Source organism: Elgaria multicarinata, chromosome 18 (genome assembly GCF_023053635.1).
Source record: "Elgaria multicarinata webbii isolate HBS135686 ecotype San Diego chromosome 18, rElgMul1.1.pri, whole genome shotgun sequence".
Lineage (NCBI taxonomy): Eukaryota > Metazoa > Chordata > Lepidosauria > Squamata > Anguidae > Elgaria > Elgaria multicarinata.
The window spans coordinates 2215440-2286677 of NC_086188.1; the positions used below are offsets into that span (position 1 = coordinate 2215440).

At 48.3% G+C, this 71238-nt stretch overlaps 2 protein-coding genes across 2 annotated transcripts; one reads left to right on the forward strand and one right to left on the reverse strand.

The window, feature by feature from the left end:
• Nucleotides 1-3620: 3620 nt before the first annotated feature.
• WSCD2 (WSC domain containing 2) lies at nucleotides 3621-32150 on the forward strand. The gene is made up of 8 exons (XM_063143808.1): nucleotides 3621-4084; nucleotides 12953-13067; nucleotides 15746-15930; nucleotides 21021-21142; nucleotides 22596-22770; nucleotides 23631-23795; nucleotides 28429-28629; nucleotides 31785-32150. Exons 1-8 carry the CDS (start codon nucleotides 3703-3705, stop codon nucleotides 32135-32137), a joined length of 1698 nt encoding a protein of 565 aa, XP_062999878.1. The 5' UTR covers nucleotides 3621-3702; the 3' UTR covers nucleotides 32138-32150.
• Nucleotides 32151-61678: 29528 nt separating this feature from the next.
• CMKLR1 (chemerin chemokine-like receptor 1) lies at nucleotides 61679-63381 on the reverse strand. The gene has a single exon (XM_063143790.1). It carries the CDS (start codon nucleotides 63376-63378, stop codon nucleotides 62290-62292), a length of 1089 nt encoding a protein of 362 aa, XP_062999860.1. The 5' UTR covers nucleotides 63379-63381; the 3' UTR covers nucleotides 61679-62289.
• Between the last annotated feature and the right edge of the window lie 7857 nt (nucleotides 63382-71238).

Here is a 71238-nt window from a genome sequence, read left to right on the forward strand (position 1 = left end):
CAATAGTGAGAACAACCCTATAAGGTAGGCCAGTCTCATGTTTCCGATATTGTAGATGGGGAGGCGGAATCGAATCAAGATACAAACCACGCCCCACCTGGATTTGCAGCTCAACGTCTTGGGTGCTAGGCAATGCCAGCTTTCGTAAAGATGGCCCTCTGAGCATAAGCAGAGGGCTGATCGCCACTGATTTTCTCAGTATTTTAACACCTAATTTAACTTGAATTTAAACTTTGCTCTTTTAATTCCCGTATTTTAATCTATATCAATTTCCGCTGTGTGGTTTTTTATCCTGGTTGTGCTTTTTATATTGTATTTTGTATTTGTGTTTTTAGACTGCTGGTTGTTTTGTTGTGCTTTTCATGGTTTTGATTTTTGTGAACCGCCCAGAGAGCTTCGGCTATTGGGCGGTATAAAAATGTAATCAATCAATCAATCAATCAATGATTAGCTGTAACTGATCACAACAGATCAGGGTGGGTAGCGGGAAAGTCGTGAACCTCCAAGCAAGCCTGACCTTCTGCAAACTTTTCGATTTAGAAGTCAAGCAATGGCAAGAAAGTGTTCTGTAGTACAGCCTAGTGGTTAGAGAAGGAGATTTTTGGGTTCCCCCATCTCCTGCTACTCATGCACCAGGCATTGCTTTCCTCCTCAGCTCTGCCTTCCCTGACTGCTTGTTTTCTGCTGGTGTTAAAACCACAGGTGCACTGTTGGAGCGGGGAGCGGAGAGACCCCGCAACCCATATATTACAGACCAGTACAACATAGCTCACACAATCCCCAAGCACCTTGTTACAATAAAAAAATAAGAAGAAACTTGAAAGCAACTTTCTAGTCCTCAATACCCCTTGATATGTTTGCCACCTTTAACACATCCCCAGCTAGTGATATGAAAAGATGTTCATTCAACAGGTAAAGCTGTGTCCAGCGGAGAGCTGCATACAAAGGGGGTGGGGGAGAGGCAGATCTGTGGGCTTTCTGCCCGCCGTGCAGTTTGGGGACGGGGAGGGAATGCCCTTAAAACTCCTTTGATGTAAAGGATGAAAAAGAGCCACAAAATCCCTCCATTCTTCCAAGTTTTCTATGCTTTCTTCGCAAAGGTAAACTCCTCTAGTGTCTGGGAGGTGTTGATTTCTCTTTTCTCGATGCTGTGCGGAATAGAAAACCGTCTTGGCCTTTCAATTCAGGCCCAGGCCAATTTTCAATGTATGTGTTTGAGAATGACTTTGCTTCATAAAAGGGGTTGGGGGGGGAAATGCAAAGAGGCACAATGATACCAGCCAACGTCCTCGCGGTATTTGTGGTCTTGTAGCCCTTTCGCCTCCCTGCCCTGTCTTCGTATGCGTTTGAGAGGTGAAATGACTCACAGTTGGTAAAACAGCTTTCGGAGGTGTTAAAAGTATAGCCTCTTTTTTCTTTTTTCTTAAAAGCAGGAATTATGCAAATCCTGAAGATGTGCATTTTACCACTTGCTCAACATCTGGGGCTCATGCATAAAAAGTGGGTCAACTTTGCTTCCTTCCAATGCAGCAAATGTCAAAGAAATGGGTTGGGGTGCGCTGATCCCAAATGCAAGTGGTTTTATTGACCCACAAATTCATTTTGTTCTGGAGCAAAAGAGCTGTAAACCAGAGCTAAAATGAGTTTCAGAAAACAAATCCCCCTTCGAAGGCGTGATGGAAATTGTAGGGCAAAACATCTGGTTTAAAACAAGATTTCTCCAGCCCAATTTTAACATTTTATCAACTTCAGAGTCAGACTAGAGAGTCTCTGAACATGCACAGATGGCCTTTGTTTCATCCCCAAATAACCAAAAGCCTGCTCCTACATTTCGGGTGCAAAGCTCTCAGGTGTCTTCTTAGCACTGGCTTGAACTCCAAAGCCGGGTTGTTTCAGGAACAAATATTCATTATCTTTTCATGAAGGCCATGCTCAGCCACCATTGCTAACTTGCGGCTTTCTAGAGGCAATAGAGATACTCAGAGGGAGAGGGGCACACACAGGTGAGATGACAGCTGTGTGTGAGGGCCCCTTCAGGCGCTGTCACCACACAAAAGGACTGGGTGGCAGGCCTGGCATTGTGCAACGGCAGAGCTGCGCGGCTGCGAACTCCCACTTATAACAGAGAGAACAGAAGGTCAACTTGGTGTGAGGCCATCTCTCTCGCACGCGGGCACGCTTTCTCTCCCTGAGTGGTACATCTAAAGCTGTTGGCACTATTGGGCCTCCTCTGGTTTTGTCTGCAGCTTTGGCGCGCCCAGAATAGCTCACGTGGAAAGGCGATGAGGAAGCAGCAACTGCACCGGAGAGATAAGACGAGGGAAACAACTCCTGCTTGCCAAGGTGGCCGGCTGGGCCTTGGGTTTGCTTTCTGCTCTTGCCTTGCCGATCCAGACCAGGATGCAGCCAAAGGTGCAGGATGAGACGGGATCGTCCCCAGGCCCCAGACAGCTGAACATTTCCCCGTGGGCTGTGTCTGCTCATCCCATGAGGACTCCCGTCTGCCTCGGATGGTCAAATGTCCTACTTTATAGAAGACAGTTCTCCCGTTTTGGACATCTGACAGAGGATGTCAGATGTCCAAAAATGGGAAGTGTCCCCCAGTTTGAAGATCCAAGGCCCGTAGAGAGTCAAAGAACCAACCACAACCATAAGGGAGAAGAGTAGCCGGGCCCTCAAAGCTGCCCACCCACAGTTAGCATCCAAGCAGCAGCCTGTGAACACAGGTCACCTACGTCTTCTCCACTGTGATGAGGAGTCTTGTGTTCCTATTTATTGAATAGTTATTCCCTCCCAGATTGGTTTTTCACTGGGCGAGGAGGGGGGGATTTGCACTAATGATCAATGTGAATGTCAGCGTGACTGCCCTAAGAGGAGAAGAAAACCCAGGAAGGGAGTTTGAGGCGAGAGAAGAGTTACCTTAGTTACCCCAGGGCCTCCAGAGAAGAAGAACGTTGAAGTTCACACATATTGGTTTGTAACCAGTCGATTCTTAGGTTGTGGGTCTCAAGTATAATCTCTGCATCTTAATGCTTTCTTTCCCTTTGATTTCTAGGCAGAGTTTTCTTGTTCTGCTGCTGCTGCAATGAATGGAGGTTTGTTGAACAAAGTTCATAGTCATCACTTTACACCTGGGGAGTCCCTGGATCCGTCTCCATTCTTTCGCTGAAAAAGGCAATCCTGCCCCTGCCATTCAGGAGATGCATCGGAAGCGAACAACCCCGTCAGACTAAAAGCCGTCCAGGGAAGCCGCATGAACCGATCAGCTTTCAAACGGCTCTTGAAGTACGTCGCTCCCCTGAACATGATCCCTTCGTCGACGGAGTCCTTTGGCCACCTTCTAGGGGAACATTAACCGGAGACAAAGAAAATGGCTCCAAAGTAGAATGATGTTTTGAGAAAGTGCCACCTTTTCTCAGAGCGAGTCTGATATCTGAAATCAGATAGCTGAGTCTTGGCCTGGGGGACCATCTATAGAATGGTGAGGTATTTGTGTGTGTGTGTGTGCAAGTCAAAGACAGAATGCCAAGTGGAATATCTGATCTCTTGAAACGCTACATTGGAGCCATTGACAGTTGAACTGGGTGTGCCTTCTGTTTCGTCTTGGCTAGTAACCCTTATTTCTTTCACCAGCTTGGAAATTCATTTGCTGCTTCTTGTTTTGCGGATTTGTGCCCGGTCAAGGAATGGAATGAGATTGGCATGGCCAAGCTCTTGCTAAAGTTCCAAAGGTATTTTCGGCGGAAACCCATCCGGTTCTTCACGTTGATCGCCCTCTACCTGACCGCCGGAAGCTTAGTGTTCCTCCACGCTGGCTTCTCCGGAGAGACGAGAGTCTCAGGGAATGTACCCAACATCAACAATGGTGCTGGTGTTGGGACCGAATCCCAGTATTTGGGAACGCTACAACTTGGCAGGGAATTTAAAGAAGTGCCAGAATCTTTGACAACAGCCCGGAGGTATGGGACCTGGTTTAAGAACCCTTCCAAGGACACACCCGGGAGGAGCAAAGTAGGAGATTATGGTGGCGCATGGAGTAGAGCTCTCAAGGGGAGGAACATCCGAGAGAAGGAGGAAGACAAAGGTAACATTTCTTTTGATGTATAAGGGAGGCAAATAGAGTGTTGTGATTCAGAATGCAATGGGAATGTTATCCATGGAATCCTAAACTCCAAAAGGCGTACATATTGTGTTCGTATTAGGGCTGCACTAAAGATTATCCAATTTTGACTTGTGTTTTTTTTAAAAAAAGTAACGATCAAGTCAGGCATTTAGTATCAGCGCTTGTTTTCATTCTTTTTTGCCCATTCAGCTTTTGCTTTGTCACCATCATTCATGGGCTCTTGGCAAGTGCCCTGGCCCTTGTCTACCTACCTTGGACACCGTTCTTGCTTGGAACATCTTGCCATGTTGCATGGCAGGGGATCCAGAGAGGCGGCATGCATTGGGGAGGTAACTCAATATTCCAATTTTCCACTAATGGTGTGCATCTAAATGAGCTCAGTTGAGGTATGATGCAACACCAGAAGCCCAGCCATAATACACTCCCCTTCATTTTGCTTGGCTGGTGGCATCTTTTGACTGGTGACTTATGGGGCTGTCTGCGGAGTGCTTAGCATCTCTGAAGGCCTCATTTACTCTACCTGACAAGACACTTATTTCTGCAGAGGAGAAGATCTGTGCTTCGGTGCTGTTTCATTTATTACCAGGTGGAAGGGGCCCAGTGGGTCCTTGAATATCCTGACACCATCATCCACACCACCCTCATTCGTACATGGTAGCAAATCACAACACGCTTTCCCAAATTCAGAAAAATTGCCAGATTTTGGTTTTTTTTAATTTGTTTTTGGAACACGTACAAAGTTTAGATGAGAGTCAGAAAAGGGGGAAGAGTCCGACGACTTGAAAACAGGTTGTGCTTTAGGCAGCTCGTATGGCACGATCAATGGGAATAAGATATTTTCTGGGCCTCTGATATGCTATCACAACTTAAATCTGGAATATAGGAAGTTAGACCACCGTTCCATCTGACTCAGAGTTGTCTACACCAGAGGTCTTGAACCTCTTTCAGATCATAGCCAAATTCAAAGCTCTTGGGGGTGGGGATGCATTCCAGTGGTGGGGGGAGTCAAAGGCAAAAGGTATTCTCCCTCCCTTCTCACATTAGAATCATAAAATAGCAGAGTTGGAAGGGGCCTTTAAGGCCATCGAGTCCAACCCCCTGCTCAATGCAGGAATCCACCTATAGAATCATAGAATATCCAAAGTTGCTAGGCACACCAGATGGGTAGCATGTTCCCATGCTGCCTCCCAAACAGCATCACAATTCCCTTCCCGGTGAGGTTGTCGTGCTCTGAGAACAGAGGGAAACTCATTTCGGGGAAGCACATTCGGCCATGCTCGTTAGTTTAATTTGAATTGACATCCGGAGAATTTCTACCAGATGGCAAGTGGGAATCAACTGTCAGAGACTGTACAGGCGGCCCTTGCGTTGCCAGCCATATGCAAGGTGTCCGCCGCAATTAACCTCTGAGAGGAGGGCTCCTCGTTCCTAATGACGCTGACGACGAGTGGCCCGGGGATATCAGAGCACCATTGGATGCAAGCGGGCGGCGTCTGTCGCTGACACGCCGGCTTTCCTCCGTCGACTCTTGCCAAAGGTGGCAAACAGCGGCACATCCGTTCCTGCTCCGTGCATTTGATCTCCGGTCCATTTACAGGAGAGCTGGGTCGGAAAGCGGCCTGGGTCGTGTCCTTCCGCAAGGAGGGAATGCCAAAACTACGTCTCTGGGGAAGCGCAAGATAATGTGGCCACGGGCCCAGGGGAGACGAGTGATTTGCCCTTTTAAATGGTGCAATGATGGCAGAGTTTTTTCTGAGCCCTCTCATCCACATAGCAAGATGTTTTAGACTGAGTGTTGAGTAAGGCAGGTAGCTCTGATTTCAGTGGGGTGTTAAATCCGCCCTGGGTTTCAGTCAGAGCCAGTCAGGAGCTGTCCAAGGTGTGGAAGCCTTAAAGTATTAAGGCCTTAAAGTATTTTGGACTGGCTTGGTCTCGAATGGGCAATTAAGGGCTCAATCCTATGCCTGTTTAGACAGAAAAAAGCCCTACTGCTGACTGGAGAATTCTGGGAGTTGTAGGACTTCTTTCTGTCTGAACATGCATAGGGTTGCATCCTCAGACCCATTTGCTTTATCAAAGATCTGCTCCAGGTGGAGATAGGACCTGAGAGAACTGGTTTCTTGACTTGGAGATCAAGTGCTGGGAAAAGAATCTCCTGGAGAATATTGACGGTCTTATGTGGTTTAGAGTCACGTTACGTCCCTCTCTTTGCTGCTCTCATGCAAACTCAGGTCTCTCCCACAAAGTCCAACGTGCTCACTCCTACAATGTCCTTTATCAGCGCCTCCTAATGAATTGGGTATTATGCTCTGTCCTGCGGCTCTTTGGTGGGTGAAGGGGTGTGGGTGTGAAAGACAGAGATAGACAGACAGACAAGACGGATCAACCGAGCTGCCTGCATTTTGAGGCTCTCTTTGGGGGCCGCAGCCGCAGAGACGGTCATGATGGCTGCCTGCACTTCAAAATGTCCCACTGCGCCACTGCAGCTAAAGCCAGATTTTGCGCATCCTTCAGTTTTCATTCGATTGCAGAGGAAGGCTGAGGCGTTAGATCAAAGCCTTCCCAGGTTAGGTGGGCTTTAAGGAGGGATTTGAAGGCAAGAGGCAAACCTGGCGACTCCGAGACTTGGGGCCGCCTTCCTTTACAAATCGCGGCGGACGGAGGTTTCTTTTCCGTTTGTGTGTATTGCAAAGGCAGAGGAACACCCGGTGGGTTTTCTGTGCCGACGGTGGCTGGCGCCGTAAATCAAAGGAACTTCAGTATGCAGGAGAGCGCGCTCAGCCTTCGCACCTCGCCTCTGGCGAAACTGGGCTGTCACTGTGATGGATGGTTCCCTGGACAGGGAGTGGAGCTTTTCAGGGAGGGAGACAGAGCGAGAGTAAGAGAAGGAAAAAGAGAGAGAGAGAGATGGATGTGTGTGTGTGGGGGGGTGAATTTGGGGCTTGCTGCTCTGCAAAGACCATTGTGCTTGTAACACTTGCAGTGGCAGCAGCATCGATGTGACTTTTTTTTTTTACATGCAGAGGAGATGGCTTGGGGGGGGTGAAGAGAAGGGGGCAAAAGAAATCCCTATGGGGAATGGCACACCCAGTCGTAAGGGGACAGTGAGACTGCCCAGATGGGGAAGGAATACTCTCGCACACAGCCCTGGATCATTGCTGATTTCTGTGGGGTTATTTATTTATTTGGGTATGCTCTTCACAGGATGGAGGCAGCAAGAGCCTGAATTCCACTGGAGTCGTTGCTGACCTCTGCGAGGGAGACAGGGGGCAAGGGCACCCGTCCCCAAATCTGACATCTTTAGCCTTCGGTTGGTCTTCTATACATTTAAAGCAGTCCTAAATAGAGGAAGAGCAGGATGGATGGATGGATGGATGGATGGAGAAGAGGGTGTTTCATTTAACTCCCTCTCTCATCCAGCATTCCCAAACAGGGCCAGAGAACGGGCACCTCCAGACAGGTGCTTTGGAATGGCCTCCCCGTAGCCGGCTCCCCACCTTCTGTCTGTCACCGGGACAATGCGGTTAAACGTAGGCAACCGTTGGATTCCACTGGCAAATCCATCTTGGGCTTCCAGGCAAGTCTATCTTGTCACGCAGCGAGAGATTTGGCTGCGTCGCAAACCTCCAGCAGCCATTGGCCGAGCTTCTCTGATGTCACACACAGGGGAGGCAGGCAGAAAGGTTTCTCTGGCTGCCATTGGCTGAGATTGCTGTGAGGCGGGGTGGTGGTGGTGGTGTTGAAGCAAAGAAGAGAGGAAAACTGTGTGAGGCCTCTAATTACTCATGGCCAGTAGCAGGGGCCGGGCAAAACGTCCCTGCTGAAGCCCCTCTTAAAAACAATAAGTTACGGGTGCTTGCCTATGCGTGTTTTTGCAGGGCTAGCTGTAGGACTTCCTTCTGTCTAAACATGCCTAGGGTTGTGCCTTCAGTTAGTTTTCACCTTTTTTGGGGGTGGGGGCACTCCATAGAATCATAAAATAGCAGAGTTGGAAGGGGCCTACAAGGCCATCTAGTCCAACCCCCTGCTCAATGCAGGAATCCACCCTAAAGCATCCCTGACAGATGCTTGTCCAGCTGCCTCTTGAAGGCCTCTAGTGTGGGAGAGCCCACCACCTCCCTAGGGAACTGATTCCCTTGTCATACTGCTCTAACAGTCAGGAAGTTTTTCCTGATGTCCAGCTGGAATCTGGCTTCCTGTAACTTGAGCCCGTTATTCCACGTCCTGCACTCTGGGATGTTCGAGAAGAGATCCTGGCTGAGTCCTGGTTGGACTCGATGGCCTTGTAGGGCCCTTCCAACTCTACTATTCTATGATTCTATGGAGTGCCCCCACCCCCAAAAAGGTGAAAACTAACTGAAGGCAGTGCTGAACAGCTTTTGTCTGCCATCTTGGTTTCCCCCACAAGCCCCTGGAAGTTGAGTCGTTCCAGGGCATTGTGGGAAGGGAAAAACAGCTGCTGTCACAAAACCTGGGAGGCCTCCCTGGAGACTGTCATGTCGTGTGTGTGTGCATCAGTGGCCACCTTCTGACGCCCCCCCCCAGGTAATGATTTAGAAGAACTCAATTTTGGGGGCATTATAAAGTGGTTCAAAAGGTAGGGGGGTATGACGCCAGCCCTGTGCAGTTGGACCGGGACGTATTAAAGCATGCAAACGATTTTCATTTGCTGATTGTGCCTCAATCTCAGCCACCTTTTCTTTGCAGCGTTTTGCAGCCCTGTGCTGCCCAAATGCTCAGCTGCAATGCTTGGCTCCTTGCCCCATCCCAAGGCTGCTTATCCAGTGTGTGAGTCTCACCAGAACACACACACACACACACTCACACTGCAAAGCAGCAACAACCCAAAGTTGTGTTAATTTGGCAAGATGCATCCTCAAAGTGGAAGAGGGAAGTGTGCATACAGCGCAGAAATCTGCAGCAAGGAAGGCGGCCAAGGTGGCCTCTTTTGCGGAGGACTGCCCTTGCTTTTGAAGGCAGCCTCTATTTGACGGTCAGTCCAGTTCAAGAATCATCCGGAGGAAGAGGACCTTGAAACTGCCCACCCACCACACCTGGACACGTCACCTGGTCACAGTCTCCCCCCTGCTACGAGAGATGGAGCCTATCTCAATTTAAATTATAATAATTCATTCCAAATTTGCATTCATACACATAGATTTGCACGTGGGAATTCATGCAAACCGGCATGAATTCTTTTGGGGGGCGATTCACAAGAGCGCCCCCTAATAGAAAGGGGATAAGGACATGAAAAGCTCAGCTGATTTGGGGTTCAGAACCAGGGACTGAGCCCAGTCTGTCGAGGAGAGGTCAGGGGAGAAACCTGGCATGGAACCTCCCGGAATCTGCTCCACTCAGTGGGTGATATTTCTGCAGCTACCTGCCTTGGGCAATTTCTGTCCTAATCAGAAAAGCTGCAGGTCTCTTGTCAGACCATATTAATAGGCATAGCCTTAATAGATTCCTGAGCAGCTCCCCACCCGGCACTCAATGTCCTCCGCCCCAATCCCCCACCGCGCACTCTTAATAGGCGTAAGAAATGGCAGCAGCTACAGTTCACTGAACAAACCGTCTGCACGGCTCAAGTTGCTTTCCCACAGGCTCCCATGGTGACCTTTATTGAGTTTGGGGAGGGGGGGAGCTGGAGACAGCAAGGCGTTTGCTGGTGAGCTGCAATGTCAAGGGTCAAAGGGAGGCCTGGACGGGCCCCTGACGAGGGCCCACAGCACCAGAAGGGCCCCATGGACCAGACCTGCTGCTCCTCTTTCCTACTACAGCCTGCTTGTTCACCTGCCTCTTTGGCCCAGACAATGGTGGTCGTTGTGAGAAGAAGGAGCAGGAGGTGGTACGGCCTACTCACTCCCTGGCTCATAGAATAGAATCATAGAGCAGTAGAGTTGGAAAGGGCCTGAAAGGCCATCGGCGCTCTGCCTGTCAAGCACGCAAGTGGGAGGAAAGGGGAGGAAGTGGAGGAGAACCAAGAGCAGCTGATGATGATGCCGATGAGAAGGTGGACTCCACGGAGGGTGCCTTGCCTTTGGGCCTTCAGAAACCCAGAGCCCAAAATGGCTGTGTTGGTTTCATAGACAGTCCTCCCGGAGGGCAGAGGTACACGCTACTTTGCATGCTTTTGTCCAACAGCCAAGATGAGGCTGGTCCAAGCAGTGGAACTCAGCTCCCTCAGGGAGACTCTTTAGGAGACCTGCTGCTAAGATCATCTTCTTGGCTCGCCGCTCTGACCATGTTACTCCACTTCTGAAATCTCTTCACTGGCTTCCGATTCACCTCAGAATCCAATAAAAACTTCTCCTGTTGACCTACAAAGCTTTTCACAGTCTAGCTCCTTCCTCTCTTTCCTCTCTCATCTCACCCTATTGCCCCGCTCGTGCTCTTCGCTCCTCTGATGCCATGTTTCTCACCTGCCCAAGGGTCTCTACTTCTCTTGCTCGGCTTTGTCCATTTTCTTCCGCTGCCCCTTATGCCTGGAACGCTCTTCCAGAACATTTGAGAACTACAAGTTCAATCGCAGTTTTTAAAGCTCAGCTAAAAACAATTCTTTTTTTCTAAAGCTTTTAGAACTTGATTTTGATCTGACTTTTATACTGTTAGTTTTACTTTCCCCTGTGCCTGCTTGGTGCATTCTCTTCCCCTCCTTATTGTTTTATTATGATTTTATTAGAATGTAAGCCTATGCGGCAGGGTTTTGCTGTTTTACTGTTTTACTCTGTACAGCACCATGTACACTGATGGTGCTATATAAATAAATAAATAAATAATAACCTGTAAACCCATCAAGTTCCACCCTGGCTCCAGTCTCTGACCTGCCATTTCCCCTTAAGCTGCACCCCCAGACTGGATAGATCCTGCACTGCCTCGCCCACTACATCAGCCAGCCATATTTGCTGACCGTTTTGCTCCATTCCTGAGGCTGAGCCTCAATCGCTCTCGAACCGCCAACCTCTTTCAAAGCAACATCGTTTCGCTCAGCAACTACCCTCTGGGCGCATCCCTGGGAGTGGGTGGGTGGATCAGGCGAGGGGTTTGCAGTAAAAAAAAATCACTAGGGTGAGAGAGAGAAGGGGGATGTAGCTGATGAAGTTCCTCTCCATCATCCCTGGTCGTCCTTAGACTGGCCCTGATGCCACACAGGAGAAGACCGCTCAAATTTCTGCACATTTCTGAACCAGCCCTGCTGTAGGCTATGGGGGAAATTTGAGCAACTGTGGAAATGTGCACAAATTTGGGGTTTTTTGAGCAACCTTTCTGTTCAATCGCTGTTAGTTTTAAGCAGTTTTCCCGTCTGCGCAAAACTAGCAGCGATGGCGAACATAAATCCGGTGCAAGACAAGCGGCGAAATGATGTCTGGAGAACTTGGGCGGGCCCGAGCATGGCTTGTTCACCCAACCCTACTCGGAAGTCATGTTTTAAAAAGCGCAAAGACCACGGCGCGATTACAGACGTGTCGGGAATCCAAAAGCATTGCATTCCACATCCCCCGTGCCAAAGGAGGAGAAGGCACCGTATTTTGGCAGATGTCTGCTGGCGGGCAAGTTGTACATAACAATGGAGAATTTATTTCCCGAAGGTCTTACAAGGATTCCTTTTTCTTTCTTTTTTTTGGGGAAAGAAGTGCAGAAATGCCTGAGCTCTCCCCGGGCGCTGGGATGGTTGTGCTAAAGACCATGTTGTTCCCTGTAATCCATTTAGAGCAGCCTTCTCCGTGACTTCTCTGGGTAGCAAACGAGACAGCTCCTGCCGGAGAGACGATGTTGTGTCGGGAGTCAGGAGCCTGCAACCCCACCCCCCACCCCCACCCCCACCGGAGACCCACGGCACTTTGCAGCAAGGCCAGGCCGGCACGAGACAGTTGGCTTCCGCAAGGGGCTCATGGCCGCTTGGATTATACACAGCTTCATAGCCGCCCTGAAGGGCGTGGCCAGGGTGACACGGTACTTAGAAGCAGGGGTCCCCGGACTTTTTGAGTCGGCGGAAGCATTTGGAAATATGAGAGGGTGTTGTGGGCACTTTCACAAAATGGCTGCCATGGAAGGGGGCTGGGCCATTCATAAAACGGCTGCCATGCTTTTAGGAGGCTTTTATGATGGTTTTAACAGTGTGTGCTATTTTTTATTCAGTATTTTCTGTATTTTATGATTGCTGTTGTTCCCTGCCTTGATCCAATCAGAGAGGCGGGTAATAAATACATAAATAAATAATAAAAGAGAAGTCACTTGCCCAAGACGTGACGGCGGTGGAAGCCTGAGATCCAAAACAAAACACTGGTGCTGGAGGCAGGTCCTTTGTTCTGCAACAAGACAGTCATGCTATTTTTAATATATAGGATATTAAATAAAAACCAGAAGGATCATAGAACAGTAGAGTTGGAAGGGGCCTATGAGGCCATGGAGTCCAACCCCCTGCTCAATAGAGATGGGATTGTGGGTGCATTGATGCCCATGGGTGCCATGTTAGAGATCCAGTGGATCCAGTAACATCCAGGATCAAATTCCTACTCTGCCATGAACCTCGTAGTCATTTGCTCAGCTTTTTCTGCCTCCCGGGGTTGTTGCGAGAATAAGATGGGTCTGTGGGGGGGGGGGGTGAGAGAACTATACTATCTGATCTGATTTCATTTTGGGGAGGGGGGAATAAAAGTGTAATATGGAAATCGTTGCTTTGATTATTTCCCGTGCAGTCCCTGCGCACGGCCCTGACGTCTGCGGGGTGGCCACGCCTGTCTCTACATGAGCCATTTGATGTCTTTCTTTCTTTCTTTCTTTCTTTCTCTTTGTAAGGATGGATTTTCATGCTTTCCCCCTTTTCCCCAGCAAAATACATTGGCTGTTACGTAGACAACACGCACCGGAGAGCTCTCCGCGGAGTGTCCTTCTTTGACTACAAAAAAATGACATTGTTCCGTTGCCAGGACAACTGTGCCGAACGGTAGGGTGCCATAACGAACACGGGGACTTCATTAATTCCGAGGCATCAAGTGTATTTCTCTCCTGTCAGCTCGGGCGGGTTGACTCTCTCCCCATGGTTGTTTTTCTTCCTCCCTCGCACCCTTCGAGCCCAACAGTTTTGAAAGATCCAATTTTTCTCACTTCGGGAACGCCGAGGCTTCATTTGCAATGGAAATGACCTTCTGAACGAGGCTAGAACCGAGGAGCCAGAGTTATATATTGCAGCGCTCGTGGTCTGGCAAGAGAAATTGGCTCCCGCCATCGGGGAGGGGGAACGGGGTTGCTTGGCCCTTTCACGCCAGCCGGCAGGAGCAGGAGAGAATTTGGCCCGCTGCAGAAAGATGGTTACATAGACAAGGCCCTCGGTCCAGAGACCCTGAGGCCTTATTTTACAGACAGAAATTGTGATGGATTGATTGGCAATGATATTGACTGGCTGAGAGTAGGAGGAGAACTGTAAGAGCCCCTCTGGGCATACAACACACACACACAGAGAGAGAGAGAGAGAGAGAGAGAGAGAGAGAGAGAGAGAGAGAGACTCCTTCCAGCCAGCACATGACCTTTCAGTGTGCTAAACAAGGCCTGGAGTCAGGGCTGGTCTGGAACAAGAGTTATTCAGCATCTGGTAGCAAATTCTTCAGGACCTGGGAGAGCTCCCAAGGAAGGCAGACGTTGATCCGTCAACACCCACAGATCAACCGAGCCCTTAGATAAGGAGACGAGACCAGCATTTTGAGCAGAGTTATTTAGAGCAAAATACAAAGGCAGCCATAAGTAAAATGCCAAAACCCAGCTAGCATAACATCTTTATTAGGCTGGCTAAAAGATCACAAAATATGTGCACGTTTTCGTGATCTCCAGATCTCTTCATCTGGCAAAACGTTACAAAAAGCGATGGGAGAGACAGAGACTGACTTGAGGTTGCAGTCAGTTTGCAGGCATTCAAATTGGCCTCTGACAGGAGATGGGATGGTTGCAGGTTTCGGTGCATAAGACCCCTAGGAAGATGAAAGCCTTGGATGGCCCTGCCTTCTTGAGCAATCTTTCGGAGGAGAGGGGATGCCGTCGGGTGTCCAGTGGGTGAATTCAGAGGCTTCATTCAAACCGCTTGGACTAAGATGAGATTGAAATCCCCCCCCAACTCCATTTCACTGCCCCATTTTTAGGTGGCAAAATGGGGGAGGGGATTTTGAGGTTATTCTAGGATAGGGACAAAGCTGGGGTGGGTGGGTTTGAAACTCACCAGCAGTAGATCACTCTTCCTGGAGACCACCAACAGCTGGCCAATTTTTTTTTTTTTACCCAGAATTCCCCATCAGGAGAATGCCCCATCATTAAATGTCCTATAGGGGTTCTGGAGATGTTGTTGTTGATGATGATGATGATGATGACGATGATGATGAAAGTCAAAGCCTACAATGACAACAACACAAAATTCTGGGGGGAAAGGACGTGGTGAGACCCATCTCTGAGAAACTCTTGCTGAATTTCTCTTCCCTCTGGAGAAATCCAGTTAAATGGTTCCTTCCCCCCTGCCTCCCACACCCATTCCTTTACACACACACACACACACACACACACACACACACACACACACGGTAGAGATTTCAAGGGGCCATTTTCACCCCACTCCTGCTCTGGTTTTCTCAACTAGGTGACCCCGCCGCCCATGTTTTTGCCACCTGTTGGAGCTCTCTGACTCTTTGACGTATGGCTTCACCCCAAAGACACACATCACACTTGCCTGCCTGCCCCCATCTGCCGCATGCACAACCTGCCTTGTCTTTAAGTAATGGGTCCGTCCCTCGCTCCATGATCTATAAGATGAGCAGAGATCTTTTCTCCTGAGGAGTAATGCTTCCCCCTGTCCGCGCCGTGTAAATCATTTCCTAAGAGGTGTCATCAGTAAACACACTCCGGCCTGCTTCTCCCTCAGAGGACATAACACGAGGAAGAATTTCAGGCGGTGCTCCTGTAGGAACAATTGCTCGAGACAGCTAACTATGACTAATAATAATCATAGAATAGTATAGTTGGATGGGGCCTCTGAGGCCATCGAGTCCAACCCCCTGCTCAATGCAGGAATCCACCCTAAAGCATCCCTGACAGATGGTTGTCCAGCTGCCTCTTGAATGCCTCCAGTGTGGGAGAGCCCACCACCTCCCTAGGTAGCTGGTTCCATTGTTGTACTGCTCTAACAGCCAGGAGGTTTTTCCTGATGTCCAGCCAGAATCTGGCTTCCTTTAACTTGAGCCCGTTATTTCGTGTCCTGCACTCTGGGAGGATTGAGAAGAGATCCTGGCCCTCCTCTGTGTGACAACCTTTCAAGTATTTGAAGAGTGCTATCCTGTCTCCCCTCAGCCTTCTCTTCTCCAGGCTAAGCATGTTTAAATGTTTCTTGTAGGGGGAAAATACACCAAACTCCCTGCAGATAGAAAGTGAGCGTGTAAAGAACAGGGGTTTTAGACTGTTCTGTGCTGAAAGCATTTAAACACGCGCTCCCCTGCCACCTGTATTCTGAAGGGGTACAGTCCAACGAAGTTTGCACGAGTCCTAATATATCATTCAGCATGTATTCAACTTCAGAGAAGTCAGGTCCAGAAATGGAATCTGGGACATGCAAACCCGTCCAATGAATTGTGCTCTCTGTCTCACCAGGGGTTACCTCTACGCGGGGCTGGAGTTTGGGGCGGAATGCTACTGCGGGCACAAAATCCAGGCCGCCAACGTCAGCGACGCCGAGTGCAACATGGAGTGTAAGGGAGAAAGGAGCAACATTTGCGGCGGCGTGAACCGGCTCTCCATCTACCGCCTGGAGCTGGCCCAAGAGTCTGCGCGGAGGTGTAAGTAGTACTACTCACCCAGGTGGGATCAAGTACTGGGGTGATCCATAGAAACAGATCAGAAGGGAGCGAGTGGAGGCGGCGGTGAGAACGCCGGAGCCACAGCCCTTGGGAGGAGTTTGCGATTTCCCCAAGGACTGACGCCTTGCCCTAATTCCAGGGGTGTCCCAGCTCTTTCACTCCGAGGGCCAAACTGCATTTTTGAGAAGGTCTCAGGGCCCACAGTCTAGTGGTGGGCGGGGCCAAAAAGGGGGCAGGGCTAAAAATGCCAGCACGTTGTAGCTCAAAGCTCTTACTACTCGGGATTAATCCTTAGGAGAGGAATTTCAAGCTTTTAGAACGAGGGCAGGGAAGATGCAAATACTGGGAAGCCAGGAAAGGATCTTGTGGGGAAAGGGGAAGAGCCTTCTGGGGAATCCCGTCAGGCCAAATGGGGAACCCAAGTGGCCTGGGTTTGGCCCCCAGGCCTGCGGTTCAAAACCCCCGCCCACCCAAGTCAGACTAAAGGGCTCTCTGGCTTAGCAATGGGTTCTCCAGCTGCCCCTGGGAAGCCGGTCACAGCAGTGAAATTATTCCCCTCTTGTTTCTCCCCAGCATCTGGTACTCAGACACAGGCCTACTGCTCCTAGACATGGAAGTTCCATCCTTACCGTCCACAGTAGCCATGGCTTGATCGGAACTCCACAAATTGGTCTGATCCTTCTTTAAAGCCGGAATAAAAATAGCCAAAGACAAGGGTGGAACCAAGTAATCTTCTACAATAATGTTATTAGTAAAAGTTTTATTAAAGTGCCAGGTGCCTCAACGGAGGTCTCTTGGAGGTCATGAGCAGAGCCCGGGGTTCACGAGCGGTTTGACCACAGCATTCAGTGCCTCTGGTCATGGAGGTTCTGCTTGGGCTCAGGCTTCCTCAACCTGGGGCGCTCCAGATGTGTTGGACTGCATCTCCCAGAATGCCCCAGCCTGCAGTCCAACACATCTGGAGCGCCCCAGGTTGAGGAAGGCTGTGCTTGGCCATCATGGCTTGAGATGTCAGACAGACCACAATGGAATCAAATGATTCCACGGCAGACCGGGTTTTCCCATGTCACGTGGGTTTTGTGGATTTGCAGACTGACTTTTTTACTCTCTGGAATTTTACACAAATTTAGTATTAGAAAAATATGTAAAAACAACCAAACCAAAAAAACAACCGAACCCTACTGGCAGAAAATGACCATTTCCTCTACAGGTTAAAAGATGAAAATGCATATTTGGGGGAAAGATTTGCACGTTTTTGGAAGTGCGAATTTGCACAAAAGTGAATTTGTGCAAATGCGAATTTTCACAAATTCAGGAAATTGGGAAAAAAAATCTTTCTGTCCATGAGCGGAGGATGGAACAAAAGACACTTGATAATCTATGAAATGCAGACAGAATGAATTTTGCAAAGTCTGTATGCCCCTAATCATGGAGACCTTCAAAGACCAGTTCCCCACGAGTTTGCTTCATTCATGTTCAATGCCATATGAATCAGTGGCCATCCTCACACCTTAAAGCAGTTATGTCCTGCTTTAATAACACAGGGTTATTAAAATCTATATTTAACACAGAAGGAGATAGTTGTGGTGCTAAAATAAATACACCGCCTACTGACTGCCCTCAAAAACCCTGCCCAAATGGAAAGGCTTTTTCACATCTCACTTTAAATATGCTCAAGCTAAGGTTTTGGCAAACCTCCATGGGCAAGCAGCTCCGTCAAGGAGGGAACAGTGCCAAGAATGCCACTCTGGGTGTTGTTGAAGCTCAAAACAGGAGTGGTGGTGGAAGATTTTGCTAAGAAACCGGTTTGGGTCAGTGATGGGACCAGAACGTGCGTGGGTCCCTTGGAAAATCAGAAAGAGATCAAATGGAAGAGAGGTAGAACATCTTTACATTTAAAAGAAAAAAGATGGAATGTATTTCTGGGTGAACACATCAAGAAAAAGCAGGATTCTGACGCCTACGTGTGTTTACTTTATATAATTTTGCATAACTTATTCTGATTTTGTCATCCATGGGTGGGTGGGTGGCAGGCCTACAGGCACCACCCCCATCCTCACTGGAAGTGCTGTACAACCTCTCCTTCACTACTAGCAAAAACCAAGATTTGTCGATGCATTTTCATAAGGACTAGAAACACGTGTGTGCTGCCCTAAACGCAAAGCGGAGGTTCTTAGGATAATACAATACAATACAATTTCATGCTTGCGAGATAAAGGCCATGAAAATATGGATTGTACACAGCCCAGTATATCGGGGTCTGCACCGACTTGAATTTAGGGATGCTTTGAGTGACCAGGGGCCAGGAAAAGTGATATGAAAGGGGGGGTGTGGGGTGACACCCCATTGAGTACTCTGTATTGGAAGATGAAGTGTAATGTAGCCTGTGGATATGGGGGGGGGGGAGAGGAATTGTGTGCGTAAAAGGAAGAAAAAGGTGCCGGAACGCCGTTAATGAGTTCGAAATGGCTTTTTGATCTGTTCTTGACTCTCTCAGGCTTTGCTATACCTTGCTGCTCATTCTGTATTCATTGCATTCCTCTCTGCCTTCAGTAGTTAAGAGGCTGGGCCAGTGTGGCTCATTAGCAGGTACTTAAATGTCAAAGGCGGAGAGAAGGATCCAGCCAGGCAGGTGAACAGAACACTTATGTGGAGGGCGGGACACCTAGGCGGACCATCCCGCACAGAAGCCAGCAGAGAGGTCGAATCACAAGCCTGCAAGGTGGATCACAAATGGATCATAACAAGCTGGGGAGCAGGACAGTTCAAAGCGACTGAAAAATCATAATCGAAAATGTCATAATCTAGATTTTTGTGTGGATTAAAGAATATATGTCTCAGATTGATGTGGAAACAGAATGAAAGAGACTTCTGGGCAAACTCAAGCAAAAATGACAAAAATTGGGAATTGATGGCTCACCTCTAGCCAATCAGGGATCACCCGATCATGCGATCCCTGATTGGCTAGGATTGTGACGGCAGACACGATCTTATGCACATTGACCTGGAAGTAGAATTCACTTCAGAGTGAACAAGCGCAAGGCCACGCTGTAATTGAAGGAAAAGTAGTTGCACAAATGATATAATAATAATAATAATAATAATAATAATAATAATAATAATAATATATTTATTTGTTACCCGCCTCTCCCTCTGGATTGAGGCGGGGTACAACACAAATGCAGACACCATAAAATACATATAACTAATTAAAATATTTAAAACTAATACATTATTAAAAGTCTCCCTTCTCTTAGACCTTTTTTTTAAAAAAAACAGAAACAACCCAAAACATCACTTCTAACTTTAAAAAATCGAAACAGGAATTCATTGCGTGCAACTTTAACCTACAGTCATGATCACAAAGTTGGTGGCCATCGGACATTCCTTTTAGCTTTTGATTTGTGCACAGTTCCAGCGAACTGTAAACTTGGGTACCGATTTAATCCTTGGAGAGGGAGAGAGAAAGGAAACGCACTGAGAGGGAGATCAATACAATGGAATTGCAGTTTGGCACAAGAGTGGTGAAACAGTAGCAACAGCAGCGTGTTTAAAAAAATTGTTCCAGACGCAAGTGACAGATACAATTTTTCAAATGGCAGCAATAAGAGTTCCCGTGCCTTCACGGATTATATGTAAGAGTTCCCACGACTTCATGAATGATAGTGATGGGATACATTAAAGAAACCAGAGACCCAAAATATGGAACGGAGTTGATTTTCAGTGTATTAATAACAGTAAGAATGTTATTATGACCCCAAAAATAGAAATCAAACCTTTCTCTCTTAATCCATCAATCGATCAATAAATCCTGGCTGTTATTTTTGTTTATTAATTTTTTTTAAAAAAAAAAACCTCCCCAAAATGAACTGTGTGTTAAGTACAGGGAGGGTGGGTTGGATTGGACGGTACCTCATCCTGAGACAGATCCATGTAGTTCAGTAATGCCTACACTGACTGGCAGCAGTGGATCCCCAGCGTTTCAAGCAGAATTTTTATCTTGCCCTACCTGGAGAGGCCAGGGATTGAACCTGCGACCTTCTGCATGCAGATGTAGGTACCCTGTTACACTTCCCCATATAACCAGCTGCAGCTAGCTCAGTATGTGTCCTAACCCCAAATGGAAGCTTCTTTCCTTAAATATGCTTCAGTATATTTAAAGTGCTGTGCCAAGGATTATGGGAAGGGGGGATGGCTTTAGTGGGCAGAGCCCTCCATTTCCCAGGGTGGAGTTAAGGTCTGGGGGTGGAGCCCAGGGCAGAAAGCATCTTAGTGGTATGCGTTTGCGATCTGCTTGTGGTCAAGGAGTCCGGCATGGAGACATCAGGGGTATTTAGAGGCCAGGATGACTGGCCCATGTACCTTGAAGGTCAGTGGCCCAGCTGGGGGACCCCCAACTTTTTTTTGAGAATTTAAGGGTTAATGACCCAAGAGGGGTTGTGGTCATCTCTTTATGGCCGGGGTTGGGGGGGGGCTGCAACTAGAAGGGGGAAACTGCAGAGGAGAGAATCGTTGTGTGGCCTTGGGTGGGTGGGTGTTGCTAAGGAAACACTCCTCTGCAGCTCTTGGGCAAACTGGGCTGGGTGGTTCTTTGGGTCCTGTCCGAAAGGTTAAAAGGTTGTCCCACAGAGGAGGGCCAGGATCTCTTCTCGATCCTCCCAGAATGCAGGACACGGAATAACGGGCTGAAGTTACAGGAAGTCAGATTCCAGCTGGACATCAGGAAAAACTTCCTGACTGTTAGAGCAGTACGACAATGGAAGCAGTGACCTAGGGAGGTTGTGGGCTCTCCCACGCTAGAGGCCTTCAAGAGGCAGCTGGACAACCCTCTGTCAGGGATGCTTTAGGGTGGATTCCTGCATTGAGCAGGAGGTTGGACTCGATGGCCTTGTAGGCCCCTTCCAACTCTACTATTCTATGAGAGCTCCATCTCAGGGAACCTCATTCCAAGTCTCTTTGGGAAATGCGCAGCCTCGCTTCCCCCCTCACACTGCTCCCCATCGCCTGACTGTGACGTCCCGAGCCCCCTCACCCTTAACCGTCTCCCCTTCCTCTCCTCTCCCCCTTAGATGGCAGCGCCATTTTCCGTGGATGCTTCCGACGGCCGGAGAACATCTCCTTGGCTTTGCCGGCCAGCGGAGTCATGACAAACATGTCTGTGGACCGATGCGTCGACTTCTGCATGGGGAAAGTAGGTCTGCCCTGCCTGCAACGTCCACGCACGGGGTACTAACACTCCACCGTGCTCCGGAGCGGCCTTCCCCCAACCTTGGTCCCCCCAGAGGGCTTCCGAAGCTGTGCCCAGTTTAGAGATTTCCGCCGCTGAGAAATCCAAATCTTTTAGGGCTTGCTGGATTTCTGCAGCTCCCTCGGCTTTCATTTGCCAGCTGAACTGTGGGTTTTCCTGGGATTTTTGAAAAAAAAAAAGTTATTTGCCTCAATGGACATTCATACAAATATTGGCTTCCATTGGAGCAAATTTTGGCTGCAATTGGCACAAATTTGTACACATGTCTATTTCAGGGTGGGGGAGAAAGAAAAAAGAGACGGAAAATCCGCCAGCTGGCCCGACTCGTTGGACCAGTTGCCGGAAGTCGGAACGGAGTCCGGGGGTCCGAGCCGACGAAAGTTCATCACGTTCCATCTCCCAACCAGCTTCCTCCAACGTCTTTTCTGCCTCCAAGGGGAAAGAAAGAGGGACCCCATAGCAGGGTGTTGTTGTGGGTGCTGAACGTGGGAGCTGCTGGCCGACCAGCTTCAAAGGGTCCTCCGCTTGGATTCCTCTGGATCGAGAACAGCCGGCTTCCTGTTTTTGGAGAAGGGGCAGTGAACGCATGGAACGTGTGGTGCCAGAGGGTGTACCTTGAAAAGGGGGAACTAGCACACAAAGAAAACACGCTCGTGTGAATTAACGGGCAATGCATCCCCCAAAGGTTCTCCATAGGGAAAATGTTTGCCCTGCACCCTAAAAGAAACCCTTTTATTTTATTTTATTTACAGTATTTATATTCCGCCCCCCATTCAAAATTTCGGAGCAGGAGACAAGATAAAATAAAAAAACAGAATAAAAACACATTCAAATAGATCTTTTGCCCAATTGGAGATGTGTGTGCAGCTTAGCTTGGCTGTTCAGTGGCAAAGCTGTTCAGCAGCACTCTTTACATGCTCCATGGTGCTCTGCCTTGGCTATTGCTTTACATCAAGTCTGCCAGCTCCTCTCCCAGCCCATGGCTCTCCTAGCACCCCCCATGCTCAATGCTATGTAAATTTTGCATATTCCAAAGCGGATCCCTTGCAGGTCAGAGGTCTACGGCCTGCTGTGGCCTGGCTACCATGTCCGTGGGCCGTCCTGATCATCAGAATTACATTATTCAATCATCCCATTTATTTGTTCTCCAGCCCTTCTTCAAAGGCGCTCAAGGCAGCCAGCATGGAGCGTATCCCGCTTTGTGCTCACAACAACCCTGTGAGGTAGATCAGAGTGAGAGATGGAAAGTGGCTGACTGCCCCCCAGTGAACTCCATCACTGAGTGGAGACTCGAACCCAGCTCTCCACAACCTGGCCCAATCCCTCCCCCCCCCACTTGACTGCACTAGTTCTTGAAGCCAGGGAGTGAGGACCTTCCCTCTGTTCCTCCCTGCAGGAATACCCCCTCGCGGCGCTAGCAGGAACCTCCTGCCACTGTGGCTTTCCCACCACGCTCTTCACCTTGCACGAGCGGGAAGACGAGCAGCTCTGTGCCCAGAAATGCAGCGGGGAAGAGTTCGAAAGCTGCGGCACCGCCCAGTATTTCATCGTGTACCAGACCCAAGTGCAAGGTAGGTGGGGGCCGGCCAGCTCGCGCCATAACCGAACACGGCAGAACCGTAAAACCACGCCCTGCCCAAATGGCTTCCGATCTAGAAATGCCCACCTAACATTTTAATGAAATTTAAAAGGTTAAACTTTAAATTGAAAAAAAAGGGGGGGGGTAAGGAAAGGGCAAGAGTAGAACCCAGTTTTCAAGGAGAAATACCAAAAGCTTTAGAAAAAAGAAAAGTTTTCAATTGAGCTTTAAAAACCGAGATTGAAGGAGCAGTCTGCAGACAGAAGGACTTCCAGATCCCAGCAGCTCTTCCCAGGAGTAGGAAAGCTTTCTTTCTTTCTTTCTTTCTTTCTTTCTTTCTTTCTTTCTTTCTTTCTTTCTTTCTTTCTTTCTTTCTTTCTTTGATATATTCACTCAGGGCAACTTACAATAAAAACGCACATCAACATCCAAAATACTAAATGATACAAACGCAGCAGAATGAAACCGTCAATAAAACGGGGATGAGAACTTGTGCCCCCCCGATCTTGTCGGACAACAACTCCCATACGCCCCAGCCTGCGTGGCCAATGGCCATTTGGAGGTCACCAGGTTGGGGGAGGCTGAGATCGATAAGGAAATACGGGAGACACCCTGGGCCTGTTCAGACAACACGCTAAGCCACGGTTAGGCCATTAACCCCCTTTCAGCAAATGGTTAGTGAGTGTGATTAAACCGTGGTTATGTAGCCACCAGGGTTGGAAAGGGTTCACACGACACACTGAGCCATCATGTTTAGCTCAAAACCTAGCTTAGCATGAGTCAATGAGACGTCAGGGCCCCTGGATTCTGAGCTCCTGGCTAACCCGTGACGATGTCTTCATCTGTCCGCAGACAACCGGTGTATGGACAGGAGGTTTTTAACGGCTCGGGCCAAACAGTTTGTGGCTCTTGCGAGCTTTCCCGGGGCGGGGAACACTTGGGCTCGGCACCTCATTGAGCTCGCCACCGGCTTCTACACCGGCAGCTACTACTTCGATGGCTCTCTGTACAACAAAGGTAAGGCCGGCGTTTTCCCAAGGGGCGGAGATGGGTTTTTAAATTTTATTTTCAGGGGTCTGAGACCGCTTGCCCTCTGTGAATAGGAATCCAGGCTGTGTGGGGCCATAGTAACACAGGGGGAAAAGGATGTTTCACAATCCTAACGGTTTCATCAGCTTCAATGTAACTCTTAATTCAGATTATGTCAAGGGCAGGGGAGGCTGGTGGGTCTGAGATCAGTGGGGCGGTGAATCCGTTTTCATGCAGCGTTTAAAGAAAAACAATTGTAAACTGATGCAGAAATGGGAATGGCTGAATGTAGGGCAGGTGAGAAGCCTGACTGATTTGTCTATCTTTACTCCACCTGTGCGGCAAAATCTAAGATGGGCTCCAGTGAGCTCCAATCCTCGTGTTGCATAAATTATGCCTAATCCGAGTGTATCCAAGTCCAATATCGAAACACTCACGAAAGATCACAGGGAAGGCATTGGGCTCTAAACGTTTATTCTCGAGAATAGGTGATGACCTGGCGCTCATGCAGCAAAGGCAGGGTCACACGGCGCTGAGGCAGGACAACAGCCTATATACTTCCATGCAGTGGTCAGAAGGGGAATTGCAGCTGAAGTTGCCATGTCCTTTGCTTCTGTAGCCCCTCCCTTACTGATGATGCGGCTAGGGGGCAGTCCTAAGGACTTGGCTGGGTTTGACTGGTCAGTTTCATTTGAAACTGACCTATGGTGTTGTCCGGGCAGTTAATCAGTGGAGTGTATTCGGCAGGATTAACTCAATCAATATCGTCTGGCAAGAAAGGAGCTTGGAAGTTGCTGACGTGCCACTTGCATGGGGGTAAATGGAGTTTGTACTGAGGGACATCCGGCTACTCCTCCTCGGCTTAGGCGCCCATTCACCTTTTCCAGGTGTCCTCAGGTGGGCTCCTGGTGGGATGTCCTAGAGGGGGTGCAGGTGTGTGTGCTTGCATGTACATGTGTGCGGACATGTGTCCCACAGAGGAGGGCCAGGATCTCTTCTCGATCCTCCCAGAGTTCAGGACACGGAATCATGGGCTCAAGTTAAAGGAAGCCAGATTCCGGCTGGACATCAGGACAAACTTCCTGACTGTTAGAGCAGTACGACAATGGAACCAGTTCCCTAGGGAGGTTGTGGGCTCTTCCACACTGGAGGCCTTCAAGAGGCAGCTGGACAACCCTCTGTCAGGGATGCTTTAGGGTGGATTCCTGCATTGAGCAGGGGGTTGGACTCGATGGCCTTGTAGTCCCCTTCCAACTCTGCTATTCTATGATTCTATGATTCTATGTGTGTTCGAATGCATGTCAAGATGTGTGCCTGCATATCAGGAGAAATGGACATTCTAGTTTTTACATCACTCATTGTAAGACTAAAGGCGGGTACGCATGGTTTCGTCAAGGCCCCAGAGTTCCGGCCTCAGCCTTTGTCTCATCTTCACCTCGGCTGTCCTTCCTCTCTCCCTCTGTCTCATGTGGGAGCCATCTTGAAAGCCAGACGGCTTCAGACCCCTTTCTGAAAATTGCAACCAGTTGCCTGGAGACCAAACCTGAGGCTCCCTTGGAAATTCTGCATAGTTAGAGTTTTAAAACATCCGTGGGGGACCAAGACAGAGCCGTTAACAAGAGGCGTCCTCCTTGGAGAGAACCGGGAGAATCCTCACCCCCAGCTCTGCATACTCAAGAAAGCCCCGTTACATCAATCTGTCTCCGATAATCTCCCAGGGAGACAAGAAATGTGCTGAGACTTAACTTAATGATACAGCCAGAGAAGGCTGCGCACTGCTGTCCACGACTATAAAGCATGTCCTCTGTTAACAGCCGGCGCGTGAGAGCAGAGAGCAAAATTGACGGCCTTAAGCTGAGGTCCATGCATTGAGAAGTAAAAATAACCCTGGATCCCGGGGAGAGGGGCCAGAGGCTTTGGGGACGGGGGAGCGAGGCGACCAATTGAACCTCCTACCCCCTGCCAGGAGAGAAGCTCAAAGCGGCGGACCTGTTTCTGGCGTTGCAGGGAGGGAGGGGAAAAGAACATGGTCAAATTTCCTAATCTCCATTTGTTGCATTTCTAGTGCACAGAGAAATGTAGAAACCCAGTTCTGAGCTCTCCCGTCTCTTGTAGTGCAGCTCTGCTCACTTTCTGAGCTGCTCATTTTACCTGTCCCTCTCTGCGGAGGGTCTCAGAGGACGTTTTGCTTTCCAAGCCCTTTCACGTGGAGCCGTGCGCTCTCCGTCTGGGCGGTGTTGCAGCCTCGATAAGTTTACGTTAGGCAGATATGAGGGTTTCATTTGCCAAGCAATCGAGCCTAGGGATGTTGCAGAAATATGCCAAGGGACAAAATGTGTTTGGGTATTTAGGAATCCGACCTGCACATTCCGCAGCAGACCAGCTTTCCCACTGCCTGGCAGATTCCGCCAATTTGCGGACTGTTTTTCTGACCGTTGGGGATTTTGCGCAAATCTTGTCATAGAAAAATACCATATCTATCTATCTATCTGGCCCAAAATGTGCACTTCCTTCATGGGCTAAAGCATGACAATGCCCATTTGGGGGAATTTGCACATTTTGGAGGAAATTGCGTATTTCCCCATGTGGGGGAACAGCGGAGTACGACGCTGGGCCCCGCTGCGTGCAAAGCTGCAGCCCGTCTCCAGCGAGCTGAGAAAGACGGCAACAGAGGAACAGCGTCTGGTTTTGAAACGGCAGGAGAGCAGGGGGCACATTTCTGCTCTGGGCTCCTCCGCTCCTTTCTCGCTCTGGAAGGCGGCGTGATGCCCAGGTCCGCCAGGCGGGCGCCCTCTTCAGCGCCTGCTCCCCAAAACGATACATCTCAGCCTCCCTTAAGCCACCGCGGTGTCAGGTGTGTTTTTACGCCCCCACCTCCGGCTCCCGTCCTTTAATGAACAAACAGCTTGGAACCCCCAGCTGAGCGAAACCAATTTCCAGAGAGAGGCGAAGGGGCGCGCCATTAACGGGCAGGGCGGTTCAGGCCTCGGGCTGGCTTGCTCCCGCAAAGCGCTTCTTGCGAGCGCCGTCCCTCACTTTTCGGCGTTCTCACGGGGACGTCTCCCCCCTCGGCTGCCAGCGCGGCCTCGCCTCTGAATTATTCGGCTCGGCGAAATGTCACAGCCGGGAAAGGCTCTATTGAAACAGATGCTCCCGACCCTCATTACATTCAGACCGTGGAGGCCGTTAGCGGGGCGCAGGTGGGAGGGAGCGGGCGGGCGCCGGGGTTTTTAAGGCACTGCAAAGGTCCCAAGGAGGCCTCGGGGAAATCAGCTGGCGCAGAAGGAACGATGCAGAGAGCCAGAGAATAGATGGGATTTCCAAACATTCAGGGGACAAAGGGTTATGTTTGGAGCAGAGGAAGTCAATTGGGAGGGGGGGAGATACAGCGCCATCCAGTATCCTGGGTGCTTTAGAGCACTCTGCCCCAACCGGCTGTGTTCCAGATGTGTTCGACTGAAGAGAGACTGAAAGAACTGGGCATGTTTAGCCTGGAGAAGAGAAGATGGAGGGGAGACATGAGAGCACTCTTCAAATACTTGAAAGGTTGTCACACAGAGGAGGGCCAGGATCTCTTCTCGATCCTCCCAGAGTGCAGGACACGGAATAATGGGCTCAAGTTCAAGGAAGCCAGATTCCGGCTGGACATCAGGAAAAACTTCCTGACTGTTAGAGCAATACAACAATAGAACCCGTTACTATTATTATTATTATTTATTTATATAGCACCATCTATGTACATGGTGCTGTACAGCGTAAAACAGTAAATAGCAAGACCCTGCCGCATAGGCTTACATTCTATTAAAATCATAGTAGAGCGATAAGGAGGGGAAGAGAATGCAAACAGGCACTGGGTAGGGTAAACAGGCGGAGGGTAGGGTAAAACTAACAGTAAAACAGTATAGGTTGTAGGCTCTCCCACACTAGAGGCAGCTGGACAACCCTCGGTCAGGGATACTTTAGGGTGGATTCCTGCATTGAGCAGGGGGTTGGACTAGATGGCCTTAGAGACCCTTCCAACTCTACTATTCGATGATTCTATGACTACACTTCCCATCCACTCCCAGCCAGCATGGCCATGCTGGATGGGGGTTATGGGGGATGTAGTCCATCTCAACTGGAATGCACCCAGTTAGGGAGCGCTGCTTGAGAGAGTAACACCTGCATGAGGCAGGCCTTTGCCCCAAAGCGCTTACAATCTAAAGTTCCAAAGAAGGGAAACAAGTGAGGGAGGGGAGGGCAAGCAGAGGAAGATTGAATGCAGTTATGCGTACTTTTATTTTCAAAGTTTCTAGTCCCTGTGCCTGAGAAGATACACGGCCCTTTGTAAAATCTCAGACACCAGAGTCGGATGAATAAGATATTTTTCCCTCCAGTTCTTGGGTGGCAAAATGGTAGCATCTGTCTTTGACCCTTCCTGGGACTAGCAAAACCGAAATTAATTACGCACAACAACAAAATGTTTAAGATCGTGCAACGTGAGCGATGAGTTTTGCACAAAGTTTCGCAAAGCTCAGATTTTCTGGCCACGGAACGTTCACACGTGTTTGCCAGAAGTCCACCTGGCCCTCTCAAACTCACCCTGGGCTCTCTGTTTCCCCTCCCTCCCCACGCTTCAAAGGCTTCAAAGGCGAACGGGACCACTGGCGGAGCGGACGGACGATCTGCATCAAAACCCACGAGAGCGGGCAGAAAGAAATTGAGGCGTTCGACTCGGCCATCTTGCTGGTCCGCAACCCGTACAAAGCGCTCATGGCCGAATTCAACCGCAAATATGGCGGCCACATCGGCTTTGCTTCTCACGCCCACTGGAAAGGAAAGGGTGCGTAATGTCAAGTTACCCGGCTGCGGCTTCTCTTCCGGGGAAGGGTTGGTGGGGGTGGGGGTCTCCCAAGTGCCTTGCAGCTCTTGCGGCCCGCTTTGTGAAAATCTGAACGAGGACGGGAGACCCGCCTGCCTCTTGCACAGCTTGCTGGGAATGACAAGACTTGCAGGCCGGGAAAAGTGTAGCTGCATCCTGCAGGAAGCAGAGGTGCTTGGAACGGCTGCCCTTAAAGAACTGGGCATGTTTAGCCTGGAGAAGAGAAGATGGAGGGGAGACATGAGAGCACTCTTCAAATACTTAAAAGGTTGTCACACAGAGGAGGGCCAGGATCTCTTCTCGATCCTCCCAGAGTGCAGGACACGGAATAACAGGCTCAAGTTACAGGAAGCCAGATTCCGGCTGGACATCAGGAAAAACTTCCTGACTGTTAGAGCAGTACGACAATGGAATCAGTTACCTAGAGAGGTTGTGGTCTTTCCCACACTTAGAGACCTTCAAGAGGCAGCTGGACAACCCTCTGTCCGGGATGCTTTTGGGTGGATTCCTGCACTGAGCAGGGGGTTGGACTCGATGGCCTTGCAGCCCCCTTCCAACTCTGCTATTCTGTGATTCTATGAAAGTAACTTCCAACACAAGGATTCGATGACAGTTGTGCTGGCAGCATCTGTTGCCGCTCGAGATTGTAGGGGGCTGAGGTCTGTAGGAGCTGTGCCTCCAGGGTCAGTGTGGTGGTGAATCCGCTCCAGGTCTCAGTCAGAACCAGTCAGAAGGGGTTCTGTTGACTTGTCCCAGCGATGCCGCTCATCTCCTAGGTTATTCTTTAGAAACACTTCAGCTCTGTTGGATAGAGTTCCTTTAGAGCTGTGATGGGCTCTGACTGAAACCCAGAGTGGATTCACTGCCCCACTGACATCGGAGCCGCCAACCTCCACTCGTTGGGCTACAAGAGAGGCAGGATCGTCCTGGGCGATCCTGTCAACCGCAACCCAGAAGGTGCTGAGACCTCCATTGGGGCAGCTCCAGAGATCGAAATCTCTTCTCCCTCCAGCTCAAAATCTAAGATAGCGCCCCTCACCACTGTACTGCTTTTGCAGGTGGGGTCTAGCAAGAAGAAATAAAACCCATGTTGATTGGCATTGACGCAGGGTGCCCCTATGGAAAGGAGGACCAGGCTCCTGTATCTTTAAAAGTTGTAGAGAAATGGGAATTTCAGCAGGTGTCTTTTGTATGCATGCAGCACCTGGTGAAATTCCCTCTTTGTCACAATAGTTAATGCTGCAGGAGCCCCGCCATCTTTTATATCTGGTCAAGAGGGCAGGGCTCCTGCAGCTTTAATTGTTGCGATGAAGAGGGAATTTCACCAGGTGCTGCATGCATAGCAAGGACACCGGCTGAAATTAGCTTTTCTCTACAACTGTTAAAGGTACAGGAGCCTGGTCCTCCTTTCCATAGGGGCACCCTAATGGACAGCTCTGCTTTTTCAAGAAATAGAGGCTAGCCCACTTCTTGCTGGGCTGCTCCAGGGGTCACTTGTCCCGGGCCGTTCATTAAGAAGCCCCTTGGCTCTCAGACGGCTTCTGCAGGTGTCTGAAGGGTGTGGGTTTTTTATGCCTGATCTTTGCCAGAATAGAGCAGCCTCTTTGTCATTCCGCTTTTCCTCGCTCCCCATTCCCCAAACAAGCTGAAGTCTCTGTGATTTCTTTCCCCCTCTTTTAAATTTTGCATTTTGTTCCAAGGCATTAATTTTATGACCGTCCCTTGGAACGGCTCCAAAACAAAGTTTTATGTGAGATGATCATGCAAGGTGAATTGTCCGGTTCCTGTTTAATGAAACAGAGAGTCTGTTTAATAATTCTTTGGGGCAGAGAGGATAACGCACCGTCTGAGCAATTCGTCAGGGCTGCGAGGGGGTGTGAGTGAGGGCACCCATCCCTCAAGGAGTCCTGAAGCGTACGCAGCTGGACCTTTTCTGCATTGTCAGAAGGCGCTGGACCGGTGAAGCTTCCAGACCAGGATCCTTCGGAGATTATACCTGGTTCATTATCCTTTTTATCACTTGGTTTTAATGGGAGGATCAATTAGCAAGAAACCTCTGGGATAATTGAAAGATTATTTTTTAAAAAAATTTTTTTTAGCAAGGGAGCAGTTTTAACCCACAGAGCAGCTTGTTAATGAGATCCTATCAATCATCAACAAAAGATCTTTGCCAGAAAAAAATCTTTCCTAACAACAGGGACAGACAGTGTCAAGGGTATGTGGGATTGGGCCCATGCTGAGGTCCCCACCACAGTGGTGGCCCACTGACAAGAGCTCCCTGGAGTTCTTCCCCATAGCAAGCTGCTCATTCACCTCTCGCTTCGGCCCAGACAACAGCGTTGGTGAGGAGGAGAAGCAGCAAATTCCACGGCCTCCTCGTTCACAAGATCTTTGCCTTTCACGCAAACAACTGGCAGCCATGATGAGAAAAAGATTTAGGAGCAAAAGTAGCAGGTGACAATGGCAGGGAGAAGGCAGAGGCATTGAGGAAAGGGGCCTGATCCAGTCCCAATCTGGATTCGGACTGAGGCCGGGTGAATCGACCCGCCTCGATTCAGATTCGGGGTTTGGGCCCGAAGCAGTGCACAGCCCTAGTATGAGTCTCCATGCTGAAAGAAACACGCCAAGCGATGATGTCATCGCATGGCGACACTTGCAAGAGGGGGGAGACCAATTCACCGACTGCTACCAGGGCATAAAGGCAGCTGTGGGGAAAGGGGGGTGTTCATTGGTGGTGTTGTGCCCAATGACAAGGCCTCTGGACAGATCAGCAGATGGGCTTGACCAGTGCTCAGAAGGCCGGTCTGTCTCCTTGACAGTTTGAATAGGTTTAGGGGGTCATGTGCTCCTGGTTGTCTGGGTGAAATTAAGACTGAAGTCCTAAGCACACTTACAAATGTGTGGCCTCCAAGGCAGTACGCTTTGATGAAGCTAAGCAGGTTTGGATGGGAGACCACCTGGACATCCCCATCCACACCACCTTGGATTCCCTGATGGTAGAAGGGCAAGGTAATAAATAAATGAATACACGCAATAGAGCCATGCATCCCATTGAGCTCATGGTCATGCCATTGGCTGCTACTCATGAGTAGGGCTTTCCCCTTCCCTTCTTTCAGAATGGCCCGAGTTCGTCAAGAACTACGCCCCCTGGTGGGCGACGCACACCCTCGACTGGCTCAAGTACGGCAAAAACGTCCTGGTGGTGCATTTCGAGGACCTGAAGCAAGACCTCTTTATCCAGCTCAAGAGGATGGTCAGCCTGCTGGGCATCGCGGTCCTGGAGGACCGGCTCTTGTGCGTCGAGGGCCAGAAGGACGGGAACTTCAAACGATCCGGGCTGAGGAAGCTGGAGTACGACCCTTACACGCCCGAGATGAGGAGGACAATCAACGGTTACATCAAAACGGTGGACAAGGCTCTGAAAGTCAGAAACCTCACAGGGGTGCCAGAAGACTACTATCCGAGATGATGGTCGTGTTGGACGGGGGCATCTTTGGGTGGCGGGGGTGGGGGATGGGCTCTCTCTGCCCCTGAAGGTGCGGCTTGGCTTCCCCTGGCCAGGGACTTCTTATTTCCACCCAGTGGGTGGTCCTCCTTCGGCCCTCCTCCTCCTGCTGCTGCTCGCTGTTAATGAATCCCCTTGCATGAGCAAAGAGTGGTCATCATTACCGCCATTGCTGAAAGGGAAGTCTCAGCCATCCCCGCCCTGCCCCACGGGACGAATCTGCGTCCCTTGGGGGAACCCGATTAACAAACGCATTGGAAAGGCCCGCAAAACACAGCTCGTTCTTTGGAGCTGCCATTTCACAAGCACTTGGACCACCTCTGCTCTTTTCTAAGAGGGGTGGGGGTCTTGCAAAGGCCTGCGGTGGGCGCCGCTCCTTGGCCTCCATCCAAGCTGGCAAAAAATCCTACGGTCGGTGGGCCTTGGCACTCATTCGGGTCTTTCGGTAGACCTTGTTGGCACGGACCCAGGCGTCTCTTAGATTCTCTCTACTGTTGCTTCTTTGCTGTACACTTGAGCCTGGTTCACCTGCACACCCGTTGACCAGTTGCTGGGGAACATGGGCGGGAGGGTGCCGTTGCACTTGTGGCCTGCTTGTGGGCTCCTGGTCGACAGCTGGTTGGCCGCTGTGTGGACGGAATGCTGGACTAGAGGGACCCTTGGTCTGATCCAGCCTTGGGGCTCTTCTGAGGTTCTTATGACTAGAGGCTGGTTGGCCCATGTGGCGCAATGAGGGGGTAAGATCCTGCACCCCTTTAGACTGCAGCTGGACGGTGCTATTTTTAATGCTCCCATGTCAAAACGAACACACACACACAACCCCTTGAATGCTTTTCTTTTTAAAAAGAGCGGTTTGGGGATTAAACTTCGAGTCACCTCCTCTCCCTGTTTTTGAGCTAGTTTTATATATGCAGAGATTTCTTCTTCATGGAGGGGACCGTTCAGACAAGGTGAGCCGCCGCCTGCCGTAGGAAGTGGTACAGTCCACGCCATCCTCTCAAGACTCTGCCACCTCATTCCCACCTCACCTGGCTGCAGTGGTGGCTGTGAATTCCGTGCTGTGAATCCATGCTGGGTTTCCGTTAGAACCAGCCGGAAAAGAGCTGTTTTCAGGGGTAGGGATCCGCACCTTTAGAGCACTGGCTGGGTCTAACGAAAAGCTGGAGTGGACTCACAGCCCCACCGAAGTCGGAGCCACCAGCTGCCAACTGCATTTGCACATCAGGCCTCCAGCATCTGGGGGTGGCTGGCCTGTGTGAGTGGCCCATCACCATTCACAGATTCAACTGCCAGGCATCAAAGGTTGGTTCACCCATGAGCACGTCCATCGCTACAATGCACTACACCTGAAGACCACAAATGGGACATGTGGCCTTCTGAGATCATGGAGAGGTCTCATCTGAAGCATCACCCCGTTCAAGGGCCTCTTCGCCAAGCATTGGGGCAGTGTGGCTGATTCAACCCTGCTGCCTCTTGCTCATCTGGGAGTCTCAGTCTACGAAAACTGGAATTAGGAAAACGACTCCTCATCCGAATCAGATGCCCCAAGGATGAGTCCCCAAAGGAACAGCTTCGGCATGGCTCCAGTAGGGATGAGGAAGGGATTCCTTGGGCTCACGTCTTAATAAGAACCCGTCTTCATTCACACTTTCTGAAAGCATACCCGAATGCAGACATTCAAACCTTTTCGAAATTTGCAGTGCAGTTCTCGACCCCAAAAATGCATACAAAACGTCAGGGAAACATTGCATATGAAAGTGTGTGCATTATGGAAAATAGCATACTAAAAGGAATATGTTTGGGTAAACGGCTCCTTTTATATATATAGAAATATGTATATTAGGTGGGAAAATGCATACAGTAATGGCTACGAAGTTTCGTGTGTATGAAAAATGCGAACAAATTTTCATGTACACTTTTTTTAAAACACACACACAAATGGAGGTGGAAAATGTGTACAAAACGTGCAGGGTGACTTGATACTTGAGAAATATGCAAGCATTGCAGGAAGGGAAACTGGAGATTTGTCCATCCCTGGTGTCCAGTCAGTCCAGGATCCTCAACCCTGTCCTCCCTATAAGCATCTAGCTGAGGACAGAACATGGACCTGAATGGCACCTAGTGTTTGAAGCACCCCAGGCTCCAGAGCCGGTCCTAACCTTTCATGTTTTTGCTAATGTGCTGATAGGGATTCATTTGGGCTGCACAGATATTTGGATAGAACTTGGTAGCATTGATAACTGCCCAGTTCTGCTTAAACAGGGAGGAGCATTTTGATATCCCCCCCCCCCGAAGATATGGGCACAATTTGACAGGACTGAGGTGGAAATATTGACTGGGGAAGAGCAATCCCTATCGGTGTGCTCTTCCCCAGCCGGTTCTTCTGGGGTTCTTCTTTTTATTATTTTAAAATGATCTTCCTCCCTTCCTTCCTTATTTTTAACTGCACGGATAGCACTGCCTGTGCATCTCTGGCCCTATTTTGGGGAGGGAGAAATGCCCACACTTCTGCTCCAGCTACCTTTCCACTGGCCAAGGCAAGGGAGTTTTTTGAAATACAGTTAAAAGCAAGAGAAAGTAGAGGACGGAACTGTATTTTTGATAAATGACAAAACAAGAAGGGGGAAAACCAAGAGGTAGCTGCGAAGTGACCCCCCTGAAAGCATCTGGAATGTTCTGGGCCCAAAACCATGCTGAGTGTTGTAGTCCAACATGCCAGGGGGGCTCCAGGTTGGGAAGTCTGGCCTAGTGGGTGCAGACATCACCATGGCCCTTAACTGCGCAAACCGAGCCTTTTCCTGACTGCTGTTCTAGAGGGTGGGGAGGTCTTGTCTCTCTCGTGAACAGTTCCAGTTTCACAGCCTCGTATCTCCTCATCACACTCCACCTCCTGACATCTGAGACATGCATCTGGGACATTAAGATACTTCTTCTTCTTGATGTCTAAAGAACGTCTGCAGACAACAAGCTCTTCCCAGTTCGTATTTCTATCACCTTGCAAGAAGGCCAAGCGGAGCGAGAATTATGTTTGGGGTGAGACGGAGGGCAAACGTTACTGAGCTTTGCGGCTGGGTGGAAATTTGAACCCGCAGTCCTCTCATGTTCAAACACAGCACTTCCTTGGCACCAATAAATGAGGATGAGGGGCAGAACTGCGAGCTAGCCTCCTCCTGCATCCCTGCGTAATAATAATAAAATATCGGCCGTATGGCTCCTATCCCCATCAGATGTAGACCCAAAAGCCATATATTGTCCCCGGCTACTTTTCTATCGCCAATCTCGGATGCACAGTTCTCTCTCTCCCTCTCTCCATCCATATTTGATGCCTGCAAAGTTATTTCTGTTGCGACAAAGAACGTTGCAAAAGAAATCTATTTTTTTTAATGCGCTTTTGTGGAGGGAATCGAACGGACAGTTGCCAAAAGGGCCATCTGCATCGCTTGGGGCTGTTGGGTGTGGCGTTCATGTGCTTTTAAACACCCCCTTTTCTTGTTTTGATGTTTCTGCCAAAGAAGGCTTCAGTGGGACTCTTGTGCTCCTGAATGTATTTGGTAAGGAGCGCTACAAATGTCCGTTGAGGGGGTTTGAGTTCTTTTTGCTCTGTTCCGAGCCCTTGCTTAGCAAAGTCAATTCTGGGCTCTTCATTTTGTTTTGTTTTACCCAGAGACCAAACAGTCCCAGTGCAAAGTGGTATGATCTCTGCCTTTCCCCTTCATCTGTGGGGCGGCCCCAAAGCTGCCGGACTCCGTCTGAACAATCCTCAGGTCAAATGCTGCCCATTAAACAAACATTTTGTTAACATTTCTACAGTGCCATCGAGGGTTTTTTGTGGGGCTTCACAGCTGTGGTTTCGCCATCATGGACTGGAGTGGGGTGGGCACTGGCCACGTAAAGTAATTTCTCTGAGGACTTTCTCGCCCCCCAAAGCAGGGACCACCTTCTCTCTCTCTCTCTCTCTCTCACACACACACGGGGTTTCGCTGCCACCAGGACCTTTAAGGCTCACAACTTTGTAACCTTGAACTGTTCCCTTTAAGACCTCCCTCTTACGAAGCCAAGAGCAGAAGGTTTGGGGTTTTATAAATAAAGCTGCATTAATCACACTAATAAATTGTTGAAGAATAAACAAGCAAGTCTTAAATGGCTCAATCCATATATATATAGGTTCTCTCCTACATAATACGCCAAGATCACTCTCTCAATCAATCCCTCCACAATCACCACGGATCTCTCTGTCTCTAAATCCTGAAATCCTATCCCTAGTCTAAACCCAATCTCATCTTGGGCGTCTCCTATTATTTATTTATTTATTTAGCACCATCAGTGTACATGGTGCTGTACAGAGTAAAACAATAAAATAGCAAAACCCTGCCGCATAGGCTTACGTTCTAACAGAATCATAATAAAACAATAAGAAGGGGAAGAGAATGCACCAAATAGGCACAGAGGAAAGTAAAATTAACAGTATAAAAGTAAGATCAAAATCAAGTTCTAAAAGCTTTAGAAAAAAAGAAAAGTTTTTAGCTGAGCTTTAAAAGCTGCGATTGAACTTGTAGTTCGCAAATGTTCTGGGAGAGCGTTCCAGGCATAAGGGGCAGTGGAAGAAAATGGACGAAGCTGAGCAAGGGAAGGAGAGACCCTTGGGTAGGCGAGAAACATGGCATCAGAGGAGCGAAGAGCACGAGCGGGGCAATAGGGAGAGATGAGAGAGGAAAGATCTTGATCGAGAACACCTTGCATCAAATCCCTGCCTGCCTCACACAGGCACAGCACCAAGTTTATATATTACAGCCCCTTCCCTTCACCCCTCCTTCTCACTCTCTCAGCCAATCCGCTCACGAATGCAAATCCACCCTTCACCCCCTAGAGATACTTACCAAACCATAGATCTATAACAAGGACACTCAGATATAAACGTAAACTCAGTATGTGCAGGCGTGTAACGTCACAGTCACATAGGCCCTCTGTTGCCCGTGACAGACAGCCATAGGAAGAGCCCTGCTGGATCACACCACAGGCCTGTCGGACGCCTCCGGAAAGACCACCAGTGGGCCACGTGGATCAGGAGCGTCGAATATTTTTCAAACTGGTGGCTGAATTTCATTTCAGAAAAGCTCTAAGGGGCTGCATTTCACCGAAATGTCGGCATAGTGTAGCTCAAAGCTTTTTCTGCCAGCAACTGAGCCTTAAGAGACCCATTTCTGGGGTGGGGGTGTGACTAGGGTGACCATATGGAAAGGAGGACCGGGCTCCTGTATCTTTAACGGTTGTATTGAAAAGGATATTTCAGCAGGTGTCATTTGTATATATGGAGAACCTGGTGAAATCCCCTCTTCATCTCAGCAGTTAAAGCTGCAGGTGCCCTGCCCTCTTTTAAATCTGGTCACTCTAGTATAGCTCCTGCAGATTTAACAGTTGCGATGAAGAGGGAATTTCACCAGGTGCTGCATGCATACAAAGGACACCTGATGAAATTCCCTTTTCCATGCAACTGTTAAAGATACAGGAGCCCTGTCCTCCTTTTCATAGGGTCACCCTAGGTGTGACCTTCTGGGGGACCCTGGAGGGTCGGAGTGGGATCCCTGGTAGGCTAGATTTCCACTGCTGAGGTAGGCCATGGCCTTCTCTTGCGCTTGCCCTTCCCACGCAGGGATGGGCAAACAAAGGATGTTCAAGTTCCCCAGGATTCTCTGGACATCGCCTCGCCGCTTGTCTGGTGCCGGATCCCTGTTTGCATTTGCTATTGCTGCTCACGCTGCACGAAGGAGAAACGTGTGCAAATCAAGCAGCGAGCGAACGGGAGATTTCGCTGGCATTCTGTGCGTAGGTACGGTCAGGCTCGAGGTCAGGGCTGTGGCGTGACATTTGGCAGCATGAGGCAAAGGACAAGGTGGCGGCTCCCCCTTCTCTCAGTTCCATGTGCAGAAGGCCATCGGACTGGCAGTGGCATCTCACTTCATCTGCTGCCACCCTCAAAGGCAGCAGGCTGGCTTAGGCAGTGCGTGTGTAAGACAGAGCTTGGAGGACACCTCACTGCCAGCTGCCACCCTCTGGCATCTGCCGCCAGAAGCAGCCGCCTCACTCTGCCTTATAGCAGGGCCAGCCCCAGTGAAGGCTGGTGGCTCTGAGGTCAGTCGGGTGGTGAATCCACAGCAGGTTCCAGTCAGAACTCAAAAGGAACCTTTCAAGGTGCGAAGTTCTTTGAGAGTTCTGACGGGTTCTGGCTGAAAACCGGACCGGATTCACCGCCCCACTGACACCGGAGCCACAAGCCTGCACTGGCCAGCCATGTTGTAAAAAAAACTTCTTTAGGAGCCTGTTACAAACTGTGGGGCAGATTGGGCGGGGGGCTGCTCTAATTTGCCTGAATGAACTAGAGAAATTGGAGCAAGAAGAAACAGACTTTCTGGTGCCTCCAGGGAAACTTGGCCTCCGGCCCAACCCATCTTCTAATTGTGGTGAGTGGAAGGAATAAATAGAGCTTAGGTTTGGGGACAAATGTTCCAGTATTTGAGTTTTTGCAGACTCCTCAAATGGCCTCTCCCCGCCCCCAATCCTGGCTATGCACTGAAAACCAAAGACTTGGAAGGAGGGCTAGAGGAGGGGAGGAATCCCACAGGCCCCTCTTGCAGACACAAGGCCATTGTGGGCTGCCCCACGCCTGGAAAGAGTCATGTGTGACCTCCGTGCTCTACTTCATCTGGATAAACAGCTTCTGCTTCCAAACAGTAAAGGATTCATGCCGCACTGGGCGAGCCAGTCAGATGACATTTGGATCTGAGAAGGGCAGAGCCCCATAAGGGGATATTTATATTTGTCCAAATTTCGCAACTGTCTGAAACCAATAAAAAGACGTGTGGTACCATAAAGAGACCGAAGGATAACCCTTGACAATTTTTCTGGGTAAACATGCATAGGATAGTGGCTAAAGTGTTGGACTGGGAGTTGGGAGATCCAGGTTCGAGTCCCCACATGGCTATAGAAACCCAACTGGGTGACTTTGGGCCGGTCACAGACTCTCAGCCCAGCCTACTTCACAGGGTTGTTGCTGTGAGGATAAAATGAAGCAGAGGAGGAGGATTATGTACGCCGCCTTGGGTTCCTTGGAGGAAAAAAGGCGGGATATAAGTGCAATGATTAAATAAATATATTTATGATGGCTAACGTTTTTATGGATTAGTTCAAGGGAATGTACAGCCCAAAGACATCATCCCATTTTGAAAACTCTGCTGACTTTGCAAACTCCACCCACTTTGCAAACCCCACCCACTTTGGTTCTGGCTCCTCCCATGTCTCACTCTGGCCATGACGGCTACTTGGGTTTTGACCAAGTTGTGGATCACAGCAGGCATTTTAAAAGCACAAACGAGATGGATATTGCCCCTGCCATTGGCAGGGTAACCTTCCGCCAGCTCCCAAAGCCCATATGCCTCAACTTACAATCAGAGGGGATTATGCAATTTCCACGGAAAGGCAGCAGAGTTTCACGTACTCACTGCTGGCTCTCGCCTCCCTTATCTCGGAGATTAACCCCCCTCTGCTGTTTTGATTGTTCCCAGGGGCATTATCCGGGATCTGGTGCATCAGCGGATAAGAGATATCACACAACAGCATGGCTTTCACCGAATAATGACTCCGTTACAGAGGAGGCCAGAAATCTGGCATGTGGAGCCATTCCTGACTATTGGTGATCCCAGATGAATTTTGTCCCAAACCTTTGAAAGACACGAGAGAATATTGGCAGTCAGCCAAATGGGGTGGTCAGCGTTCAATGGTGCATGTCCACTGGGGTGGGCAGGTGGGGTGGAATAAATATTTATTTTGCTTCGTGCCTCTTCACCTTGAAGAAACGTATACAGATAAACCAACACCCAAGGGTGTCTCTTCAAACTTACATGTGTGTCTGTAACTTCACACTCGGGTTTCTTCCCATCCAACATCTTGCTCAGAAATATGAAAAGTCAACAAACCATGTCATGTTTCTTTTCTCCTTCTCCTCCCTCCTCCTCCTCCTCTTCCTCTTCCTCCTTGCTAGGGCAACAAGAGAACGCGTTGTTTTGCTTACAAGATTCACTGCCGATCCAAATCAGTTCATACAGAGGCATGTGGGGTGCTTCACAAACAGATCTCCAAACAGATCCCCGCCCTCTCCGGGGCAGAGCGGGACCCAATAGGTGAGCCACTTTGCAGACATTGTGTGGGTAACACTTACAACAGCTTTGCATTTCGGGGAAAGATAACCTCCACAGCCTGCCCATTTGGTTGAGTAAATTCACAGAATCATAGAATAGTAGAGTTGGAAGGGGCCTACAAGGCCATCGAGTCCAACCCCTGCTCAATGCAGGAATCCACCCTAAAGCACACCTGACAGATGGTTGTCCAGCTGCCTCTTGAAGGCCTCTAGTGTGGAAGAGCCCACCACCTCCCTAGGTCACTGGTTCCATTGTCGTACTGCTCTAACAATCAGGAAGTTTTTCCTGATGTCCAACTGGAATCTGGCTTCCTTTAACTTGAGCCCATGATTCCGTGTCCTGCACTCTGGGAGGATTGAGAAGAGATCCTGGCCCTCCTCTGTGTCACAATCTTTTAAGTATTTGAAGAGTGCTATCATGTCTCCCCACAGTCTCCTCTTCTCCAGGCTAAACATGCCCAGTTCTTTCAGTCTCTCTTCATAGGGCTTTGTTTCCAGACCCCTGATCATCCTAGTTGCCCTCCTCTGAACAAGCTCCCGCTTGTCTGCATCCTTCTTGAATTGTGCAGCCCAGAACTGGATGCCATACTCTAGATGAGGCCTAACCAGGGCCGAATAGAGAGGAACCAGTACCTCCCGCGATTTGGAAGCTATACTTCTATTAATACAGCCCCAAATAACATTTGTCTTTCTTGCAGTCATATCACACTGTTGGCTCATATTCGGCTTGTGTTCTACAACACCTCCAAGCTCCTTCTCGTTTGTAGTATTGCTGAGCCAAGTATCCCCCATCTTGTAACTATGCATTTGGTTTCTATTTCCTAGATGTAGAACTTGGCATTTATCCCTATACACTCGGGCGTGTGCACAATGCTAGTAGAGATCCATTTTCAGAGTTGTTGTTGGGCAAGAGAGGGAATAAAATTCTTTCTGGCAGAAAAGGGTCGGTTGTCCCTGCACCCCCTCTCGGCTTTTATCTCCCGCGCTTCCTGTTGCTTTAATTCCTTTCCTCTTCTGCTGACCGTGGTGCTGAATACCAAATGAGGCCTATCTCCGCTTGGTCTCTCCCTAGACGCTCCCATCTTGGGTAGCTCAGCTCAGGCTTGGAGTATGTGAGCCGCATGATTTTCCTCATATATTTGAGGGGGGGGTGTGAATGGGAAGGGGAGGAAGAGAAAGGATGGGGAGGCTGGGTCTCCTTTGCCGGAGCTCGGAGTCTCCTCCAAGCCCAGGCTTTGGGTGTTCCGGCGGTGACCTCTCCTTGCTTGATTCAGTATTTATGGAGAAAGCGGAGTTCATAAGGGAAGTGCCTCGTGAAATATTTGCCATGTGGCGGAATGTAATTCCAAGAGCTATTAAGGCCAAAATAATAATTTAAAAAGGGAAACTCTGCTGCCTGCACTAGTCACAGAAATAGGAAAATAACTTACCCAAAGGCTGTTTTCTTGACTAGGTGTTGAAGTAAGGGGGCTGGGACAGGGGGAATATAATGGGGCGGGGGGGGGAGAGAAATGATATATTTTTCTCCACTGCTGCCTGGCCAAGGGACTCCAAACTGGGTACCTGGGAATTGTAACACTCCGTGTTCCATCTTGTGCTTCCTGGGTTTTTTAGAACTCTTTTTCTCTCCCGCCCTCATCCCCAGCTCTGCAAACTGCCCCTCTGCATCTTTTTGTGTTTTAAATAAATAAAATAAATAAACTGTCTGCTGGGACTGTTTTCTTAAATTGACCTCAGCTTGGCTGTCCGTCTCATCGCTCAATGAAACGCCATGACCTGGCTTCTCAAGACAAGCTGGAGCGTGTTCAGAGGAGGGCAACCAGGATGATCATGGGCCTGGAAACAAAGCCCTATGAAGAGAGACTGAAAGAACTGGGCCTGTTTAGCCTAGAGAAGAGACGCCTGAGGGGAGACAAGATAGCACTCTTCAAATACTTGAAAGGTTGTCACACGGAGGAAGGCCAGGATCTCTTCTCGATCCTCCCAGAGTGCAGGACACGGAATAACGGGCTCAAGTTACAGGAAGCCAGATTCCGGCTGGACATCAGGAAAAATGTCCTGACTGTTAGAGCAGTACGACAATGGAACCAGTGACCTAGGGAGGTGGTGGGCTCTCCCACACTAGAGGCCTTCAAGAGGCAGCTGGACAACCATCGGTCAGGGATGCTTTAGGGTGGATTCCTGCATTGAGCAGGGGGTTGGACTCGATGGCCTTAGAGGCCCCTTCCAACTCTACTATATGATTCTATGACTCAAGCCAAAGTTCACCCAAAGACATACCATGTGCTGAATGGGAAGGTATGGCTGCACTCATGTCCTGCGCATGGGCTTCCCATGGGCCTCTGGTTGGCCACCGTGGGAACAGAATGATGGGCTAGAGAGGCCTTTGGTCTGATCCAGTTGCACTCTGTTTATGTTCATTTGAAACAATATTAGTATCACCATGCCATAACACCCGAACTTGCTGTCTGGTGGATTCCAACCAAGCAGGCTGTTTCGCTGCCCCTGGGCGGGAGAGGGGGACACGCAGAAGAGCCATCAGAGGGAAGTGTAAGAGCTCTGTGGTCAGGGACGCCATCCGTCTGCTCTTGGCAAGAGCAGCTGTCAAATTATCTGCTTGCTTCCCGCATGTTGTTCGGTGCCGCTTTCGAAAAACCACATTGGAAGCATATTTAGCCCATCTTTTATTTGAAGTAATTTCATTAAGATCATGAAATGTATCTCCAGCAGATTTATAGGACCACATTATCCACTGCTGTCATTAACTTAGTGGAGCTGAACATCCCCAGCCTAAGAGGAGCGTGGGGGTGGGTGGGGGAGAGATGAGGCTGAAGCAAAGGAGAGTGAAGGCAAGAGGATTGGAGAAGATAAAAGACGGTGGTGGGGAGAGATGCGTGTGGCCGTTGCAGGTCATAAGTGTCATGTCGAACCCTACTGCCCCTGTTTTGGGAGAAGGTGTTTCAGGTAATCAGAATCAGATTCGGAAAGAGAGGAGGCGGTGCCAGACACCAGCCAGCCCGTACCAGTGGGGGAGGAAGCTCTCACAGGCAATTCCCCAGCTGGGAGTCAGACCAGAGATGGGTCTAAGAGTACCCCCAAACTATGAACCTGATCTTTCAGAGGCAGTGCAACCCCATCCAGAACAGGCAATGAGCCTGTCTCCTGGACTCGGGAACCGCTCACCCACAGGGCTTCCGTCTTGCCAGGATTCAGTCTCAGTTTATTGGCCCTCATCCAGCCCATTACTGAGTCTAGGCACTGGTCCAGGACCTGCACAGCCTCACCTGATTCAGTTGTCACAGGGAGATAGAGCTGCGTGTCATCTGCGTATTGATGGCATTTAGCTCCAAATCCCCTAATGACCGCTCCCAACGGCTTCATATAGATGTTAAATAACATTAGGGACAAGATGGTGCCCTGCGGCACTCCATAGCTCAATTGCCAAGAGGCCGAGGACTGGTCACCCAATGCTGCTCTCTGAAAACGACCCCGTAGGTAGGACCGGAACCACTGTAACACAGTGCCTCCGATGCCCATCCCACGGAGTCAATCCAGGAGGATACCATGGTCGATGGTATCAAAAGCCGCCGAGAGATCGAGCAGGATTAAGAGGGTTGCATTCCCCCTGTCCTTCTCTCGATAAAGGTCATCCATCAGGGCGACCAAGGCTGATTCAGTCCCGTAACCAGATTGGAACCCAGACTGGAATGGATCTAGATAATCAGCATCCTCCAAGAGTGCTTGCAGTTGCTCCCCCACAACCCTCTCAACCCTTCTTAGTTCCACGAAAGAGGTCCACCGATTCCCCAAACTCCTGGCTTTCAGAAAGAAATGGAACGCGCCATCTTTCCATTAATTGACCAATGACTTGGATTATGTTCTGATGTTTATTTCAGAATTGTGACACACACACACACACACACACACACACACACACACACACACAGCAGTTGCTTTTACCACAGTCTGTTTGTACATTTCCTGGAAGCATCGGCCTGGAACCGTAACGCTGAACTTGTTTGGGCCTTTGATCTAATTCTGCCGGGCTGCTCTTCCTTTCACATGTGAGGTGCCTTGCTCTTTGGAGAAGCAGCTCACACAGTTTAAACTATGATTGATGTGCCCCTTATTTCTCGTTTGCCTTTATAATGCACCCCTTTTAATAAATAAAGCTTTACAAACACCACACGTACACACACACGCACCCCTTCTCTTTCATCTTGCCATATATACACACACACACACACACAAGCCGGTGAAGACGATGGCTGCATTCCTAATTTAAGGATTCCTCTCTGCATATCTGCTGAGCAGTGCAAAATTCACCCCAGCCTAAAGGCTGCAAAGTTCAGCTGCCTCTAAGGGTACTTCATTCATTCTCATTACCTCTGCAGCTCAGAAGATCCCCTCATGTTCCCAGTTACCGAGAAAGGCCGGCTGAGGGAGGGCCCGGGAAGAAATGTCTGCCGGACCAGGGATGCATGAAACTGCCTTGAAATGAGTCAGACCCTGTGTTCCAATTAGCTCACACTTGTCTACACGGAGTGCCAGCACTTCTCTGGAGAGCATTTCCCAACCTTCTCTGGAGGATGTATAGAAATTATAAGCCTGGTCATTGGCCATCAGTGTGAAGCCTCTGGATTGGCCCAGGTGTGTGTTGTATTATTATTATTATTATTATTATTATTATTATTATTATTATTATTATTACCTTGGATAGCTCCCTTAGAATTCTAACTGGTTCGCTAGAAATGAAACCGGAAGCTTTCATAAGAAAGAATTTGATTAACATATAAATAGTAATTAAGAAGTTAGTTAGCATTTCTGACATGAAGAGGGCCAAAAATATACTTTAACCTTATCCTTAAATGTTTTTTATTGTATTTTAGTGTAGTTGTTTTCTGTATACCTTTGTTTGTATGTATTATATGTGGTGTAAAGATTGTGTGTTTGTGATGTTGAAAATAATAATTATAAGTAAAAAAAAGAAAGAATTCTAACTGGTTCTGTCTGAAACCCGGAACGGATCTACCGCCCCACTGAGATTGGAGCCACCAGCCTCCACTGGGTCAATGTGAACCAAATAAACAGTGCTCCCACCCCCTCACCTCTGAGGTGGGGCTACTTTCTTTCATGGATCCATAGAGATGGGGTTTGGATGCAGCAAAATGGCCCCAACTCTGTCCTCTGTCACCAGAACAAGTTCTTCACATCACTTCATGGTAAGTCCTGCCCTAGGACCAATATACATTTTCATAACACTGACTGGAAATTGTTTTTTGGTGTGTGTGTTTTAATGTTCATAGAATCATAGAATAGCAGAGTTGGAAGGGGCCTAAAGGCCATCGAGTCCAACCCCCTGCTCAATGCAGGAATCCACCCTAAAGCATCCCTGACAGAGGGTTGTCCAGCTGCCTCTTGAAGGCCTCTAGTGTGGGAGAGCCCACCACCTCCCTAGGTCACTGGTTTCATTGTCGTACTGCTCTAACAGCCAGGAAGTTTTTCCTGATGTCCAGCTGGAATCTGGCTTCCTTTAACTTGAGCCCGTTATTCCGTGTCCTGCACTCTGGGAGGATCGAGAAGTGTATAACTTGAGCCACTCATACAACTTGAGCCACTATTGCTGTTCCTTCTTTACATTGTTTTATTCTTTGATGGGTGGTTTGTTTGTTTTGCTTTAAAGTTTGACTTTCAGGCATCGAAAACCAGCTTTATTTTGATGCCTGTTTTTCGTTTCCCTTGTTTCCAGAACGTTGCCCTCCCCGGGTGTCACGAGCGAAAGCAGGACAAGTCAGTGACTGAGCAGTTGCTGTAGCAACGCTACCTCCAGATCCAAACCTTGGCTGTATCTCCTTGCAAATTTTAAAAATACTTTGGGTGGGCGAAGGTTTCTGGAGAGGGAGGGAAGTGATCCCAAACCAAAACAGCAAACGGTGAGAATTTATTGGCTCGAAATGACACGGCCGCTGATATCTCACAGGTAAAAAAAGGAGCACAATGGTCACAACACTCCTCTTTTGTTGTGGTGCAGGTGAAATCCCAGCCCAAACAGGAAGCCTGTCCAGGAAGGCCCAGTGGACAAAGACAGCCCAGAGCCCAACAATCATTCACAGCCCAGGAAAATGCTCCAACATGCAATCCTGGTCACATAGGTTAGCCAACGGTTGCCGGTTCAAACCCCAGCACCACCTGACGTGGGGATGTTAAAGGCGGCTTTTCCCCCATTCTGAAAGGTTGAACTATGGGCTAATCTTACACCAAGCAGAATATAGCACTATGAAAGCAGTATGAAAGTGGTATATAAAAGGCAGGAACCACACGACTGCTTTATAGCCTGCTGGAGATTCATCAATTTGACAGTCTTTTGGCATTTAAAAAAGCAATAAAGACGGATCTATTCCGGCAGGCCTATCCAGTGGAATTTTAGAATGTTTTTAGGATGTTTTAAGAATGTTATAATAATAATAATAATAATAATAATAATAATAATAATAATAATAATAATTACACTTATATACCACCCCCATAGCCAGAGCTCTCTGGGCGGTTTACAGATAATAATTAACCGCTTCTGCATTTTGATCGAGGCAGGGAACAACAGTAGATATAAAAAACATAAAACTGAATTAAAACATAATATACATTGTTAAAACATCCTAAAAACATTCAAAAACCATCCTAAAATTCTACTGGATAGGCCTGCCGGAAGAGATCAGTCTTTATAGCGTTCTTGAATGCTAGTAGACTGTTAAGTTGACGAGTCTCCTCCAGCAGGCCATTCCACAGTCTGGGAGCAGCAGAAGAGAAGGTCCTCTGGGTAACAGTTGTTAATCTAGTTTTTGTTAGATGAAGTAGATTCTTCCCAGAGGACCTGAGTGTGCGGGGTGGATTGTACGGGAGAAGGCGATCCCGCACGTAGCCTGGACCCAACCCAGGTAGGGCTTTAAAGGTGATAACCAACGCTTAATCATGTATACTATGTTTTTGATCAGTTTTTATGTGTTTTATATTCACTGTTGTTCCCTGCCTTGATCCAAGTGGAGAGGCGGGTAAAAAATAAATTATTATTATTATTATTATTATTATTATTATTATTATTATTATTATTATTGCAATCTTGAAGTCCACTGATAACTGTTGGGGCCCATTGACACAGACCATATACCGCTTTCATACCTCTATGTCTTGCTTGGTGCGGCTCCTGCCTTTTATATATCACTTTCATACTGCTTTCATAATGCAATATCCTACTTGGTGTAGATTAAGCCTGTATCTCTCAAGGGTTAGTTATTGACAGTAAGAGTAGGGCCGTATGAGAAATTTATTTCAGGTCGTCTTTGATCAGGATTTTACCCACACATTTGGAAAAAGAATAGGCATGGATTTTCATGTGAAAAGGAAAAATGGTGACGCTCACAATCTGATAGACACTCAAGTCGGAACAAGGTTCAGGACAGAATATGGACAGTGCTTTGTACAAAATCCAGAAATTAAAGAAAAAAATCAACCATGGAAGATTCGAAAGCATTCCTTCCACCTTGAGAAGAAGACCACCTGCCTTGGATCTCCAGAATCTAGGGAGATATTCAGATCCCCAGAATTTTGGAAGTATCCCTAATTGTGACATGGTTTGCGCAACCCTAAGTCAGGTTTGGCAGTGGGGTGTTTGCGGAAAGAAGCCAAAACTTGGTGATGAGTTGACACCCCACATTTGGGGGGGAGGTATCCTTTGCACTGGATTTCTTTACCAACGGCAGCCTCACCAATAGACCACTTCCATCACATTACGGTTGGCTCTGGAAAAACTCCTAAAGTTTTATTGCATCTGGATATTAAAAGCAAATGCTTCCCAACTGGAGAAGAGCGATTCTGTCTGAAAAGAACTTAATATGAGCTCCTTTTCATGCCTCGGAATATGACTTTTCTCATACGACCTGTAAGCGGGGGGAAATGCTTCTTGCAGGGTTTGAATTAGCTTGTTGTTTACTTATTCTGTTTTCAGAGGTTTGCTGTAATTTTTGTGTGGGGGGTGGAGGTTTGAACAGTAGGGGAGATAGAATGATAAAACAAACAGCGGGGGGGGGGGGAAAGGAACGTCTCACCCCATCATCAAATCTGCAGCCTGCTCTTGCTGCTACTTAAATTGGGAGGGGGGGTTGTTAAGAACATACTCCAGAGAACCCTCCACTCACACTTCCATAAAGGCAATAAAACGTACCGGGCGATGAACGTGATAAATCTGTAGAGCAGGAACATTCATCCCCCACAACAAAAGAAACATGTTTATTTATCACTTTTACTATTTTCTGTAAAATTTACAGTCGGCAATCTGCAAGATTACAGGAGCAATAATTTAAACGGGGCTCTAAGCAAGCAACGCAGCACCAAAGAAGAGAGCAGTGATCAAATATTTCTCCCTTTTGTTTTGTTCGGATCCAATACTCAAACATAGGGGGTGTGGGGGGTGTGTGATTTATCGAAGGAACCGCATGCAGCATTATTTCAAGAGCCCGGCAGCTGACTAGGGTTGTGGGGGGGAGAAATGCGCCACCCGGTAATTACAGAAAGCAACACGCTAGACCAAAATGGTATTTATGTCATCAAGAATAATCTCCCCAAACGTTTGCAATAATGTGCAATTGGAATGGACCCAGCCGTTGCAAAGGAATGGGAGAATAGTGGGTAATCATGCAACAAAACAGAACCGTAACAGACCAGCTACCAAAAATTAAAACAGGGAGGAGAAGCGATGCTAATGTTCTGAGTCACTCCGAGGAGGCGATGTAGAAGGGAGAATGGCTGCGAGGGAACGCATGGGGACATGATTCATGGGAACTAAGAAAGCCCCTGTAGAAGTGTTAGGGCAATTCCCCTAAACTGGTAGGGAAGGAACGACTTCACAACCGGTCCAAAGACAGAGGGCCTTGCTAGACCAGGGGTTAGCGCGGTGCGAGGCCCGTGCTCGTCCCTGTGCGTCCAAATGATGCTCAGGGGATCCCGGCCTCAGCCAGGGCTCCAGCCGCCCTGGCACCACACTAACCAGAACCGCCTGTAGCTCGGTTCTTCCCACGGTCCCGGCCTGAGGTCGGGCTGAGACCAGGACCGCGCACATGTGGACTGGTCTGCCGCTTTCCCCTGCTACCACACTTACGCGTGAATAGCCGGGAAAAGCGGCGGACGGAAATACTGATTCCCCCCCCATGTCTCCGGCCTGTGTTGGCCTCCACCGCTGAGTCCCCGGCCTGTAATGGCCGGCACTGCCATGTCCCCCGGCCGGGCACCACAGGCCGGGGACTTGGTGGTGGAGGCCATCCCAGGCCAGCAACATGGCAGAGCCGGCCATCACAGGCCGGGGACTCGGGGACGGGAAACGGAGGCTGGGGACATCGGGGTGGGGTGGGGGAATTACAGGCGGGGGACATCAGGGGACATCGGGCAGGGGATTGGACATCGCGGGCAGGGCGGGCGGGTGGGAGAAGGAGAACGGAGCTGGGGGGGGGGAGAAGGAGACTTTAAAAAACCAAAACCCTACTTACCTGCTGTCTCTTTAAAAATAAAAAAATGGCGGCCGCAACGGCTCTCCTCCAGAGCTCGTCGCGGCTCACGTGTAAATAAGGGTGAGATCTCACGTTATTCATAACGCAAGTTCTCCCCTCCTCTCCCCCAGATTTTCGACCAGGTCTAGCAAGGCCCAGAGACTCTTTATTAACTGTGCGCACAGGAGAAAGCCCCTTTACCCCATACAAACCGATGGCAGAGACTCTCTATCATCCACATCAGCATGCTTTTATAGACCATAGATCATACACAGGTGCGGATTTTACAACCCCATAGCAACAGCAAAGTTCAAGGCACAGATTTGCACCCCTGTCCTTCACAGTTACCACTGGACCGTGCTGCCTGGGGATTATGTAGTCCAACACGCCTGGAAGGTGACAGATTTGGAGGGCTGGAATAGGGAGCCCCCCAGTCTGGGCTAGCAGGGCTCTTTGGAGAGTCTCCTGCAAGGGTGTAGTGGAGACAGGCTCACAGGGACACACCACTGGCACTTTTTATTGGCAGGGTTGCTGGCACCATCTCCCTGAGATATTACTGTTCCTCTAAGCATAGCCCCAATTCTCAGAGTAGCTGGATTTTCCCAGCAAAAACAATTTGTTTCCTATTGTAACGTAACCGATTTTGTGCTGGCTTGGACGTGAATTCGCTTATAATAATAATAATAATAATAATAATAATAATAATAATAATAATAATAATATTCTTACCCACCTCTCCGATTGGATTGAGGTGGGAACAACAGAATACTGATTAAAAATTATAGCATACACTGTTAAAAACATCCTAAAAATATCCTAAAAGTATCCTAAAATTCCACTGGGTAGGCCTGCCGGAAGAGATCAGTCTTTATAGCTTTCTTGAATGCTGATAGACAGTTGAGTTGACGAGTCTCCTCCGGCAGGCCATTCCACAGTCTGGGAGCAGCAGAAGAGAAGGTCCTCTGGGTAACGGCTGTCAGCCTAGTCTTTGCTGACTGAAGTAGATTCTTCCCAGAGGACCTGAGTGTGCGGAGCAGATTGTACGGGAGAAGGCGATCTCGCAGGTAGCCTGGACCCAAACCATGTAGGGCTTTAAAGGTGATAACCAACACTGTATACTTCGCCCGGAAACTAATTGGCAGCCAGTGAAGAAATTTTAAGACTGGTGTAATGTGGTCACCTCTAGATGTACAAAAGTCCTGCTGGTTTGTTGATACGGATCAGCAACACTGCCTGGATTTCGGGGTTCTCCTTGAGGACATCTCCATGGGGACACTTAAGATGCATGTATCCTCTTCAAAATGTACCATAACATCACTGACCTCATGGGGACGTCATGAACACTGTGCACAGAGGAAGTGTACCATATCCATGCCACATGTGAAGGAGCAACAGCCAGAATAGGTGACTGACACCACATCTCACCTATGGGTAGGTATGGACGGACACGCCGGATTTCCCCACCTCAGCAATCCCTATATTCAACACCGACTTTAAGAAGCAAGCACTCAAAGCCCTGGGTCCGCTGGAGGAATTTGTCCATTTTCTATTTCCCCCATATCTGATTTATTTATTGTTTAATCTCAAGTTCTTTCCATTTTCAAATATGGAGATATTTGCAGATTTTGGTAAATCCTTATCAAAAATGAACTAGAACCAAATTCTCAGCCATCCCTGGTTCTGAGTCAGAGGCCCTCCAACTGCAACACCTGGAAGCATGGCTTCAAAGCCCGGTTCAAAGCGAGATCCTGACCAGAGTTTGAAAGCTTTTGCGTACGCAACCATAATTGTCCTAGCAGCTGGTGAATTGCATCCTCTGAAGCAAAACACATTTGAGTCCAACCTCTGTATGCTGATCTCTGACATCCTTGGAAGAAAAGCTGGTTACACAAGAACGAAACAGATGTTGATTCAACACAATCCCTTTACCTTTTTTTTGTTTTTGGCTTTCTCGTTCTCTGGGATGAACCTGGCATTAACTGGAAACACCAGATGGACCGCTGGCCGGGCAATCCAGCTGGTGACAATCTTTTGTGAGGGGCGAAGAGGCGGCTGCTTGGCTTTGGGCGAATCCTGAATCGGCTTATTTCAAATTGAGATGAGCTAAGAATGGTCTATTTGGCCTTCCTAAGCACTAAATCTCTTTCTCTTCACATCCTGTTATGATTGGGAGAGAAGCACCAGCCTGACGCTCTGATTACAATTCATGCTTCGGGTTCCGCTCCAGTTTCATTAACCTGTGTGACATGATTTATTCAAGGCCGGGATTAATTCCCAGAAACGGCCACCTTGGAACTTAGATTTGGAGACTTCTCCGTGATTATAAGATAAATGGAACCAGCCGATTCGAGGTCAGCCTGGTAGCTCCACGATTAATGCACTAAATGCGAGAGACCTTCTGCTCCGTGGCAGCTCATTTAAGTCTTGCTTTCCCAGCTGCGTCAGTTTTTCGGCTTTGGTGGCAGGCTTGCTGAGCTTGATCAAACTGGCAGATGAGAAGAGGAGGAAGAAGAGGAGAAGAGGAGAAAGAAAGAAAGAAGCACCGGTTATCATTTTTCAGTTGATCCTAAGACTTGGGCAGGTTCATATGTATTATGTCGAGTTCTGGGCCACACACTGCAAGAAGGATGCAGACCAGCTGAAGCGGGTTCAGAGGAGGGCAACCAGGATGAACAAGGGTCTGGAAACAAAGCTCTATGAGGAGAGGTTGAAACAACTGGGTATGTTTAGCCTGGAGAAGAGAAGATTGAGGGGAAGACATGATAGCCCTCTTCAAATACTTAAAAGGTTGTCACACAGAGGAGGGCCAGGATCTCTTCTCGATCCTCCCAGAGTGCAGGACACAGAATAAAAGGCTCAAGTTACAGGAAGCCAGATTCCGGCTGGACATCAGAAAAAACTTCCTGACTGTTAGAGCAGTAAGACAGTGGAACCCATGACCTAGGGAGGTTGTGGGCTCTTCCACACTTGAGGCCTTCAAGAGGCAGCTGGACAGCCATCTGTCAGGGATGCTTTAGGGTGGATTCCTGCATTGAGTGGGGGGTTGGACTCGATGGCCTTATTGGCCCCTTCCAACTCTGCTATTCTATGATTCTACGATACAGGTGAACAGTCCTAAGCCGTAAAGGTAAATGCCGGCATTTGAAAATGAGCCGAGACATGAATAAGTAACCATTGCGATTGATACATGATTGGAACACTGTGCTTCAATTGCCAATGATCCCAGATGAGGCGTAGTTCTACATAGGTGAAGCTGGTCCATCAATTACTTTCGTTCCTGTCTAGGTCCAAGCCAACATTAGTAAGATCTCTCCCACCCCCATCAGCCTGGATGGATCCTCAGCAATTCCCCCCCTTGGTCCATGCTCAGTGATGGCCAGTTCCCACTTCCTATTGTCCAAGTCCCCAGTTCAAGACCCCTGGTCGCCTTGAGAACAGAGAGTTCCTTAGATTCCACTATCTACTCTTCCCCATTCTCCCTGCAAGCATGGGAGTGTGAGCAACCCTTCCCAAGAGGCAGAGCAAGGGCATGGAAGCGCTCCCAAGAGACGCCCTTGAAAATGCCATCAAGACAGGAACGCCATCCACAGCTGTACGAAGCCAAGCCAGATGCAAATTGCTCCCCGCCAGATAGCAATCTTGTCGCTGTCGTTAATAATTCTCTCTTAAATAAGCAGAACGGAATATTTGCTCGATCATATCAGAGGGCGAACACATCAGGCCGACACAAATACAGAGGGAGATATTGTCGGCCACTTGTCGAGAGAATAAATGAACCGGGCGGAAAAGAAAAGGCAGAAAGAGAAAGAGAGCAGATGCAGCCATACCAAGCTCTGCTTCACAAGACCTTCCTTCACGGGGCATCGAGGCAACGCCAGGGCCGCCTTGAGAGACGAGAGAGAATAGACCAAAGCAGAACACCCGGCTGTCACCAGAAGCTGCAAAGCAACTGTCATGGGGACGTCTTGCAACAGTCTCTCCTTAGCATCTCAGTGGTGCTAGGTGAGGTCGTACTTTGAGCAATTGCTGATCATTTATGAGATCTGCCCCGTCCCCTGGTCCAGGTGAAAATATGATGCCCCTGTTGCTCTAAAAATGCTACGTCATGTCAGGATCTCCATGCAACACTGCATATTTTCGTCTTTAGCCCTCCAGCCCAAAATAGCCAAAAGTGCTGTTTGGAAATCCTGCAGGGCTTCCTTAAGATCAGCATTATTGTATTTTCTTATATCTGGACCTATGAGTCTCGTGTGGCGCAGCGCGGTAAAGCAGCAGTTTCTGCAGCCAAAACTCTCCCCACGGCCTGAGTTCGATCCCAGCGGAAGCTGGTTTCAGGCAGCCAGCTCAGGTCGACTCAGCCTTCCATCCTCTCGAGGTCGGTAAAATGAGTACCCAGCTAGCTGGGGGAAAGGGAATAACGGCTGGGGAAGGCAACGGCAAACCACCCCGCTATAAGGCCTGCCAAGAAAACGTCAGCGGAAGCTGGCGTCCCTCCAAGGGTCAGTAATGACTCAGTGCTTGCACGAGAGGTTCCTTTCCTCCTATATCTGGACCAGGGAGGCAGAAATCTCCTGCCTGTTTGTTGAATCATCAGAAATTACTGCATATTGGGATAGATAGATGTCAGGACCTCAGTGTGGCATAGATAAGGTCTCGACAGGGAGGGATGTCTAACAATTTATGAAACAAGCACAGAATTTCTACCTCCCAGAACGCAAGAAACATCTAACAGCAGTGATGTTGCAAAGTACTATATGTCAGGATCTCTGTGCAACCCTGTTGCTTGCTTTTGGCTAGAGGGCTAAAAGGGAAACCATATTTATTTATTTATTGCATTTCTATACCGCCCAATAGCTGAAGCTCTCTGGGTGGTTTACAAAATTAAGACAATTCAAAAACAACAACAGTATAAAACTAAAATATAAAATACAATATAAAAGCACAACCAAGATAAAAACAGCAGCAATGCAAAAATACAAATTGAAAATACAAATTGAAAACAGCAAAGTTAAAATTAATTTATAGACTGTTAAAATGCTGGGAGAATAAAAAGGTCTTCACCTGGTGTCTAAAAGCATATAATGTACCTAAGTGCCAAGCGAACCTCCTTAGGGAGCTCATTCCACAGCCGGGGTGCCACAGCAGAGAAGGCCCTCCTCCTGGTAGCCACCTGCCTCACTTCCTTTGGCAGGGGCTCGCGGAGAAGGACCCCTGAGGATGACCTTAGGGTCCGGGCAGGTACATACGGGAGGAGGCGTTCCTTCAGATAGCCTGGCCTCAAGCCGTTTAGGGCTTTAAATGTTAACACCAGCACTTTGAATCGGGCCCGGACCTGGACTGGCAGCCAATGAAGTTGTAAAAGGACTGGCGTAATGTGACCTCGCCGGCCAGTCCCTGTTAGTAACCGTGCTGCCCTGTTTTGTACCAGCTGAAGCTTCCGGACCATTTTCAAAGGCAGCCCCATGTCTAACACATTGCAGTAATCCAAACGAGAGGTTATCAGAGCATGGATCACTGTAGCTAGGCTATCTCCGTCCAGATAAGGGCATAGTCCTATAAAGTCCTTACGCTGTGGTTTCCATATTCCAGCAGGCCATTGCAAGTGCTTTCCACCAGCTGGCCACGGACAAGGAGCACACAGAATTCTCACACAGGCCTGCCTGTGCTCAGTAACTGTGCAAATTCCACGCCACTGCAATGTGAAGGCATCAGGCTGCTTTCTGAAGCCATCGCAGTGTGATGGAGGAACCCTCGGCCCGTCCTTCTCCTGCGTGTAAGCGGCAACAGTTCCATGCAGTAGAGCCAGCCGTATTTGTATGTGGAAGACGTTTGTGTGATATTAAATAGGCAAACAAGCCGGAAAGACAGAAATCAAATATTAGCTTTCCAAAGCGGTCTTGATGCTGGTGGTTTAACCCAGGGGTTATGTACCACTCATCAGTTTGGGAAAGCTGTTTGCAAGGATGATGGGTTGGAGGAGGAGACGGGCTGGGGAAATAGTATGAGATGAGGGACAGGCCTCTAGGCAAGAACAACACGAGCACTCAATACTGGATCGGATCGTTGGCTCACCTAACCAAGCATTGACTGTTTTGGTTGGCTATCACTTCCCAGGATCTCAGGAAGGGTTGCTTTCCATCCTTGCTCCCTGAGGCTCTTTCAACTGGAGATGCTAAGCGTTGGCACTGGGACCTCCTTCATGCAAGACACGTGCTCTACCCCTGCGCTATCCAAGACGCAGTTGAATTGTGCAGTTTGACAACTGGTGGGATGCATGATTGACCTGCATCCTCTATACACAAGTTGAGATTGGGGATCCTGAGGTTAAAAGTAAGGCCTGCAGCAGCTTAGGACAATATCCCTATCATACACAGGATCAGCTAGGTGTTGATGGATCCCTGAAGGATCCAACCGACCTGGCCTGTCTCCACTGAAAGACACAATGCTGAATTTTAGATCTGTGTCATCAGCTTTATTCATTCCTGTTGTATACCACCTTAGTATTCATGAGGATGAAAGATGGTATGGAAAGGGTTTAGATAAATAATGCCTCATTTTGTCCAGCTAGTTTAAATGAATCCATGAATTCTTTTGAAAGCTAGCTTATGGAAGAAAGCTAGCTTGTAGGCAAAGAAGCAGATGCAGAGAGCAATCCCATGGTCCCTGGATAGGTATCCCAAGAACCATAGGATGGCTTGGAGATCTGACTCACTGGCCCCTCGCATCCAACACAGAAAGAACCCCACTGGCTCCCCTCCAAGTTTGGAAAAGCGACCTTGGAGGAGGAGGAAAGGGGTGTTCCAGTGGGTGGGAGGAGAGGAGACTTCCCTCCCCTTTGAAGAACCATTGCTAGATGGGCAAAAAGCCCATCTAGCAAAAAAAATGCAGGGCAGGAAGATGGGGAGGCAAAGATCACCTCTGCTGCTGTTCCCACCCTGCATTGGATGATCAGACGCCTCCACGTTGGGGGCCTTCTGATCACTGACGGTGCAATCGATAGGCTTGCTCCCTTAATTGTCCATTCTGCTCTCCGAACTTAGATTTGGACTTCACTGGGGTAGGGGCTGCAAATTGAGTTTTTCCAGTAACTCAGTCAGAGACAGAGCTTCCTCACTGGTGCTTTCCACAGTGACTGGTGGTTCTCAGGGAGGACGTGCGTGTTTGTGAGTGACATTTTTCAGCAGTGGGTACAGGCAGAGGACAGCTCGCTCACTCTCCTGCCAGCTGTAAAAACCTTCTGTTCTTTCAGCATGGTTTAGACAAGCTTTTGACCTCTATGCATGTTGAGTTAATAGGATTCTGGGACCGTACCTTTTAGCACTTAATTAAATATTATGTACAGTGGAAAGAGAGCAAACAAAGGCTCCCTGTAGCTGCCAAATGAAGAATGAGTGAATTCCCTCCCGCCTGCCTGCCTGCTGCTTAAAAACAGGTGGACTGGATTTCAGAGGAAAAGATAATCAATGTGTTAATATCTAGAGAGAAAGGAACAGGCCGGCACAATCTCCTGGAGACCTTGAACAGCTTATTCCTTAATGCCCGCGGATCACGCGAAGTACTAGGACACTGTAGGAAGGGCATACGGTGCAGCGGCAGAAAGGTTGCCAACTTTTCATGCTGGGCTCTGCTCCTGTGCCTTTATACAGCAGCTTGTCCAGAAGACATTTTCCTTTTGCAATATGGCTTGGGACCACAATACCTGACGGAACGCCTCTCCTGACATGAACCTACCCGTACACTGCACTCAACATATAAGGTCCTCCTCCAAGTGCCTACTCCGAGGGAAGCTTGGAGGATGGCAACCAGGGAGAGGGCCTTCTCAGTGGTGGCCCCCCAATTATGGAATGATCTCCCTGGTGAGGCTCGCCTGGCGCCAACATTGTTATCTTTCAGGCGCCAGATCAAGACTTTTCTCTTCTCCCAGGCATTTAACGGCATTGAACAACGCTACGTTTGTTTTTTAACGGACCCCAGAACTGTTGTTTTTAAATGGCTGCTGCTGTTTTTATACTGTTGTTTTTATGTCTCTGATGGTTTTTAAATTTTGTATACTTTTAATGTTCACTGTTTTTAGCTTTTGTGAACTGCCCAGAGAGCTTCAGCTGTGGGGCGGTATATAAATGTAATAAATAAATAAATAAATACTGCACTTTTCCTGCTCTAAAAAATAAATAAAAAGTTGCTGAACACGCTGTTGAACAGCAGAAGCAATACTGAGGAGTCACGGCATTGTCTAAAGTAGCCATAAAGCAGCGTGATTAGGAAGAGGAGATTGAGGGGAGACATGATAGCACTCTTCAAATACTTAAAAGGTTGTCACACAGAGGAGGGCCAGGATCTCTTCTCGATCCTCCCAGAGTGCAGGACACGGAATAACAGGCTCAAGTTAAAGGAAGCCAGATTCCAGCTGGACATCAGGAAAAACGTCCTGACTGTTAGAGCAGTGTGACAATGGAATCAGTTACCTAGGGAGGTTGTGGGCTCTCCCACACTGGAGGCCTTCAAGAGGCAGCTGGACAAGCATCTGTCGGGGATGCTTTAGAGTGGATTCCTGCATTGAGCAGGGGGTTGGACTCGATGGCCTTGTAGGCCCCTTCCAACTCTGCTATTCTATGATTCTATGATTCTATGATTCTATGAATGACAAGCACATGATAAATGCTTTGAGTAGAAAAGCTTCTTATATAGGGAAGAATGACAGCTTAGTGGTGGGGGCCCTGTGTTGCAGGCAGGCGGTCCTATGTACAAGCTCCAACATCTCCAGGTAGGGCTAGAAGAGACTCTTACCTGAAATCCCAGAGGACTGATGCTGCCAGTCAGTGTTAGCCATACTGAGTTAGATGGACCAACAGTGTGAGTCTGTATAAGGCAGCTCCTATGATCCTAGTTGAATCAGCTTTTACTTTACATGTAGGGGAAGGACAGAAGTGCAGTGTTAAGAGGGTCTGTTCTGCATGCAGAAGGCCCCAAGTTCCCAGCATTGCCAGGTTGTGGTAGGAAAAGCTTTCTGCCTGAAATCCCGGAGAGTCAAGGCTGCCAGTCTGAGTAGTGCTGGGCGTGATGAACGGATAAAGGCAGCACCGTGCTCCCAAAACGTGCTCCCCACCCCAGAGGTCATGTTATTGGGCCAAATGTCCAACAGGTGGCACTCACCGGTCTGCGATTTACTTAGCATACGGTCCTGGCCATGGTGCTGAATCGCTTTGGTTCAAAACTGAGCCCGTTTCATTTTCTGGCCAAAGCTTGCAGCCTAAACAGTTCAATATCTTTCCTCCCTCGACTGTGCCCAGATCGCCGCAGATGAAGCCTCGGTGTTGTAAGTCCTGGCCACTTGAAAACTCCCCCAAATCAGTGAAAATAAATACTGAAGGGACAAGACTGTATTTTCCGCTTTGCAATGACGCGTGTGTCCATTCATGCCTGCTACAAACTTAAAATGGTTTAAAGGTCATTCTCTTTTCCCAGGGAACATTGGGAATTGTAGTGCTGTGAGTGGTGAGGTTAGGGATCAGTGACACTGAGAATTGTTGGCGTACTGACCAAGCTAAAATTCCCAGAATCCTCTGCGAGGTGAATATGCCCTCTCTGGCTGTGTGCTAGGTCAGAAGAGGTTGCAGGATAGAGGCTTCCTTTCAAATTGGGACATGTTCTGTCTTACAACGAGGCAGCCAGCTGTGTTGTTGTGTGTTTTATCAATCATGCCACACAACTGTGTTACGTGTAGTTTATCTGGTGGAAATTCACTCCAGCAGAAAGGGCTGGAGATTATATCTTGCACGCGCTTGGGATGGAATAAGAATCCCTTCAAGGACTGAAAGCAAAATCATGGAATCATAGAATAGTTGAGCTGGAAGGGGCCTATAAGGCCATTGAGTCCAACCCCCTGCTCAATGCAGGAATCCACCTTCAAGCATCCCTGACAGATGGCTCTCTAGCTACATCTTGAAGACCTCTATGGTGGGAGAGCCCACCACCTTCCTAGGTTGATGGTTCCACTGTCGCACTGCTCTAACAGTCAGGACGTTTTTCCTGATGTCCAGCCGGAATCTGGCTTCCTGTCTCGAGCCCATGATTCCGTGTCCTGCACTCTGGGAGGATCAAGAAGAGATCCTGGCCCACCTTTTTTGTGACAACCTTTCATGTCCTTGAAGGGTGCTATCAGTCTTCTCTTCTCAAGGCTAAACATATCCCGCTCTTTCAGTCTCTCTTTGTTTCCAGACCCCTGAACATCCTCCCTGCCCTCCTCTGAACCCACTCCAGCTTATCTGCATCTTTCTTGAAGTGTGGCTCCCAGAATTGGACACAATACTCAAGATGAGGCCTAACTAGTGCCAAATAGAGGGGAACCAGTCCCTCTCACCATTTGGAAGGTATACTTCTATTAATGCAGCACAAAATAGCATTCACCATTTTTTGCATCCACATGTTTCATTGCACCCTAATTAAAATTTCCTAGGTCAGGATGGATCTGTACCTGGTCTGGGTTCATCCATTGGTCATTACTAAGTATAATATCACCTTTTCCCTTCTTGGGAGTGGGACTCTTAAGATTGCCATCTTACTCCCTCTTGGTCGGCTGCTGTTAACAATATAAGGTGGAGTTACCAGATAAGCGTCTTTATCTAGAACTGCAGGATCACTGTTAGTAGCAACTCTTTCAGTTCATTTCTCTGGGGAATAAGTGGCTGCTCTTCGCAGAGTGGCCTTCTGGCAAGGGGACTCTTCTTACTCGAAGAGCTCCGAAAATCAGGGTTGTGGATTCTCCAACATCCTCAACCTCAAAGGGCTCTGCTTTCCCAGTGGAAATCCAGCTGGCTCCCTCAGCGCCTCACAACATTTGTTGCCTCCTCATCTCCTTCCCAGTGAACCAAGCTTGGGCCTCTTCCTGTGACATTTTGCTTAATTAGCTAAAACATGCTCAACACTGTTCAGATTAAAAAGCACGGCGGTACTAACAGTTGCTTGCTGTTGTTTGCAGCACCCCAGGGTGAGACGCCTGCTGCGCCCATGCAAGGCTACAGAGAAGCAAGTGACAGCACCCATGGAGACCCGGAAGGTTCCATGACTGTGCTGTTGGAAGCAGCCACCGAAAAGATGGCGGCTTCAAAAATTACCACAAGATATCCACATAAGTTAAGGGATTGGACTGGGCAAACCAGGTCTTTCTTTCCCTTTGGAGAGGAACTTTTACCGTAGAAGAGACTTGATTAAATAGCTTTATTTTCCCTCAGAGGGGAACTTTTACCTCAGAATAGGCTTTGACATCCCAAAGGGGAATACAATTTTGCCTCAGAAGAGGCTTTAAAAACTCATTTTCCCTTCAGATAACGTTACTTCAGGAGGGGAAAACCCACAATCTTAAAATGCGGAGAAGGAGAAATTGATATTCTGTCCACTTCACCAGAAATATATTCCATAAGTACTTTAAAATACTGTTTTCTGGAGGCAAAATAATAAGGGGAAACAGAAACACTTGGAAACTGTTCAGAAGTTGGAGCAGATGGAGGACATGGTGGTGTGCCATACCTGTGGGAGTGGGGCACCAGAAGCTTTCACAGAGGCGGCCTAAATCACAGTCTCTTTCCATGTACAATTCAAAATGATTTTGCTAGATACGTAAGTCCGATGCTGGTTTCTCCTCACTGCCGCAGTCCAGTCAGGAGGGGTGAGGGGAATCATGAATTATCTCCCAAATTAACTGTGCATGAAATTGGATAGACAGAACGGCTCAACCCACGTTTTATAGAAAAGATTTATTAATTGACTATGAAACCTCACCAAAAAGACAACAAGAAGAGCAAGAAAGTTGCTGGACAGGTTAGATGAAACAACGAATCCCTGAAGCACAATTTATAGTGTGTGTGTGTGTGGGGAATACACACACAGAGAGAGCTTCCATTAGAATCTATTCCTCTGTTGGGAAAAATTGGATAGCCCAGAATAAGTATTCGAGAACCCAGGGATGGTCATCTCCTGCATGTCTGCCCACATGGAACAGTGAGAAGCTACTTCTTGAAGGCGGGGAGGCCAAGGAGGAGGCCATAATTTTGGGGGTGGGAGGCGATGGTGTGACATATCTTACTTCAGGCACGGACTGCCTTGAGCCGGGCCTGCAAGATGTAATGGGGGCCATCAATTTGGATGGCTTTAAAAGGGGGGTAGACAAAGTCCTGGCTACTAGTCCTGGTAGCTATACGCTACCTCTAGCAGCAGAGGTGGTAAGTCTATGTACACCAGTTGCTGGGGAACATGGATGGGAGGGTGCTACAGCACTTATGTCCTGCTTGTGGGTTCCTAGTCAACAGCTGGTCAGTCACTGTGTGAACAGAATGCTGGACTAGATGGGCCCTGGGTCTGAGCCATCACGTTATGTTCTCACGTTCCAGTGCTCAGAGTAACATGGTTTCCTTTTCAGTCATTGAAGAAGGTTTTGTGAAGCTCCTGCGTGGGAGAGATGAGTGAACAGTGTCCTCACTCAGTGCATTCGCCAGCCTGGACAGGACAGTCATCTTAAACTTTTTGAAATCTTGGCCCATGAAGACGTAAAGGACAGGGTTCATGCAACTGTTGGAAACCGCAATGGATGTGACAATTGGCACTGCAATGCTGAATAAAGCATGAACCTTGTCCTTTGAGACGGAGCGGTGTTGGGTTTCCAAGAGGTTGAGTGCATGGTAGGGACACCAACATAAGAAGAAGGTCATTATAATGGCAATGATGATCCTCAACGGCTTTTTGATCTTGGTGCGACGGTTCCTTTTCAGCCGGAAAATCATAATGCCATAACATGCCGTGATAACGGTCATCGGAACGATGAAGCCAACCAGGAACCGAACGACAGTTACTATTGTATGTCTCATTTCACCGAGCTGGTTGTCAGAAGGAGACCAGGACAAGGAGAAGTTGTTAAAACAAATGATACGGTCTTGATCCGTTCTGACGTCTCGGAAAAAAAGGGAGGGGGAACTCATTGAAAAGCCGAGAGCCCAGATGAGGACGCAAAGCAACCACGCCACCTTCGGATTCCGGTGGTTTTGGGACCAAACTGGGAAAACCACCGAGATGCAACGATCAAAGCTGATGACTGTCAACAAGAACACACTGGTGTACATATTGAGGTTGAGAAGCAAGGAGTTGACTTTACACATGGTTCTGCCAAAGGCCCAGTGGTAGTTCATGGCTGTGTAGGCGATGTTCAAGGGCAGGAAGACGTTGAAGAGGAAGTCGGCAGCGGCCAAGTTGAGGAACCAGATGGCGTTGACGGACTTCTTCATCCTGAGCGTGATTATTGCAATGACCAAGCCGTTGCCCAGTAAGCCCAGGAGGCAGGTCACACTGTAGACAATGACAGTCAGGATTTGAACGATGGGTTCAATGTCAGAGGCGGGTTCCTGGGTAGGGATCGATTGAGTGATCACGAAATGATCCAGGTAATAGTAGTCTTCATACGCAGTCGAAGCATTTTCAGGAATGTCCATGGCCTGTTGGAACACCGATCGGTCAAAATGTTAAGTTTGGGCCAACGCAAGTTACAGTGAATAAGGACCAGGAAACCCAGAAGAGGGGGGAGTGATGTGAATCATGATTGCTATGGGGTGTGTAGGTGGCTGTCTATGTAGAGCCAGTGTGGTGTAGTGGCTAAAGTGTTGGACTGGAGTCGGAAGATCGGGTTCTAGTCCCTCCTCGGACATGGAAACCCACTGGGTGATTTTGGGCCAGTCACAGACTCTCAGCCCAGCCTACCTCACAGGGTATATTTATTTATATTTATTAATTTATTAAATTTATATACTGCCCCATAGCCGAAGCTCTCTGGGCGGGTCGTTGTTGTGAGGATAGAAATAGAGAGGAGGAGGGTTTATGTACGCCGCCTTGGGTTCCTTGGAGGAAAAAAGGTGGGCTATAAATGCAATAATAAATAAATAATAAATACATTAGTGTTTGGGTGTGCCCACCAGCCTTTGCATGCAGCCATGTACGCCACCCTGATATAGGGCAGGGTATAGATGTGCAAATAAATAAATAAATAAATAAATAAATAAATAAATAAATAAATAAATGTCATCTCCATATTGTTGAGGGCTTGTAGGTGAGGCACCCCTCCGCCCAAAAGCAAAAGTTTCCACTTTTGAAAGGGAAGGAGAAGGTGACATTACACACCTGTATATAACGACTCTATGGTTGTGTGTTCCTCTTATATCTCAAGTATTTTATGGTGAGTATGTCTATGGTGGCTGGAAGAATGGTGGCTTTTCATATGTGTGAGCTGATTGGCTGAGAGAGTGAGAAGGAGGGATGAATGGAACGTACGTGTGTGTGGGGGGGTGCATGCCTGTGTGAGGCAGACAGGGATTTGATGCAAGATGGTTTATTTATTTTATTTATTTATTATTGTATTTATATCCCGCCTTTTTTCCTCCGAGGAACACAAGCTGGGTTACATAATCCTCCTCCTCTGATCCACTTTGTCCTTTAGATCAAGATAAAATGGGAGAGGGACAAAATGAGATTGGATTTAGACCAGGGATAGGATTTTAGGTTTGAGAACTGAGAGAGAGAGAGAGAGAGAGAGAGAGAGAGAGAGAGAGAGATGTGATGATTGTGATTGTGCAGGGATTAATTGAGAAAGTGATCTTGGAGTATTATGTATTTATTCATTTATTACATTTTTATACTGCCCAATAGCCAAAGCTAGGAGAGAACCTATATTGATCCAGCTATTTAAGACTTACTTGTTTATTCTTTAGCAACTTATTATTGTAATTAATGTAGCCTTCTTTGTTTATAATATAACTGCCCAGAGAGCTTCGGCTATGGAGCGGTATATAAATGCAATAAATAAATAAATAAATAAATAAATAAATAAATAAATAAATAAAATATCTCGCACCTTCTGCTCTTGGCTACATAAGAGGAAGGTCATAAAGGGAACAGTTCAAGGTTATAAAGTAATGTCCGTGTGTCCCTGCAGATAAGAGGACTGAGTGCAGGTTGGGCCTCAGCCTGAAAGGTCCTGGTGGCTGCAAAACAGCCTCTGAGAGTGTTCTAAGTATCCGGTTAAGGCGTGCTATGGTGAGGTTCAGCAGGCTAAAGTCAATGCCCCGTAAGAATTGAGCATGCCCCCTAGAACGTGCCCCAGAATCCTTTGCAGGACATGCTCTATGACAGATGAGTCAATACAGACAGGGTTACCCAGAGGTAGAAAGTCTGCTGAATGCTGCCTTTTTTAAGAAAAAAAATGGTGTATGAAATGTGAGGAATGTTTTCCAGCTGTCATTTAACAAACGGGGTGGGGGAATACTTTGGCAAGCAGAGTGCATCGTTGTAAATAATTAAATGCACAATAAATAGAAGACTAACGTGTTACACACACTCACACACACAGAGAGAGTTTGCTAAAATAAAGGCCCTTGTGAGCTTTGAAATTTTAATGGAAATAACTAACGGCATCACTTGCAATACTCAAAACTGATGTCAAAGACAATACAGATATGAATAAAATACTATGTTCTACCCTGATCAAAAAAGAACAACACAAGTGAGGAAAAATGAGCCAGAAAACTTTCTAGTTTGCTGTCAGAATTGGCTTTTTTTCTCCTTCGATTTTCTGCTGAATTTTGCCTAAAGGGAAATTCTGAGTTAAATCTGGAAGTTCCTACAAGGCTCACAAGGACTTTTTAGGGCAGCAAAAAGTTCCGATCAATCGGCTGAAATTTCACAGCAAAGTTTTAGGGCTGGTGGCTTGGATGTGAGGCGGAGGATGGGAGCATTACAAGGTATTGAAAACTGAAAGCAAAGTCGCTTCGGTTCTCAATTCTAACCTCTGCAACTGTTTGCTGCAGGTTGTGACAAAGTTTGAGAAGTCTCTGTCGTGCGTGGCAAGCAAGGCAGGCCGCTGTCTCAGCATGTTTGCTCAAACACCAGACAGGAAATCCCGATTTAGCAGCCTCCTGACTCAGCCAATGATCGCCACCATCGCTGGTTACCAAGCAAACACCCAAACGTTTCCTTTTTAATTAAAAAACGGCGGCACACCATACTCAGCCTTCTGCAACAATCCCACTGGCCGCACAGCTAATAATTTGGACAGAACTCCTTGGAGTAAATCGGGGGAGGCAGGTGTGCCCAGCTCACAGTACCAGGGAATAACATCAAAGAGATTTTGTAAGGAAAGATCTCTCATTTTCCAGGGGAACAGCCCGACACTGGCAAAGCAGAACAGGTCCCTCACCTTGGTGGGCAGTGAAACAAAAGACACGGAAAACCTGTCAAGCAGTCCCTTCCCCGCAAGGGGGCCCATCACTTACTTCACTCCCCTCTCCCAATTAACCTCTCCAGTCCACACCATGGGTCTGTGGTAGAAGGCCTGTAGAAGACCGTAAGACCAGGCAGGCATCCGAGGGTGAGGTAGACCTCAAGACCTTCTCCACTGATTCAATCCACCCTCTGAAACAACAGAGCCCAAGGCAATAAACGCTGGACAGTTTGGTTGCTTCAGGAATCATCTCCCTCTACAGACAACCAACTAAAATACCACAAGCATAGAATCATAGAATAGCAGAGTTGGAAGGGGCCTACAAGGCCATAGAGTCCAACCCCCTGCTCAATGCAGGAATCCACCCTAAAGCATCCCTGACAGATGGTTGTCCAGCTGCCTCTTGAAGGCCTCTAGTGTGGGAGAGCCCACAACCTCACTAGGCAACTGATTCCATTGTCGTACTGCTCTAACAGTCAGGAAGTTTTTCCTGATGTCCAGCTGAAATCTGGTTTCCTTTAACTTGAGCCCGTTATTCCATGTCCTGCATCTTCTGCCCAGCTGATCCTCTAGCTTGCTAGCCCAGGAGGCCACCTGGGAATGGACTGCCCTTGGGGTTTCCAATGTGCCCATGGACTCCTCACTTGGGTTCCTATCCCTCCTGATATTTGTTCTTTCTTGAGACTTTTTGTAATTAAAGAAAATTAACTGGCATTAACTAGGAGTTGGAGACTTCATCGCCACAATGGCAATCCAATGCAGACAATTCACATGAAAGTCCATGAATGTGACGAAGATTGGTATAAATGCTAAGCATGAAATCATTCCTTGAGCTTCGGCTTGGGCTGCTCCCTCCCTGTCAAACTGGATTTGTGCAGAGAGGAACTTTAAAAACAAAACCACAACAACCAAGAATCCACACTGACTTGCATAAACCTGTTCCTTCTGCATCTGTGACCCGGCCAACCTCCCAGAGTTTGGATGGGTGGGGCGGGTGGTGCGAAGGGGAAAAGGTGCCGCCGTCAGAACTTGAAAGTAGCGGAGACAATCCCGATTCAGCATGCAAACTGGCTTCTTTCTTGGAATTTGGTTACAAGGCGGTCCGGGCGTGTGGTTAATGGAAATGGTGAGCAGATGTGGAAGGAACATCTGGCTGGAAGTCTTAAACTCCTGCTAGCTGGCCTGTATCCCTGACAACACTCATAAAACACGGTGGACACAGGGACGGCCCAGTCCCTCGATGGGGAGATGGCCGAGTTCTTCCCTATGGCTGGATGAGGCCGGCGTGTTTTCCGCTTCACACCCATCTGCCTTCAGACTTTCTGCCGTCAACGCTTCATATGTTGAAGCTAAGCATGGAGGATGGCCTCCAAGGGTTACATCACCCTCCTTAATGAATGAGCCTTTGTATGTGCAAAAGAAAACATGATTATGTTTATATTGGCCTTCTCAGGAAAGTCAGCGACAAGCATCAAAACCCACACAAGATCTTGTTTCTAAATTATTATATGGGTTCAATTAAGGAATATTGAGTGGGATGCAAAGAGCTATGTTAGATATCCCATAGGAGTTGAGCAAGCTGGGTACGATTTCTGACTTTCCCCCCTTTCAATGGCAGAAAAAAAAACTTTGCTTCTCGCTGGCCGCACTTTGACACCAACCACTAAAAATCCCCCCCCCAAGTTCAAAAGGGGTTCATAGAATAGCAGAGTTGGAAGGGACCTACAAGGCCATCGAGTCCAACCTCCTGCTCAATGCAGGCATTGAACCATGATAACTAAATGAAACCTCCATATCCAGGAGAAATCTACCTCCGAAATACCAGACGGGACAAACAACCGCCCAGAGAGCTTCAGCTATTGGGCGGTATAAAAATATAATAAATAAATAAATAATAAAAAACAACAACAAGGGAGCACTGTGCCTAATTTATACTGTATGCTTTTATCTGTACACTGCTCTGAGATCTTAATGATATAGGGCGGGATATAAATGTTTTAAATAAATAAATAAATAAATAAATAATAGCCCACTTCTAGGCTACTTAGAACTGGGGTCTCCAGTATGGTGCCGGTGGGCATCAATACGTCCATGGAGTCTTCTCTTACTGCCCTTTAGCATTCTGGCTGGTTCTGGATGAAATCCAGAATGGATTCAGAACCCTGCCGAATTTAGAGCCAGCAGCCTCCCTCCACTGCTTTTACGTGCACACACTGCACACACAGTCCCAGTGATGTACGCTCTCTCTCTCCACCTCTCTCTCTCTCTACCTGTCTCTCTCTCTCCCTCTCCCCTCCTCTCGAATACACACACCTTCATGAGACAGGTGTGGAGAATACTGTATTCTTGGGAAGGATGGTGTGTCAGACTGGTCCTCCTTCCCATCAGAATGACGGGCCCCTGCTCCAGCCTGCTCAACAGAAAGGATCATTCCTGTGCACCTTTTTCTGCACAGCCCTGCCGAACAGTCATATGACTGTGGCCTTCCCATCGCTGCATTTGCTGAAATTCAGGTCCACTCTACCCATTGTACAGAATGACGTGGCAGACTGAGGCCACAGAATTCTGGACTGCACTGCTTCAGGTTGCAGGTGGAGGGGGGTTGCATTTTTGAACACTCTCACCGGTAAGATAACTCTCTTCGCGTAGAAAGCTAGCACATCAGGGCAAGACGTTTCATGCAACCCTCTCCCTGACTTGCTAGTTTACTACATGAAGGGAAGCATTTGGTGGTGGTGGTGGTCTTAATCAAGGTAACAATATAAACCACCACTTGGGACTGAAATGGTACGGTACAAAATTCAGAGGAACCAAATCTTCATTCTATTTATCTGGGACTAAAACAGCAAGGACCACAGCCCCAGACGGTCTCCCAATTATGGCTCTGCCTTATTCCCCCACTGTCTCCTCCCTAGTCGCCTCTTCCATCCCAGCAGCCCACCAGGGACTGACAATCTGAGCCTGAGAGCCTGTTTATCTTTCCAGATACATTAGACACTTCTCTCTGTTTGTTTTCCAAAGTCATTACTTTCCAGAAGGAGATAAGGATGTGTGCAGAGCTGGTACTGGGAGATCTGCTTTTGTGTGCTCAACATCCCCGGCTCAACGCAAACGCTGTCTAATATTTGGTGGGAGCTGGAGGAAGAAGGGAAAAAAGAGGAACAGCCAAAGCTGTGAGGCCAAGACAAAACCAGGCAAGCAGCACATCATAGAATCATAGAATAGCAGAGTTGGAAGGGGCCTACAAGGCCATCGAGTCCAACCCCCCACTCAATGCAGGAATCCACCCTAAAGCATCCCTGACAGATGGTTGTCCAGCTGCCTCTCGAATGCCTCTAGTGTGGGAGAGCCCACAACCTCCCTAGGAAACTGGTTCCATTGTCGTACTGCTCTAACAGTCAGGAAGTTTTTCCTGATGTCCAGCTGGAATCTGGTTTCCTTTAACTTGAGCCCATTATTCCGTGTCCTGCACTCTGGGAGGATCAAGAAGAAATCCTGGCCCTCCTCTGTGTGACAACCTTTCAAGTATTTGAAGAGTGCTATCATGTCTCCCCTCAATCTTCTCTTCTCCAGGCTAAACATGCCCAGTTCTTTCAGTCTCTCTTCATAGGGCTTTGTTTCCAGACCCCTGATCATCCTGGTTGCCCTCCTCTGAACACGCTCCAGCTTGTCTGCATCCTTCTTGAATTGTGTGGCCCAGAACTGGACGCAATACTCTAGATGAGGCCTATCCAGGGCCGAATAGAGAGGAACCAGTACCTCCCGTGATTTGGAAGCTATACTTCTATTAATGCAGCCCAAAATAGCATTGGCCTTTCTTGCAGCCATATCGCACTGTTGGCTCATATTCAGCTTGCAATCTACAACAATTCCAAGATCCTTCTCGTTTGTAGATATCTCTCTGTTAAATCTCTCTGTTAAATCTCTCCTTGCCTTGGAGGTCCGGCAGTGACATCATCTCACCCTACGCAAAGCCGGGTCTTGCTATGTTGTGCCATTGTGCCAATATCTGCAGCCAATTCCTGCTCCTGCTGAAAACGCGTTCATCCCAGGCTGGAACCATTTCTCACAGCTCCCAAATCCCAGGTCAGCAATAAGTTAACGCCTGCCATATTTTGAACTCAGGCAAGGTTGAACAGGCAGCTCTGCCCTTTAACTCCTGTGTGGATAAAGACACTTGAACTCCTGCTTTTTACACGTTTAAGTTACTTACTGGTCTCAGAAACATTACTAATTATGTAGTAGGGGAGGCCTGCATGATCCTGTATGATTAGGAACCAAAGAACCAAATTACACATTGTGCTTTTTAAAGAGCCTGCTTAAACCAGCCCCTTTGATTTGGGAGAAAAGGCAGCCAAGATGTGCACCCAATGAAGGGAGGCTTCCTACTGAATCTGGCCCCACTCTGCTGATATTTGCCCCTAAGGGTGCTGTTTATTTTAACTTTAGAGGCAACCGCTATCTAGGGATGGGGCGATGTTGAACCAGAAACTAGATGGTTAAATTATGGAACTCAGGACCACAAGATGTAGTGACTGCCACCAATTTGGATGGCTTTAAAAGGGGGGTGGATAAATTCCTGGAGGAGGCTCTCAGTGGCTACTAGCCCTGATGGTTATGTGCTACCTCCATTATCCGAGGCAGGAAGCCTGTGTGCACCAGTTGCTGGGGAACATGGGTGGGAGGGTGCTGTTGCACCATGTCCTGCTTTGTTGGTCCCTGGTCGACAGCTGGTTGGTCACTGTGTTGGACTACATGGACCCTTGGTCTGATCCAGCATTAGGGCACTTATGTTCTTATGTTCTTAAAATATTCCATGGCTCCCTTTTCTTCAACATAGAACTGGAGAATTCAAGCATGCTTTCCATAAACAAGCTTGAATAACGTGCAATTTGCCCCCAAGTTGTGTGAGTGCCTGTGTGGGAGTGGGTGTATCAGCCAGCATTGATAGTTCACTGAGCTCAGAAAAATATGCAAAACGTTACATGCCTGCAAAAGTTACATAAATTGCACTGGACACGGTAGAAATATCTGATTCCGTCAATGAGAAGTTGACTGAAAAAAACTCACCTGAAAATCTGCA

What these genes read in the sequence shown, in the direction of transcription:
- WSCD2 (XM_063143808.1), top strand. Translation starts at nt 3,703, where the DNA reads ATGGCCAAGCTCTTGCTAAAGTTCCAAAGGTATTTTCGGCGGAAACCC. An exon ending in AGAGAAGGAGGAAGACAAAG is followed by an intron (nt 4,085 to 12,952) that starts GTAACATTTCTT and finishes CCTTTTCCCCAG; the next exon opens with CAAAATACATTGGCTGTTAC. An exon ending in CCAAGAGTCTGCGCGGAGGT is followed by an intron (nt 15,931 to 21,020) that starts GTAAGTAGTACT and finishes TCTCCCCCTTAG; the next exon opens with ATGGCAGCGCCATTTTCCGT.
- CMKLR1 (XM_063143790.1), bottom strand. Translation starts at nt 63,378, where the DNA reads ATGGACATTCCTGAAAATGCTTCGACTGCGTATGAAGACTACTATTAC.